General features: G+C 36.6%; 2 protein-coding genes across 3 annotated transcripts; one reads left to right on the top strand and one right to left on the bottom strand.

The window, feature by feature from the left end:
* The first annotated feature begins 19,331 nt into the window (after positions 1–19,331).
* On the top strand, positions 19,332–39,209 carry LOC131164402 (general transcription and DNA repair factor IIH helicase subunit XPB1). The gene is made up of 20 exons (XM_058121546.1): positions 19,332–19,472; positions 19,625–19,668; positions 19,781–19,856; positions 19,984–20,152; positions 29,460–29,682; positions 29,803–29,859; positions 30,871–31,014; positions 31,627–31,707; positions 31,886–31,973; positions 32,517–32,854; positions 32,943–33,018; positions 33,100–33,293; positions 34,665–34,828; positions 34,919–34,991; positions 35,389–35,502; positions 36,003–36,083; positions 36,285–36,344; positions 37,833–37,916; positions 37,993–38,135; positions 38,841–39,209. Exons 1-20 carry the CDS (start codon positions 19,460–19,462, stop codon positions 38,935–38,937), a joined length of 2,319 nt encoding a protein of 772 aa, XP_057977529.1. The 5' UTR covers positions 19,332–19,459; the 3' UTR covers positions 38,938–39,209.
* A 1,297-nt stretch (positions 39,210–40,506) lies between these two features.
* On the bottom strand, positions 40,507–52,062 carry LOC131164401 (uncharacterized). Of its 2 annotated transcripts, none has more exons than XM_058121544.1 (9): positions 51,815–52,062; positions 50,674–50,760; positions 50,383–50,470; positions 42,511–42,690; positions 42,252–42,422; positions 41,879–42,052; positions 41,632–41,786; positions 41,345–41,468; positions 40,507–40,848 (listed from the first exon to the last, which is right to left on the bottom strand). In XM_058121544.1, the coding sequence occupies exons 2-9, from the start codon at positions 50,718–50,720 to the stop codon at positions 40,837–40,839; spliced, it is 951 nt and encodes a 316-aa protein (XP_057977527.1). In that variant the 5' UTR covers positions 50,721–50,760; positions 51,815–52,062; the 3' UTR covers positions 40,507–40,836. The 2 variants fall into 2 exon arrangements, with proteins under 2 accessions (XP_057977527.1, XP_057977528.1); XM_058121545.1 differs by having other exon boundaries at positions 50,682–50,760; positions 51,815–52,060.
* Between the last annotated feature and the right edge of the window lie 20,027 nt (positions 52,063–72,089).

Raw genomic sequence — 72,089 nt, 5'->3', positions numbered from 1 at the left:
GCCTAACCAAACACATGCAAAAGATTTAACTCAAAAGATTACCCAAGGATAGGGGTGATTACCCACCCATACAAGTAGCACCCCTATGCTCTAATACTTAGGCAACCCGAATGTCACAATTGAAGCATACCAGGGCACTCACCTTACTCAATAAGCCCTCAAGTACTAAATTGATCTTGTACTCACACAGTTCAAACAAAGGTTTACCAACGAGGGCCCCAAGAATAACGAAATCTACCAACCCATACAAGTAATTTCCCTCTGCCCTAGTACGTTATGCAGTCTACTGCTACACGTGATACTTACCAGTGCACTCACCTTTCTCAACAAGCTCTCAAGAGAAAAGTTTGCCCCGCCCAAACGTAACATGTTCTAATAGCATAAATACTGATAATATAATAATACATTATTTTGTCGATCATTATTCTATAATTCTCATCTGTTCATGTTCTCAGCTTGACATTTCATAACGTTTCACTTTACGTGACTCTTTCCCATTTTATATAAGAACCCGAACCGTAGTATGTGGGTTTAATATTGAAAGAAGGGTAAAAAGGTAAATTGAACAGACTTCGTCGACGAGACCATCATTTGTCGACGAAGGTTGAAGGCTCCTCGTTGACGAAATTCAGAAGCTCGTCGATGAGGGAATGTCGAGAGGTTCGGAGAAATTTGGAAATATCTGGCTCGTCGATGAGGCCACCATCTCGTTGATGAAAGTAAGGGCGGACTCATCGACGAGAACGCCAATTCGTCGACGAATCCTCCCGAGTCAAAGGCCTTTAAAGGATATTTTGGGATTGCTTCTTAGCTAAGATTTATAAATCTTCTCCCTCTCTCTCTAGAACTCAAAGCTCTCTCTCTTTCTCTTCGATTTCTTCGCCGTTCGTCGCCTGATTCGTAAATCCAATGTTATTGCGAGGATCAGGGAAAGATTCTATACGTTTCTAACGGATTGAATCTCGTTTTGAGCGATTTCGGGTTTCGGGCTAAAAACGAGGTAAGGCTCGATTTTCGTTTCTGATTCGGGATGTGTGTAGTAGTACGAATTGTAAGCATATATTGTACTGTGGTTTGTAGGTTTTAGAGTCTCGATTCACAGTTTGGAGACCATAAAGTTCATAGTTGGAATTCGGGTTAAGGTAAGGGAATTCAGTTTATATCAGTTTATTTTCGAAATCAGGATTGGTAAGCTTGTAGGCTACGACCGTATGTATGTTTTAGTAACTTATTTGGGGAAATTTTTTAGGGTAAAATACAAGATTTTCGGGTTACAGTTTTTGGAAAAATTTGGGGATTTCGGGTATCATCTCTACTTTGTTTGGAAAATCGTTCATCTTGTTTAAACTGTATTATTGAGATGACTGTTATCCATATTTGCATAAATTGTACACTTGAAACGGAAAACAATATGATTTACCGTAAACCAAATAAGTGCGGTATGTATGGTTGTATGTAATTGTTCCAGGTATTTGTAAAACAGCTATGTGGTGGCTAATTACCGTACGCTGAAATGTATAGGAACGTGAGTTCCAAAATGATTTCAGGTTTTGTGAAATCGGCTAGGGGCGGCTAATTACCGTACGCTGCACCATGTACCGGTTAACTACCATGGGCGAGAGTGGCCGGCTCTATATCCGGGGTGTGAAATATCACTAGTATGTTCCGGCTGGTCACCGATCGGTGTGTTCTACACCGTATGGAGCAATGTAATCAATGTGGGTCTCAGTCATGGCAGCGTAGTTGCGTATGTAGCAATGTAATCGCTTTGAGACTTAGGTGACCTTGCGTAGTTGCGTACTAGTGTGACGACACTGACCGTATGTTTTGGTTATCGTATGTACTGGAATGGTTTTGTGAAAATATTGGAACTGTATGTAACTGTATGAAACTGTATGGAAATTTTTCGAACTGTATCATATTTTATAGTGTTATGAAGTATGTAAAATGACACTGGTATGCCACACACTGATATAACCTGCTTTCTTCCTTACTGAGAGGTGTCTCACCCCAAAAGTACGTACAATGTTTTTTTTCAAGTCCTTCAGGTAGCCATAATTAGCATCCTAGCATCTGGAAGCGGGGGTGTCGTTAGCTACTGCTAGTACTTGTTAGGTACGAGTTTTGGTATCTAGGTTGTCGGGATGGTTTTTGTAGACACCTAGGGTATGCTTGGTATTATGGAAATGTATATCCTAGCTTGGATAGACTCTGGTATGATACTATATATGTATAAAAAGACCGCATTTCGCTGCGTATTTTAGATGAGTATGGATGTTTATGTGTATGTATATGGGCATCCGTTCACCCCACGGGGTCGAACCCTCTTTTTGTATTGTATCATGTATGTTTTAAATTGATACAAAGACAGGTTAGGTTACTAAAATTCACACCTAGGACCCACCTGCGGGTTCGGGGCGTGATAACTTGGTATCAGAGTTAACCAGGTTGTTAGGTCTTGTAGACTTGGTTAGGAGTATTAATGTGTACATACCAGAGTATAGGATGTAGGGAATGGGTAGTGTTGGTTAAGGGCTATTCTGTTGCTAGACTAGGATTTGTCGGTGGTATTCCGTGTTTTTCCTGGGATGACGATTCTAATAAAGGCAAGACAGACCATTGATGACTTTCGTGTCGGTGTGATAGGACTGACCTAAACCTGTGAGAGTAGTAATTGACATGATTAGGTCTATGATTGTGTTAACTGTGCACGATATAGGAATTCTAACTGAGTTTTATTCTGTTTTCAGAATAGAGCCCAAGGATAATAACATGGAGAGTGGCTCAGAGGAGACAACAAGCGATGAGTCTCCCTCTGTGTCTCATGGTTTAACAAGACAGATGATCCAAGAGATTGGGCGGAGTGTTAGGAGACGCGAGAGCTCTCCTACTGATACAGGGTGTACCATCGAGAGGTTCACACGCATACACCCTCCGACATTTACGGGAAGACCTGATCCGATAGTGGTGTAGGACTGGGTCGAGAAGACTGAGAGGATTTTGGAAGTCCTCCACTGCACTGAGAAGTAGAAGGTCTTGTACGCTACCTTCCAACTGACTGGGGAGGCAGGGCGATGGTGGACGACGGTGAGTCTACTTGAGAGGCGAAGAGTCGATCCATATGGTATGACATGGGACCATTTCAAGGAGGTATTTTTTGAGAGATACTTTCTGGTCTCCACTCAGGATGCGAAGGCTGATGAGTTTTTGGGCCTGACACAGGGAACTTCGACGATGCAGAGTTATGCTGTTAGATTTATCGAGTTATCTCGATTTGCGCCATATTTGGTTTCGAATAAGTATGAGAAGGCTCGGAGGTTCGAGAGGGGTCTGAGGAAAGACATCCACCGTCTCGTGGGGATGCTGCAGATCCATGAGTTTTCTGTCCTTGTGGATAAAGCCACCATAGTTGAGATCGATCTACGGGGAGATGAGGTAGTGCAAGTTCAAGGGAAGAGGTCAGTATCTTCTGGTCCCTAGAGTGGTCTTTGGCAAGGACAGTGGAAGAAGAAGAAGAGCTACACTTTTGGTTATCGGCAGAACACCGAGAGGTCGAGTTCTCAAGGGGATCCATCCTCCACACCGTGCGCCAAGTGCCGTAAATGGCACGATGGCGAATGTCAGCCATTTTGGGGTGTCTTCTACAACTGTGGCAAGTCAGGCCACATGGCAAAGAACTGTCAGGAACATAGGAAGGCTATGCCTGCACAGAGCCAGAATCGTGGGAGTAATCAAATGCCTCGAGGGAACTACCAGGCAACCACGGCTCCAACCAGAGTATATTCACTTACTCCAGCAGATGCGAAACACGCTGGGAACGCGGTGACAGGTATTGTTTTATTTTATTCGGGGCAACCCATTCGTTTATGTCTGCTACTTTTGTGAAGTTGTGTGGGATTGAAACTTGTATGATGAATGAGATGTTGTCTGTGGCTACGCCGACTGGGAATATAATGATTTGCAGTAAGATGTTAGGAAACTGCCCAATTTTGATTCAAGAGAGACTGCTACCAGTGAATCTTGTAGTATACGACATGTATGGTTTTGACGTCATACTGGGGATGGATTGGCTATTCTCCTATTTTTCTGTAATTGATTGTCGTAGGAAGGTAGTAGTGTTTAGATCTCCTGGGGAGCAGGAGTATGAATTTGAGGGATTATGTGTGCGTCTGATGCCACAAATTCTATCAGCATTACAGGTGAGGAGGCTACTCTTGGACGGATGTCAGGGGTACCTAGCTTGTGCGGAGGAACCATCGTGGGATGAGTCGAGGCTTGAGGACATTCGGGTAGTCAACGAGTTCCCGGATGTGTTTCCAGATGATTTACCTAGTTTACCTCCAGATCGTGAGGTGGAGTTTACGATAGAGTTGCTGCCTAGCAAGGCACCGATCTCTAAAGCTCCATATTGGATGGCTCTAGGGGAACTTTGAGAGTTGAAGGAGCAATTGTAGGAATTATTGGATAGGGGTTTCATTCAACCTAGTGTTTTGCCCTGGGAAGCTCTAGTATTGTTTGTGAAGAAGAAGGACAGGTCTATGCGGATGTGCATTGATTACCGTGAGATTAACAAGGTAATTGTGAAGAATCGTTATCCTTTACCTAGTATAGATGATCTCTTTGACCAGTTGCAAGGGACGCGGGTCTTTTCGAAGATTGACTTGTGGTCAGGATATCATCAGGTGAGGGTTAAATTGGAGGATGTAACGAAGACAGCTTTCCAAACCAGATATGACCACTATAAGTTCTTGGTCATGCCATTTGGGTTGACAAATGCTCCGGCAGTGCTCATGGATTTAATGAACAAAGTTTTCCATGAGTACCTAGATCGATTCGTGGTGGTATTCATTGATGACATTCTAGTATACTTGAGGAGTATGGAGGAGCACGTGGAACATTTGAGGTTAGTGTTACAGATCTTGCGGGAGAAGAAGCTATATGCGAAGCTGAAGAAATGTGAATTATGGTTGAGTTAGATTGCATCTTAGGCCATGTGGTAACTGGTGATGGTATATCAGTTGATCCTAGCAAGGTTGAAGTTATGGTCGACTGGGTGAGACTGAAGAATGTGCATGAGGTTCGGAGTTTTCTAGGACTGGTGGGTTACTATTGTCGGTTCATAAAGGGTTTCTCTAAACTATCTGGACCTCTAACACGATTGACCAGGAAGGGAGTGAAGTTTGACTAGACTAGTGATTGCGAGCAGTGCTTTCTCGAGTTGAAGCACCGACTGGTTACTACTCCAGTATTGACCATTCCTTCGGGGGATGGGGGTTTTGTGATTTATAGTGACGCGTCTCTGAAGGGTTTGGGATGTGTGCTAATACAGCAAGATAAGGTAGTGGCGTATGCTTCTCGGCAACTGAAAGAGTATGAGAAGAATTACCCTACGCATGATCTGGAATTGGCTGCAGTGGTATATGCACTAAAGATCTGGCTACACTACCTGTATGGTGTTTAGTGTGAGATTTTCACTGACCACAAAAGTCTCAGGTATTTTTTCACGCAGAATGAGCTAAATATGAGGCAAAGGCGGTGGCTAAAGTTGATTAAGGACTACGATTACACAATCAGTTATCACCCGGGAAAGGCTAATGTGGTAGCATATGCGTTGAGTCTGAAGTCATAGCATGCAACAGTGACTGCAGTTGTAGCTCAACATCATGTTAGACAGGATCTGGAAAGCCTTGGCGTGGAGTTGGTGTCTAATGATCATCAGGCTTTCATTGCTAGCTTGGTGATCCAACCGACTTTGTTTGAGCGTATAAAGGCCACACAGGCTAGTGATGCAGAGTTAACAGAGGTTAGGAAAAAGGTACAGTAGGGACTGGCTACAGAGTTTAACATCTCTGATAGAGGCGTGTTAAGGTTTGGGACCAGACTATGTGTTCCAAATGATGATGAGATCAGAAGAACGATTCTAGGGGAAGCGCATCGTTCTTTGTATACGGTACATCCGGGTAGTACAAAGATGTATCGAGATTTGCGCGAGTCCTTCTGGTGGAGTGGCACGAAGAGGGATGTTACCCGGTTTGTGGAGCAGTGCCTGACGTGTCAACAGGTGAAGGCTGAACATCAGAGGCCGGCAAGGCCATTGCAGCCTTTGCCGATTCCGGTATGGAAATGAGAGCATATTTCCATGGACTTTGTTACCGGATTGCCCCCAGCGCTTCACGGGCAGAATGCTATTTGGGTAATTGTGGACAGGTTGACGAAATCTGCTCACTTTGTACTGACGAAGGTTAGCTACCCTTTGAGTAGGCTAGCGGACCTGTATGTGCATGAGATAATGAGAATGCACGGAGTGCCGGTGTCCATTGTTTCCGATCGGGATCCGAGGTTTACTTCTCGATTTTGGAAGAGCTTGCAGTAAGCATCGGGGATGAAGCTTACTTTTAGTACAGCGTTCCACCCCCAGACTGATGGATAGACAGAGAGGACGATACAGATTTTGGAGGATATGTTACGGGCTTATGTATTGGACTTCGGTGGTAGTTGGATTCAGTTTCTTCCACTAGTGGAGTTTGCCTACAATAGCTTCCAGACTAGTATAGGGATGACACCGTTCAAGGCTTTGTATGGTCAGAGGTGTCGATCTCCTTTGTATTGGGATGAGGTTGGTGAACGTCAGGTTTTAGGACCTGAACTCGTGTAGTAGGCATCTGAGAAGGTAGGTTTGATCCAGGAGAGGATTAGATCGGCTCAGAGTCGGCAGAAGAGTTACGCGGATGTTCGCCGCTGTGAGTTAGAGTTCAAGGTAGGGGTAAAGTATTCCTTAAAATCGCTTCGATGAAGGGAGTGATGAGATTTAGAAGGAATGGCAAATTGAGCCCGAGGTATATTGGGTCATTCGAGGTAATTGAGCGAGTTGGTCCGGTAGCTTAGAGAGTTGCAATACCCCCAACACTCTCGAGGGTCCACGATGTGTTTAACGTATCCATGCTGAGAAGGTACGTGTTGGATCCATCTCATGTTATCAGTTATAATGAATTGGAAATTGATGATACTTTAGCATATGAGGAAGTACCCGTTCAGGTTCTGGACCGTAAAGTTCAGAAGCTTCGTACCAAAGAAATACCGTTGATGAAGGTATTGTGGCGAAACCATGAGGTTGAGGAAGCTTCTTGGGAACTGGAAACGGAAATACACCGGAAGTATCCATAGTTGTTCAAAGTAGTAGTTGGATAGCAGAGTCGGTATGAGTATGTAATACTCTGATATCGTATTATATTCGGTGGTTAGTCTCTGGGAGAGTCCTGTTGTATTGTAAACTCCCGAGGCCACGTATGTATGTAACCACGGTATTCCTCCACCATAAGTGAGGGAGAGTATGTACGTATGTATTGTAATAGGGCTGTGTATAAATAGCTGTTGTATTCTCTAGAGTGTGTATGTATGTATTGCAATGGGGCTGCGTATAAATGACCGCCGTATTCTCTAGAGTATGTATGTATGTATTGTAACGGGGCTGCATATAAATGGTTGTCGTATTCTCTAGAGTGTGTATGTATGTATTGTAACGAGGCTGCGTATAAATGGTCGTCGTATTCTCTAGTGTATGTATGTATGTATCATAGTGGGGCTGTGTATAAATGGTCGTCGTTTCACCTTAGAGTGTGTATGTACGTAGTAGTATGAAGGTGTTCATAATGAGAGATTACAAATTTGGAGGACGAAATTTTTTGTAAGGAGGGGAGGTTGTAAGAACTCGAACCGCAGTATGTGGGTTTAATATTGAAATAAGGGTAAAAAGGTAAATTAAACAGACTTCGTCGACGAGGCCATCATTTGTCGACGAAGGTTGACGACTCCTCGTCGACGAAATTCAGAGGCTCGTCAGTGAGGGAATGCCAAAAGGTTCAGAGAAATTTGGAAATATCTGGCTCGTCAATGGAAGTAAGGGCGGACTCGTCGACATGGATGCCAATTCATTAACGAATCCACCCAAGTCAAAGGCCTTTAAAGGATATTTTGGGATTGCTTTTTGGCTAAGATTTAGAAATCTTCTCCCTCTCTCTCTAAAACTCGAAGCTCTCTTTCTCTTTCCTCGATTTCTTCGTCGTTCGTCACTTGATTCGTAAATCCAACGTGACTGCGAGGATTAGGGAAGGATTCTCTACGTTTCTAACGGATCGAAATCTCGTTTTGAGCGATTTCGAGTTTCGGGCTAAAATCAAGGTAAGGCTCGATTTTCGTTTTTGATTCAGGATATGTGTAGTAGTACGAATTGTAAGCATGTATTGTACTGTGGTTTGTAGGTTTTGGAGTCTCGATTTGTAGTTTTGAGGACCGTAAAGTTCATAGTTGGAATTCGGGTTAAGGTAAGGGGATTCAGTTTATATCAGTTTATTTTCGAAATCAAGATCGGTAAGCTTGTAGGCTACGATCGTATGTATGTTTTGGTAACTTATTAAGGGAAATCTATCAGGTAAAATACGGGATTTTTGGGTTACGATTTTCGAAAAAATTTGGGGATTTCGGGTATCATCTCTACTTTGTTTGGAAACCGTTCGTCTTGTTTAAACTGTATTATTGAGATGACTGTTATCCATATTTGCATAAATTGTATACTTGAAATGGAAAACGATATGATTTACTGTAAACCAAATAAGTGTGGTATGTATGGTTGTATGTAATTGTTCTAGGTATTTGTAAAACAGCAATGTGGCAACTAATTACCGTACGTTGAAATGTATAGGAACGTGAGTTTCAAAATGATTTCAAGTTTTGTGAAATCGGCTAGGGGCGGCTAATTACCGTACGCCGAAACAGCTATGTGGTGGCTAATTACCGTACGCTGCGCCATGTACCGGTTAACTACCATGGGCGAGAGTGGCCGGCTTTATATCTGGGGTGTGAAATATCACTAGTATGTTCCGGCTGGTCACCGATGGGTGTGTTCTACACCGTATGGAGCAATGTAATCAATGTGGGTCTCAATCGTCGTAGCGTAGTTGCGTATGTAGCAATGTAATCGCTTTGAGACTTAGGTGACCTTGTGTAGTTGCGTACTAGTGTGACGACACTGACCGTATGTTTTGGGTATTGTATGTACTGGAATGGTTTTGTGAAAATACTGGAACTGTATGTAACTGTATGAAACTATATGGAAAATTTTCGAACTGTATCATATTTTATAGTGTTATGAAGTATGTAAAATGACACTGGTATGCCACACACTAATATAACCTGCTTTCTTCCTTACTGAGAGGTGTCTCACCCCAAAAGTATGTATAATGTTTTTTTTCAGGTCCTTCAGGTAGCCATAATTAGCATCCTAGCATCTGGAAGCGGGGGTGTCGTTAGCTACTGCTAGTACTTGTTAGGTACGAGTTTTGGTATCTAGGTTGTCAGGATGGTTTTTGTAGACACCTAGGGTATGCTTGGTATTATGGAAATGTATATCCTAGCTTGGATAGACTCTGGTATGATACTGTATATGTATAAAAAGACCGTATTTCGCTGCGTATTTTGGATAAGTATGGATGTTTATGTGTATGTATATGGGCATCCGTTCACCCCACGGGGTCGGACCCTCTTTTTGTATTGTATCATGTATGTTTTAAATTGATACAGAGACATGTTAGGTTACTAAAATTCACACCTGGGACCCACCTGCGGGTTCGGGGCGTGACATTTTACATTGTTCGCATTTTACATTTCATACCATTTCATTAATTTTCATTTCATACTTACTTTTCATTTCTTTCCATTTCATAACTAGCATCTTTTCAGCTGTTGTTAATTAATCTCGGCATCTTTTCAGCCGTGGTTGATTAACTTCGGCATCCTTTCAGCTGTGGTCGGCATCTTTTCAGTTGTGGTTGGTTCTATGATTGCATTAATACTCACATGCAGTATATTTCATATATCATTTTCATACTCAGTTCATTTTCTGTATATCTTGCATATCATATATATAATATAATTTCACACAAAATTCTTTTTTACTCATGCCACACAATTTAATAGTAAAATTCATACATATATTTCCTTTAAAATAAGTCAACCCACATTTAACATTCATATGCTGAAAATATACCTTTCATTTCTCACATAATTATCGTGAAAATATTTTTCACCTCCATTAGTTCATTTTCCCATATACGTATCTAATAAATAGCCCTAAACTCAGAAAAACATAATTTAAATGGTTGGTATTTTAAACTCATACCGAAACATATACAGGTATATATAACACAATTTATTTTTCATTAAATTCATAAAAAAATTATGGTTTAATATATATTTTTCCCCTTGCCTGGTTTTTGAACTACGCCAATAGGGACCCCAAAAAATACCCACGGTGCTCACCCAGATCCTGAAATTAAAAATTATAGTTCCATTAAATTAACCATAAATAAAATATTATTTTAATATTTCCTAGACTCTTAAATACCAAATAAACAGTTATACCCTCAAATATAACTAATTTGTCAAATTTCCTAAATCTCACACCCGATTTGGAGTGGGGCTTAAAAAACCCCAATTAAAAATTTACTCACGCCAAAATGACGACAATCACAACTAGGACCCCATGGTGGTGCTTGATCGTTGATTTGACTGAAGATCTAAGGAGAATTTGAGAAATTAGGAAAAAATTATCTTACCCCGGGAATGGTACCTACGCCGCTCCCACGATAAATCTACTCCAGTAGAAATATCAATGGCGGCGTTAGGAATCCAACAGCACCTTCCGTTTCCCAATCGGTTGAATATCCGTTGATAAATGAGGGGAGAGAGAGAGAGAGGCGGAGACGGAGAGGCGAGACGGACTGAGAGAGAGCGCAGAGCTCTCTCTCTCTCTCCAATTCAATCTATTCTCAACTTCTTTATTTTTTTTATTTTTTTCCATTTTACTTACTTTATCATATGAAAATAATAATATTATATATATTATATTATTTATTCAATAAATCAAATTTAACAATACTTAATTAATTGATTGATTAATAATAAATAATTTTAATTTAATTTATTTTTTATTCCTTTTATTTGCTTATTTAATACATTAATTTAATAATGTATAATTAATTAATTGATTGATAATTTTAATTAATTAATTTAATTTAATTTTTTATTTAATTTTTTTAATTTTTTTCTCAAGTTATTACATTCTTCCCTCCTTTAAAGAATTTCGTCCTCGAAATTTTGCTAACTAATCAATCATTTCCTCATTTTAGATATTCATTAACTCACTATATCCCAATATTTATATCAAATGAATTCTTACATTATCCACAATGAAATAAAATCATCATATAAACTTCTCAATCATCCATAACCAAATTAAATCATTATTACCTTAATCATAAACTCATACTTGCACCCTTGACATTATCTGGTTCAGTCAGGATCAATGAGTACACTCTTGCTGATCCACCTCTACTTAGAGGTACCTGCTGGTTTCCCCTGATACCATAACCTCTGAAACCATCTAACCAACCTCATACCACACATTTCCATATACTCCAATTTAAATATCAAACATTCAACTTGACCACAAACCATTTAATCACATCACCTAAATTATTATCCTTCAAAGATTTTTTTTCTCCTAAATCAACCAACTTAACCTTCGAGTTCAAATTCTAAGTTCTAATTTCTCTACTTAGAAATATCACCATCAATGGATTTACCATGATTTTCTAAAGTTAGCTACTTCTTCAGAAAAACACAAAAGACCATCAAGGGATTTCTGCCCCTAAGCTTACGAAACACAACTTAGAATTCCTAACGATATCTTAATCTACTCATCCTTATCCTCATCACAACTCAATCCTATAGTCATGTATAAATTATTCCTAACCTAATACTCTAATATTTTCATATCCAAGCGATGTGAAATTAATCACACTTCCGGCTCGACATTGCTCTAATACCATCTGTAACGCCCCGACCCCCTACGTGGGCCCGGAGTGATACTAATCCATTCATTTACCTGATAATCCACATTCTAATATCATTTATGTAGCGGAAAACATAACTATAATCTTCCAACAAATATAATACCAGAGTTTTCTAAATCTATCTACACACCATAATAAACCATGCTTCCACCTATATTCACATATATACATATCTCAAAAACATATCCTACACTTCCAGTATTCACAAACACTAGTATGTTTCCCAACCACCTATTTCTCAGGAGACTTAAAAACATAAAATATAAAACATAAAATATTTACATCCCAAAATATTATCAAAATTATACCCTTTTCCTCAAAGGTGCTATAACAGTTCCAACTCTCTAAGCTCAATCTCGTGAAGGTCCTGAAAAAGATTAGTTCATATTCAAGTAAGACACATCTCAGTAAGTGAAGAAACAATATATTAAAACAGCGTGTGGCTAACATGAGTTTATATAACAACATAATATTTAACATTTGAAAATCATTAACATAATTTATGAAATCATTCTCTGAGCCTAACCAAACACATGCAAAAGATTTAACCTACGAGATTACCCAATGATAGGGATGATTACCCGCCCATACAAGTAGCACCCCTCTGCTCTGATACTTAGGCAACCCGAAAGTCACAATTGAAGCATATCAGGGCATTCGCCTTACTCAGTAAGCCCTCAAGTATTAAATTGATTTCGTACTCACACAATTCAAACAAAGGTATACCAGCGAGGGCCCCACGAATAAGGAAATCTACCCGCCTATACAAGTAGTTTCTCTCTACCAGAGTATGTTATGCAGTCTACTGCTACACCTGATACTTACTAGTGCACCCGTCTTTCTCAACAAGCCCTTGGGCGAAGAGTTTGCCCCGCCCAAACGTAACATGTTCTACTAGCATAAATACTGATAATATCATAATACGTTATTTTGTCGATCATTATTCTGTAATTCTCTTCTGTTTATGTTCTCAGCTTGACATTTCATAACATTTCACTTTACGTGACTCTTTCTCATTTTACATTGTTCACATTTCACATTTCATACCATTTCATTCATTTTCATTTCATACTTATTTTTCATTTCTTTCCATTTCATAACCAACATCTTTTCAGCTGTTGTTAATTAATCTCGACATCTTTTCAGCCGTAGTTGGTTAGCTTCGACATCCTTTCAGCCGTGGTTGGCATCTTTTTAGCCGTGGTTGGTTCCATGATTGCATTAACACTCACATGTAGTATGTTTCATATATCATTTTCATACTCAGTTCATTTTCTGTATATCTTGCATATCATATATATAACATAATTCCTCACAAAATTCTATTTTACTCATGCCACACAATTTAGTATTAAAATTCATATATATATATATATATATATATATATATATTTCTTATAAAATAAGCCAACACACATTTAACATTTATATGTTGAAAATATACCTTTCATTTCTTACATAATTATCCTAAAAATATTTTCTACTTTTATCAGTTCATTTTCACATATACGTATCTAATAAACAATCTTAAACTCGGAAAAACATAATTTAAACGGTTGACATTTTAAACTCGTATCGAAACATATACATGTATATATAACACAATTTATTTTCCATTAATTTCATAAAAAAATTATGATTTAATATATATTTTTTCCCTTACCGGGTTTTTTGAACTATGCCAATAGGGACCCCGAAAAGTACCTGTAGCATTCACCTGGACCCTGAAATTAAAAATTCTAGTTTCATGAAATTAACCCTAAATAAAATATTATTTTAATATTTCCTAAGCCCTTAAATACCAAATAAACAGTTATACCCTCAAATATAACCAATTTGCCAAATTTCCCAAATCTCACTTTTACTTTGAAGTGGAGCATAGAAAACCCCAATTGGAAATTTACTCACACCAAAATGATGACAATTACGACTAGGACCCCATGGTGGTGTATAATCGTCGATTTGACTGAACTAAGGAGAAATTGAGAAATTAGGAAAAAATTACGTTACCCCAAGAATGGTACCTATACCGCTCCCACAACAAATATGCTCTAGCAGAAATGTCGGTGGTGGAGTTAGGAATCCAATGACACCTTCCGTTTTCCGATCGATCGAATATCCATCGAAAAATGAAGGGAGAGAAAGAGAGAGGCGAAGACGGAGAGGCGAGACGGACTGAGAGAGAGCGCAGAGCTTTCTCTCTCTCTCTCTGTAATTCAATCTATTCTCAGCTTCTTTATTTTTATTTTTTCCCTTTTACTTACTTTATCATATGATAATAATAATATTTTATATATCATATTATTTATTCAATAAATCAAATTTAACAATACTTAATTAATTAATTGATTAATAATAAGTTTAATTTAATTTATTTTTTTATTCATTTTATTTGCTTATTTAATACATTAATTTAATAATGTTTAATTAATTAATTGATTGATAAATTTAATTAATTTAATTTATTTTATTTTATTTTATTATTTTTTTAAAATTTCCCAGGTTATTACATTTCGATTATGGAGGAGCTTGCGGGAAGCACTAGGGATGAAACTTACTTTTAGTATAGCATTCCACTCCCAGACCGATGGACAGTCAGAGAGGATGATATAGATCTTATAGGATATGTTACGGGCTTATATATTAGACTTCAGTGGTAGTTTGATTCGGTTTCTACCATTGGTGGAGTTTGTATATAACAACAACTTCCAGGCTAGTATCGGGATGGCACCGTTTGAGGCATTGTATGGTTGGAAGTGTTGATCTCCTTTTTATTGGGATGAGATCGGTGAATGGCAGATATTGGGTCCCGAACTCATACAACAGGCGTCTGAAAAGGTCAGATTAATTAAGGATAGGATTAAATCAACTCAGAGTCGACCAAAGAGTTGCGTGGATGTTCGCCGTCGTGAGTTGAAATTCGAGGTTGGGGGTAAGATATTTATGAGAATTGCTCCAATGAAAGGGGTGATGAGATTTGGAAGGAAGGACAAGTTGAGTCTGAGGTATATCGAACCATTCGAGGTACTGGAATGAGTGGGTCCGGTGGCTTACAAGATTGTACTACCCCCAACACTCTCGAGGATCCATGATGTGTTCCATGTATCTATGTTGAGGAGGTACGTGTCGGATCCGTCCCATGTGATTAGTTACGAATCTTTAGAGATTGAGGTTGCTTTGGCATATGAGGAGGTACCCGTTCATATTCTAGACCGTAAAGTTCAGAAGTTGCATACCAAGGAGATACTGGTAGTGAAGGTATCGTGGCGGAATCACGTGGTTGAGGAAGCTTCTTGGGATTTAGAGACGGAAATACGCCGGAAACATCCACAGTTGTTCTGAGTAGTAGTTTTAGTAGCAGGAATGGTATGGGTATGTATGTATGTAATATTCTGCTATTGTAGTAATGTTGTGTGGTTAGTCTCTGGGAGAGTTTGGTAATATTGTGAGCTTTTGAGACAATGTATGCATGTAACCATGGTATTCCTCAGCCATAAGTGAGAGTATGTATGTATTTGGGACGAGCCTGTTGTGTGGGTGGCCGCCAGCTCTTCCTAGAGTCGGGTATGCGTTTGGGTATGTAGTTGAGTTGGTAAATGAGAGATTACAAATTTCGAGGATGAAATTTTTTGTAAGGAAGGGAGGTTGTAAGAACCCGACCTGAGATATGTAGATTTAATAAATAACAAAAGGGTAAAAAGGTAAATGTAGCAGGTTTCGTCGACGAAGCCATTGTTTCCGTCGACGAAGGCCCTCATACTCTTTGTCGCCGAAATTCAGAGCCTCATCAACAAAGAGATACCAAACAAGTTGTAAAATATCGAAATAGGGTTCGTCGCCGAAGGAGCCGGTTTGTCAATGAAATGTGTAGATGATTCATCGACGAAGGCGTCGTCTTGTCTACGAATTGGACCGGGTCAAGGGTCTATAAATAGGATATTTTGTTGCTTCATTGCTAAGAAACCTCAAAACCTCTCTCTCTCTCTCTCTAGAACCAGTGAAATTTCTCTTTCTCTCTTCGATTCTTCCCTGTTCATCACTTGATTCAGCAATTCGATGTTACTGCGTGGATCAGGGGAGGTATCTCTACGTTTTTAGCGAATCGAAAATTTATTTCGAGGATTTTTGGGTTTTGACCCAAAATCGAGGTAAGGGTCCGATTTCATTTTCATTTTGGTATATATGTGGTAGTAAGAATTATAGTGAAGTATAGTTCTTGGATGTTTAGGTTTTGGGAACTCGGTTTATAGTTTTGGAGCCATAGAATTCATATTTTGGTATTCGGGAAAAAGGTAAGGGGATTCTGTTTATATCAGTTATTTTTTGAAATCGAGATCGGTAAACCTATAGTTTACAATCGTATTTATGTTTTGGCTACTTATTTGGGAAAATCTATCGGGGGAAAATGCGGATTTTTCGGGTTACTATTTTTGGGAAAATTTGGGGTTTTCAGGTATCATCTCTATTTCAGTTGGAAAATCACATGTTGTATAAAATGGTAGTAATGGGATGACCGTACCTGTATTTGTATTAAACTGTATTTCTCAAATTGAAAATGATATGATTTGTGTATACTCAAATAAGGGTGGAATAAATTATTGTATGTAAAATGTTTCAGGTTTTGTAAACAGCTAGGGGCAGCTAATTATCGTACGCTGATGAGTATATGAACATGAGTTCCAAAATTGTTCCAGGTTTTGTAAAACAGCTAGGGGCGGCTAATTATCATACGCTGACACCATGTCTCAGCTAATTACCATGGGCGAGAGTGTTCGGCTCTATATCCGAGGGTGTGAAATATCGCTTGTTTGTTCCGGCTAGTCACCGATGGGTGTGAGTATACACCGTACTGGCAACGATATAGCTGTGAGGCTTCGGTTATTGCAGGGTATCGTGTGCTTGAGTGTGACGATACTGACCGTATGTTTGGTATCGTATGTACCGGACTAGATTGTGAAAATACTAGAACTGTATTGTGTTATGCTTTACGTCAAAATAACACTAGTATGTTACACACTGATATAACCTGCTTTCTTATTTACTGAGAGGTGTCTTACCTCGAATATACAAATATTTTTCAGATCCTTCGAGTAGCCGAATCTAGCATCCTAGCGTTCGAGAGCGTGGGTGTCGGTTAGCTACGTAGAATACTTATGTAAGTACGGATTTTGTAACCAAGTTGTCATTATTGGGTTTTGTAGACACCAGGATATGTATGGTATTTTGGAGCTTAGACTCTAATCATGTATAGATTCTGGTATGGTATGATGTATGTATTAGAAAGAATATTTTCGCTACGTATTTGATGTGTATAGATATGTATGTGAATGTGTATAGGGTGTACGTGTACCCCACGGGGTCGGACCCTCATTTAGTATAGTATCTTGTATGTTTTAAATGATACATAGATAAGTTAAGTTACTAAATCACACCTAGGACCCATCCGCGGGTTCGGGGCGTGACAGCATAGAATTCGAGTTTTGAACTTTAATTTGTGTGGATTATCTATAATTTTTTTATAAATTTGTATGTGTCCAAATTCAAACCCCAAAATGCATAATTTTGTACATTATTTATATATTAAAAAAATAAAAATATGTTGTCTTTTTTTATGATTATTTTGAAATTTAAGAATAAAAAATTTAAAAATATTTCAACAAATTTAAATAATTCTTTATTTTATATCTTTTCAATACATATCTTAAAAAAACTAAACTTTTTATAATTATTTTAAAACCTAAAAGCTAAATAGCTTTTTTTTTTTTTTAATTTAACTAAAAATACAAAATTGTTGATAATACACACTTTTAAGTTCAAGTCCTCCGAATTCAGGATTAAAAATTACTTGGGAGTGGGGAAAAAAAGGGAGAAGATAGCTAGCTCCGCAAGTTACAATAGTAACAAAAATAACAAGTGTCGTGCCCCTAGGGCGTAGCTCAGGTGGTCGAGCGAATAACCGGGTGTGCCTCTCACGAGGTCAGCCTTTGCGCCACCCGGGTTCGATTCCTCCCCTGGGCTCTTGGTTTACCTTCCTTGTGGTGATGTGGGGCCGGATCCACGAGGCGTGGGATTAGTCATGACCGGTGCGGCGGACCGTAAAACGGACGTCGTTGACGGTTGTGGACACCCAGTGATATTCAAAAAAAAAAAAAAAAAAAAAAAAACAAGTGTCGTGTGTTGTAATGATCTTGAGTCCAACTCCGATTAGGTATTGCTTATTTTAACTTATTGGCTTTACAAGTTTATCTTATTAAATGTGTCTCACATAGTTGAAATTCAAATTATCTTTATAAGTTCAAAATTTTCTTAATATACATTAAATGTGGGATTGTGTCAAACTCTCTTATCCAATTTTTAGCATTCATATCAGAGTGATCTCCTAAGTACACATTCAATGTAAGACCTCGACTAGCTCTCCCGTCCAATTTCTGGCGTTCTCGCCAAACTGATTTCCCTAATACATATCCAATGTGATTTATGACATAATTGTCAGAATGACTTACACTTTTGTGTTTAATCTACTCACATGATAATACCCTGAGGGTGAATTGATAGTACTTTCAAAGTGGTTATGATATAAAATGTAATAGTTTTTGACCCAACTTTGGTGAGGTATTGTCCGCTTTAACCGACCTCACGAATTTGTCCTATAAAAAATACCTTAAATAATTGGAACCTAAACAATTTTTATAAGAACAAGATTTTTTTAGTACACATATGATGTAGAATTGTGACACATGTTAATATGAAATTAGCCAACAAGAAATAAAAAAAAAAAAGCTTTACAAATTTTGGAAATTGACTAAAATTTAAAACCCATTGAACTAACATAAATTGAAAAATTACATCATTATGTATAAAACAACAGCAACAAAACCAAGCCTTAGTCTCATTAAGTGGGGTCGGTTATATGAATCATTTTCTGTCAATTATGCGATCATGAACCATTTCTTTTGATAGATTCAAGAATATAAAATTTTTGCTTACTATTTCCTTCCAAATTATTTTAAATCTACCCTTACCCCTTCTACTGTCCCTCACAGTAACTACATAATTATGTACATGGTATAGAATTTCATTTTAAAATTTTATAAAAATTTAAAAGTTTTCACAAATGCAAAATCATTAGTAAAAAATTCATAAAATTACTTAAGACACATCTCAAGAGCTGATTTTATTTTTTATTTCTAAATTTACAAAAATATTACAAAAGGATTATTATATTTCTATAAATTTTAAACAAATTTCAAATTCTATAAAAATTTAAAATTTCCAACAAATGCAAAATGATCATTAGAAATTTCTAAAAATATTTAATACACCTCTCAAGAACTGATTTTATTTTTATTTATAAATTTACAAAATTATTAGAAAAAATATTATTTTATTATTATTATAATTAAAGCAAGGGCTCGGCCGCTTGAAGTTAGCAAGCGTGAGGCGGTTCGTCTCTATAAACCAGACGTCGTCCCTTCTGCCTTTCATAGCTTCTTAATTCTTTCCACTCCAATACTGACATCCCAAACGGACTGAGATTCTGCAAATCAAACATGGGATTTAACGGTACCTCTCATTAGTTCTATCTTTTCCCAGAAATCCCAATCCTCAAGATTCATTTAAGCCTTAAAAAAAAATGTGAGATTAGTTTTCATTCAGTTTGGTTTTGAATCTGACCTTAATTCGTACCCCTTTTTGTGTTCATCTGTGCGTTTCAGGTGAAAAGGGTCGACCCACCAAAAGGCACAAGTCTTCGTCGAAGGTGAAGCTCCCACTTCTCTCTTCTTTCAATTTCATTTTTTATAGTTTTTATTTGGTGGGTGTCGTTTTTTTTTTTTTAATTTCTAATTTCTAATGTCTGGAATTTGAAGCAGGATGATCATAGGAGCACGATGATTGAAGATGAGGACGCGTATTATGCTGAAGAATTTGACGACGATAATCGTGATGGTAAATAATATTTTGCTGTTTATTGTTATTTATTATTGCTGTGATCAAATGTTTGGATTTGATTTTAAAAGTACCTTACGGATGAGCTGGGTGATGATTCATGATTGGATTGTGGGTGATTTCGAAGGTGAGAAAGAGGGCAAGAAGAGAGATTTTACAAAATTAGAGCTAAAGCTGGATCATTCCAATCGGCCCTTATGGGCCTGCGCTGATGGGCGGATCTTCCTAGAGACTTTCTCGCCTCTGTACAAGCAGGCTTATGATTTTCTGATTGCCATAGCTGAGCCCGTGTGCAGGTATCAATATCATTAACTTAATTTTCTGAATGTATAATTCCTTTTGTTTTTTTGTTTTAAACGGAAAATATGAGTTCTATTATGGAGAACAAGCTACAAAAAATCATACAAAAATCCTAAAGTGTGTAAAACCAAATAGCCAGCCATTTGAGATCCACCGCAGGCTGCTAATTTATGGGCAATGCCATTTTCTAGAGTGGGAGATAGCTGTCTGGTTCATTTTTGGGAGGATGAGTGAGTAGCGGACCATTGCTTTTATGTTGCTTTTCTTTTTATTTTCTGCCTTACCTCGCATCATGATGCACTTACTTCTTCACTTTTGATTACTGATGGTGATTGTGTTTCTTGGGATTTTCATTTTCGAAGGGATGTCACTGATTAGGAGGTTGAGGAACTTTCTGTTCTTTCATAGTTTGTTGGAGTCCTTTCATTACTCCTATAATTAGATACTGTGGACGTAAGGTAGGGTTTTGTGTGGATCCTTCCTTAATAGAGTTAATTCTAACAATTTATTGCAGGTTAGAAGATCTTGTAAGTTTTTGTATCCTCCTTGAGTGCGTGATGTGCTCGTCTCTTTCTTCATTGTTCTATGGAATTAGCTCTTTTGTTTATTCAGCTTTGGGTGTGCCTAGTTCTTTGAAGGTTTTTTAAAAAAAAAAAAAAAAATAGTAATGGGTAAATTATATTGATCAAATGGAATATGTACATAGATTACAGACATAGACTACACAGGGGTACATAGTTCCCCATCCATACATCTAAAACAACAACCTGTTACATCAAACTTGGGCATACTCAGGGGCACATAGCCATTTCAAACAAGTACCTCCAACAATACAAGTAAATCAAAACACTACACTAGCACTAGCCAATGGAGTGAAGATCAAATTTATCAAACAAAACCCTATATATGTGTCTCTGAATTACCTCTATCAACTCCTCAGGTCCAATAGACTTATCCTCGAACCTCTTTTTATTTCTAAAATGCCAAAAGAAAAAGACTGTAGTGGCAAAGTCTGACCCTTTTCCCCACAGCACATATGTTAGTCCCTTTCACTTCTTTATGGAGCCATTTCACTGCTGCTTTTATGGTTGTCATGGCCCTTTGTATACCCAACCATTTTCTAATACTGTCCCAAATATGTGAGGAAAATCTGCATTTGAAGAAGATATGATCAATTGTTTCAATTTCGTCTGTACAAAATACACAGTTATGGTCACCACTTTCCCAATATATGTTGTCACTTGTGAGCAACTTCCCTTTAATTCCCAGCCATAATGTAAATGCATGTTTTGGTGTACTCCCATTTTTCCATACTTCTTTGACCCAAGGGACTTAACACCCCTTCATTCTCAAAAAGTCAAAGTCCCACCCCTTCAGTAGTCTTTCTGCATCATCAATCTGGTTATGACACCTCTGAAATATTTGGTTCTTTATGTCTATCATTTTCTTGAACAATGGGGAATCCTCATGCTTCGAGTCGATCACCCATATACTCGAACCTTTTAAATAAAACTGGTTAATCCACCGTGACAACAATGAATCTTTCTTGTTCTGGACATTCCATAGAGCTTTAGTAAGTAGCGTCTTGTTCCAGATTTTATGGTCAAAGACCCCCAGTCCACCTTCGGATTTTGGGAGACATATTTCCTTCCAAGCCACTAGTGGTTTCTTCTTTCCACCCCATAAAAAGGCCCTGCATAGCTTCACCACATGCTCAAGGATATTATATGGAATAGGAAAAATAGCTAGCGAAAAGCACCCAATACCCTGGATAGCAGAATTGATCAGTTCCAATTTGCCTGCATAAGAGATTGTATGGCCAGGCCAGCTCTTAATCAGATTTGCAATTCTGTTTATCAATGGTGAGTAGTGGCTAGAAATGAGCCTGGATGCAGCTAGTGGGATACCAAGATACCGAAAGGGAAAAACACCAACATTAAACCCAGTCATTTGTTTGATATCCTCCAATTCATATTCTTTTATCCCAGCATGATAAAGGTTAGACTTGAGGCAGTTCACAGACATACCTGAGCATTCTGAGAACTTCCCTAGACCCTCCATCATGAGTTTTACAGAAGGGCAATCCCCTCTAGAGAATAGTATTAGGTCATCTGCAAATGCCAAATGTGTTATTTTCAGCTTGTCACATTTTGGGTGGTATTTAAAATCTGAGTTTTCCTCCAGAGTCTTCAACAACCTCGACAGGTACTCTAAACCAATTGCAAACAGCAGGGGGGATAAAGGATCACCTTGTCTCAAGCCTTTCCTGCCTTTGAAAAAACCATGGAAGCTTCCATTTATTGACAGGGATATGTTGTAGTTGTAACACATTGCATGATTCAATTTATCATGGTACTAGGAAAGTTTAAACATTGCAGCATCTCTTTGAGAAAACTCCAAGAAATTGAGTCATAGGCCTTTTTAAGATCTATCTTGAGCATGCATCTTGGAGATATCCTCTTCCTGGCATATTTCCTCACAAGCTCTTGAGCAAGATATATATTCTCCACCATGCTTCTCTGTTGTACAAAGGCAGACCGAGCTGGGTTTATGATACCCTCAAGGCCTGGTTTAATTCTTTCAGCTATTATTTTTGCTATCACCTTGTACATAACATTACGGCATGAAATAGGTCTATAATCGCCAACTGTTGAGACATGGTCTGACTTTGGGATCAGTGCAATAACAGTGTGATTGAGTTGCTTCAGCAACTGTTCAGTAACAAAGAACTCTTTAACAGCTGCAGTAAACTCCCTACCTACTGTGGTCCAAGCCTTCTTAAAGAAGCATGCTGAAAAACCATCAGGCCCTGGTGATTTCCCATCTCCAATACTGAAGAGGGCCTTTCTAATTTCATCATCTGATATGGGAGCCATCATACATTCTTTTCAGGCATCTACCAGTATAGGGCCATTTTCGATTATATGCCTTTCGATCCCAGATGTATTCTTCTCCCTACCCAGCAGTAGAGTATAAAACCCCAAGAATTCCTCTACAACTTGATACTGAGATGTAGTTTGCTCCCCATTACATTTAGTTACATTAGTAATGTGATTCCTATTAATGCGCCTTTCCATGAGACCATGGAAGAAGGACGTACTTCTATCATCATCAAGAATTTAAATTTCGCAATCTGTGCTGTGAACATTCTGTTAGCATCAGCAAGTCTAGCAGCCTCGGCTTTTTTAACACTAAGCACCAACTGCAGCCCTGAATCTGTTGGAAGGTCATCCAGTCTCTGTTGAAGCTCCAAAACCTCATTATTTGCTTTATCTGCGCTAGCAGATATGTGAGAAAAGTGTGTAGCATTCAATGATCTAAGGGGCCTCTTTAGAGCCTATAATTTTTTAACAAATCTGTACTGTTTAGAGCCCTGTATGTCCAAGTCCCAACCCTTTTTGATCACCTCCTGAAAGCTGTGGTGTAGGGTCCACATGTTAAAAAATTTAAAGGGTTTCCTGGCCATTTGTTCCTCTTCAAACAACGTCACTACGCACACAGAGTGATCTGATAATATACCAGGGAATTGAAACTCAGCATTTGCTTTCAAGCCAGCCATGTGCCACTGCTGATTAACCACCACTCTGTCTAATTTGCACCAGATTTTGCCATTTGTCCAGGTCAAGAAACAACCTGAGGGTTTTAAATCAGCCAACCCTGCATCAAAAAAACACTCACCAATATCTTTAATTTCATAACCCTTTACTGGCAATCCATTAACTTTCTCGTCAGCTGTAAGTACAGTTAAAATCACCTAACAAAAGCCATGGACCTGTGATGTTACAACCAAGCTGATAAATATCACCCCACAGAGACCTCCTTGCCACAATTGAGTTGAATCCATAAACAAAACTAGCATAAAATCTGTTAGGAGTGGTCAAACATACAACAAAACAATGCTCAGCTTGAGCATTCATATCAATTACCTGGAGATGGACTTTAAGAGGGTTCCAAATAACAAGTATTCTCCCAGCTTGGCGAAGTTGAAAATTATTTACCTGCTCCCAATTTTTGAATTTCTTTCTCACCAATTCATCCATCTTGGCAGTAGAGAATTTTGTCTCCAAGATACCAACCATATCCAGATTATTCTTCCTAATGAGGTTAGCAACCCCATTCTGTTTCAGGGGTTTATTGAAACCCCTGATGTTCCAGCTGGCAAACTTCATTTTGATTTAGAAGGGGGTTTTAACCCCTTCCCAAACACCAAAGGATTATAATGTGAACCTTTCCCTTTCTTCTTCTTCAAAGCTGCAGTGGTACCCTCAGCTTTTTCTTTCCCCTTTACTGATTGTTTCAATTGTAGCAGCTGTGTGTTGCTCTTTGGTTCATTCTCATATCCATTCTCTACCCCCAGCTTGGTCAACACCTGGGCCACTATCAGTATTACTTTTCTCCACAGATCTCTCCTCATCCTCTTTCTCACCCTGATTATCATTTACCATCTTATCAGCATTGAAATTACCTTCATTCTCAGGATCAGATCTCTCTGGGCAGGAGATGTTCCACAAATAGTGGTTCCAACATCTGAATTTTTCTTACCACCCTTTGGGGAATGGTCCCTGACCCCATCATCATCAGATTTAGAAATGCCTTTATTATCCAAATCAATGTCCTCAGAAGGCTCCTCATAATCATATTCTGAAGTACCAGCATCTGCATTAGCCCTGCCATCATCTGGCCTATTACCTTCACATTGTATCTCCTTACTGCTACAGATACCCGCATTCTCCTTATTTATCTCTGCAGCTCTGATTCCTGCCTTTTCCTTCCCAGATTTTGACATCTGAACAGGCATTTTAGGTCTATATTGAGGACCCACAGGCCTTTTAGATTCCTCCCTGGGATTACAGAAAGCAACAGAGTGGCCAATTGCCTTACATTTGGTACAGAACCTCAGTAGTCCCTCATATACCACCTCCTGGACAATTTCGACATCATCAGGGAGCAGGATTTTAACACTATACTTGATTTCCTTCGTAATGTCAACCTCCACCATAGCTCTGGCATAGGAAATTCCAGACTTGTTGGTAGTCAACTTGTCCATACACAGAGGTCTCCCAATCTCCAAACGTATCCTCCCTATTACACTTGGATGCCATAACTCAAAAGGGAGGTCCTTCAATTTAACCCATACAGGAACAACAATCCTATGCTCACTTCCAAACTGAAAGTACCTGGGCATTCTCTTTAGAATAAGAGTTTTCATAAGTACTTCATTGAGGTCTTCTTCTTTGTGGAACTTGAACGCAATCCAACCTTTATCATGCTGTATAGACACCACCTTAACATTCCACGATCTTACCAGGCTATTGAAAGCCATCTTACCAGGGAATTTGCCTGTGAAGTACCCCACTAAGTGCTTGTTGACAATCCCCTCAGAGTTGTACATCTCCGTAGTAGATATACAAACTTTATCCCCACTAGCTGAAAACACAGGCAAGGATCCACAATACGCAGGATCCCTGTTGTTTGCGAACAGTTCTGCCCATGGGACCTCTTTGTTATTCCTCATGATTGTTACCCCTTCATGATTTCCAGATTTCTCTTGATTATTCACCACATCATCTTCAGGGCACTGAACACTAGCTCGAACCTTAGCCACAACATGATTTGTGTCCAACTCTTCAGAATCTGAGGGGACATCATCTCCCCACATATTCCTATTACCTTTCAAAATTGATGGCATCTCATTACCCCCCAGATTCTTTCTACCTTCAATCTTCCCACAACTCTCATCTCCTTCACTCTCTGACCCACTGGTCACTGAGAGCCCCATTTCTTCCAACAGCTTTCCATTTGACCCTGACGGACTCTCAATCTTCTTCACTCCCATCTGATTACAGCATATACCCTCCTCACCCAAACATCTATTATGCCGATCATCCTTTTGGGTTTCCTTGGTATCCTCCTTCGATGTTCCATTACCCTGATCTGCATGCATGCCCCTTTGTTCTCGAAGAGACACCAGCAGATCCGAAGAAGACTTTAACCCACTCAAACCTCCGTTTACCCTTTGGAATGCCAACTTAGACAGCCTTTCAAACTCAGCCATTATCTCCACATGCTTCTTGTTAATCCATTCATTCCTTTCCCCTCCTTTGATTTCTACGAATTTCAGGGCAAAGTCTCTTTCCTCCTTCAACTCCGCTTCTTGAATAGCAACTCCTGCAGCCCTAGAAGCGCCCCGATGTCCCATAGCTTCGCTGGGATTTCAATTTTCAAATTTCCTCATGAGCTGGAAAGTGGGAAAATGAACCCTGAATTTCAAATCACGAAATAAAATCTGATAATCAGCCTTAGATCCGTCCAACAACCCTTCGGATGATCCAAACAACTGTAAATCCAACAACAATCACTGCAGATTGTAGGGAAATCACACGATCAAAGAAGAAATCAGCTCCAAGAACTCAACCCACGGTCATGCGCCTTCTAGAGAGAAGGGAGAGTTTCTCTCTCTAACATGACTTTCTGTTTGAAGGTTTCTTCGGTAATTGCTTTGGAGTTTTTGGGAGGAATAAGCATGCAATGAGATTATGGCAGTGTACGACTTTTTCTGTTTTTTGTGTGGTTTGGCTGGAGAGAGAGTTCTATTTTTTCTTGATTGCTCTGTTTTATTGATTTTTTTTGGGACAAGATTGTTTTTTTGCGCTTCATTATGGAATTTTTCTTTGGATTGTTTTGGCAATACTGGTTTCTCTGGTTTTCAGAGTGATTGGAAGGCTTTGTTACCCTGATTCATTTTTTTGTCTTTTCTTTTTTTCTATGTACTTGTTTTTTCTTTCTTTATGGATTTCTGATTTGTTTTAGGAAATCCTCCTTGTATATTATTTCTTCTCTTAATAAAATTTATTTTTTTTAATAATAAAAAAAATTGACAATAGGAAAATAAGGTGATCTATATCATAAAAAAAAGGGCAGGTTGGTGCACAAAGCTCCTGGCATATGTGGGGTCTTGGGAAGGGGTGGACCATGATGAGTCTGTAGTACAGAGCCTTACATTGCATTTTTGTAAGCTTAATCTATCTGTTGTGAAAACCCTGATTCTATCATAAACTCTAGGAAGCTCCTCTAGATGGTCATAGGGCCTGGGGATTTGGAGGGATGCATTTGATAAAGAGCTTGTCTTACCTCTTCCAAGGAGAAATTCTTCATAGGAACCCCCTTTTTCATTCTCTGTTTTGACCTGCAATCCCTCAAAAGGCTCCTCAAAGCTAGAAGAGTTAGTGGTAGTCTATTAGGTTCTCAAAATAATTTGATACAATCTCCCCTGCCCTCCCTCATCCATGTACTCTTATCCTGTAATTCTTGATAGGAGCTTTGTTCATTCTCTCTCTTGACCTGCAATCCTTTGAAAGGCTCCTCAAAGCTAGAAGAGTTGGTGGAGTCTATTAGGTTCTCAAAATAATTTGCTGTAATCTCCAACGCCCTTCCTCATCGATGCACTGTTATCCTATAGTTTTTTATTTCTCTCTCTGGATCTCTATTTAGACACAATCTTTTTTCTGCACCAGAAGCTCTTGATCTTGTGTTCAAGTTCAGTTTCTTCTGACCTTGAACATATTGTTCTCTGGACATATAACATTTTTTAAGCTTTTGGAGTTCTCCATATGCTTGTTTAGGTTTGGATGAATGAAACCAAAAAAGGCTTGTTCCACCTTTTAAGGTCCTCAGCAGATTTTTATTTTATTGCAAATATCTTGCCAATCTTTGTTACAAGTTTGATGTTCCCAAGCATTAGAGATGAACCCTGCACACTCAAGATGCCTCACCATTGCTTCAATCTTGAAGCAATTCTTCCTCAAACACCTATTATTATTTAATTCCTTGCTGTTATTGAGAAATAGTGAGCATTGGTCAGATGTCATCACTGAAAATAATAGCGACATAGAAAAGTGGAATGTCCTATCCCAAATTTGATTCATAAAAGCATGATCTATTTTTTCCTGCACAGAAGTTGTTTCTTTGTTCTCGTTACACCATGTGAAATTTAGCCAGCCCCCTGGACTGCACCTCCATCCAAGCTCACGAATCTGAAGGATTGGACTCTCTTGCAGAGCTGCCTTCTCCTTTGCATATAAAATCTCATTAAAGTCTCTCATGCGCGGAGAAAGGACTTCCCTGCCAACAGAATGCTGTGAAGTCCATAAAATATAGAGCCTGGCCTTGTCAGGATCTCCATTAGAGGCCCATGAATCTCCACCCAGAATCTTCTTTTTAAAAAGAATATTTCTTAGCAGAGGCTCAAAGCTGAAGTAGCGTTCCCCACAAACCATATCTTCCCTCAAAGTCTTCGAAGCAACCAACCCTGTTGCTATTAGCTTGCCACCTTCCGCATCCAGTTGATTGGTAGATCATCTCTAATGGTTGGATATCCTATTCGACACAGCAAGGATACGTCAATTAATTAATATAAAAAACATGTGCATATATAGTTTTTTATACATCCAAAAATATATATATATATATATATATTTATATGTATATTTAGGCACACTTTTCCTTTTATATATGACAAATATTTGGCAATCTAGATTTAAAAATGGAATATAAATATAAGCACCATTCACGCAAAATTATCAGTTACACATTTTATATACTACAGAAAAAACGACTCAAGAGCATGGCTGATGGGTGTTGCTCGTTAAGAAATTTTATAAACAGAAAAAAAAAAAAAAAATGATTAAGAAAGAGTGGCAAAATGGTGTGACTTTATTTGGGGGAATTTTGGGGTTGGTAGGTCCAATGGTGCTCTTCAAGGCTGGTGCAGTGGTGCTAGTGCTCCAAAGTCCAAGCACACAAAAAAGCAGCGTTTCAGTGCAAAAAGTTTCCTGGAGGTGTCCTTGCTGTGCCAAGAAATGTCTCAGCTGTGTCCAAAAATAAAAAATAATTTAATTAGTTTCAAATGTGTGTTGGATGCGTGTTGGGGAGTATTGGGTGGGTGTTGGTATTTTAACATGTGTTGGACACGGACATTTCAAGCTTAAAGAAGTGTATCTGATTTCTAGCATCCATTTGACTCCAATCACAATATCATCTCTCTTTTCTTCAGTGAGAACCAAATTCTTCCAAAGCTCATTGCTGGCCTCTTCCATGTTCTACTACCACTAGATTCCCATGTAACTGAAACAGCCTTGAATAGACAGAAAACATGCATAAAAGAACAACAAAATGAAAATCCCCACAAGGACTCTTGCTCAGTTCCATTTTTTTTATAATAATAATTATTATTATTTTTTATTTTTTATTTTTTTGAGTTTTTTTTAACATTCACAATCTTGAATACTATGTATTATTGTGCAGGCCAGAGTCGATGCATGAGTACAACTTGACTCCTCACTCACTGTATGCTGCAGTATCAGTTGGTCTGGAAACTGAAACCATTATTTCTGTTTTGAATAAATTGTCGAAAACCAAGCTTCCTAAAGAGATGATTGATTTCGTACATGGTTCTACTGCCAATTATGGCAAGGTGAAGCTTGTGCTTAAGAAGAATAGATACTTTGTTGAATCACCATTTCCAGAGGTAAGATCCCTTTTATTTGGTTTATTTATTTATTTATTTTTGTCTTTCGTTACTTTAATATGACGATTATAGATGTCATGTGGTTGAGGTTTGATTCAAATGGATACATGACATTTGCAGGTATTGAAGAGGTTGCTTCGGGATGAAGTTATATCTCGAGCAAGAATCACTTCTGAGGTTTGTATTTTTTGTTGCCAAAATTTGTAAGTTGAACTATAGTGTTTTATATTATTCTCCATGCAGCAACATATCTGCATGATTTAGTTGGTGGTTTTAAACCTTGAGCATTGGTTTGAGTGGTCTGTATTGGTCTGGAAAGCAACATTATCTGTCACAAGAGCTTATGAGAACTACATTAATGTGAATGTTCAGACTGCAGAACTCTAGTGATGATTGACATGTTGATTTAGTTTGCCTGTTTGTATGCACACTTTTCTTCCATTGTTATGGAGGTTTGGAGGTTGTAAATATCTGACACTTTCCCTACATTGTTATGGAGGCTCGGAGGTGATGTAAATATGTTCAATTAAAAAAAAAAAAAGGGCATCCTGGTGCACAAAGCTCCTGCATATGTGGGGTCTGGGAAAGGGATGGACCACGACGGGTCTATAGTTCGCAGCCTTACCTTGCATTTTTGCAAGAAGCTGTTTCCATGCTTCAAACCCATTAAAGGTCATAAACCTTCTTGATCAGACTTGAGTTCACATCTTGCTCACTGGTATTAGTTATTATACTTTTTTTAGAGCTGCTATCTTTCGTTTTCACATGAACTATTTGTGGACGAAATTTAATAGCTTGCTTCAACTTGATTTTTAGATTGTACATTGTGGAGCATCCCCTATCTTTTGAGGATGGTCAGTGTAATTGATTGCGGTTTTGTGCTACTTTTTTGTTTTTCTTGTTTTTTCTTTTAGTTCTTTAGAGGAGGATTTAGTTATTTTTCCCATTCTGTACTTCATTTCTCTGTTGATAATGTTCTTCTTTATATATATAAGCTTTAGGGAGCATACGTTTTCTCGCTGAAACCATCTTGGTTGCTTTTTCCATGGAAATTTGATTTCTCATGAATAATCATAAAATAGCTGCTCTCTGCTTCATTAAGGACATTGTAAGAAATATTATTCTCTCCCACTTGCATTTCCTAAAGAGGTGTATCTTTGAATCTATCTACATTTGGATTTTGTTTAGGGCTCAAATGGTGGTGATGGATTTACAATCAGCAAAGCCATGGGTGAAATTGATGGTGGTCATGATGGGTTACTAAATGAAGCAGAGTTGGCAGCTGCAGCTGAAGAAAAAGAAACTCATTCTTTTGAAGTTGACCCAGCTCAGGTAGCTATGAAAAGTAATCTCACATGGTTCATGTGGGAAATTTTCTGCAAAGTTTGTCTTTTGTTCAATTTTATGTCCTTTTTGCTTAAAAAGGAACAATATGAGCTGCATCCTCTCACTAGCTAATTTCAGCTGGTTTAAGGTGGTTTAGAGGATTGATTCGGTCATCAGTGGCCAAAGAAGATTTCTGCACAGCTTCATGGACTTAAAAAACCTTTTTTCTAATTCACAATCATACTTCCAAATAAGAGAGGACATCTTTTGCCTTTTTTTTTTTTATAATTCTTTTATCTCCTTTTGCCAATCATTGGCACAAATATTGAGATTTGATCTCAAAGTGCAATTTGTTTAAATGAGTAGTTTTGAACTCAACATGTAGTAGAATGATGTCGACTTGAAAATGTGCAACTTTCTGTAGCAATTAAGTTAAATATTGACTGCTTGGATGCTGATATGTTTCTTTATGTTTTATCCCTTCAAGCTGGATTTTACAACATTTCTATATTTGAATTGTCATTTAAAGCATTTCTTTTTGTAAAATCAATTACGAAGGTACCTTAAACTGTCATTGCTCTGAATGCAACCTAATTTTTTCCATTTCCCCATCGACAGGTTGAAAATGTAAAGCAACGGTGCTTGCCAAATGCTTTAAATTATCCCATGTTGGAGGAGTATGATTTCAGAAATGACACAGTGAGCTATATTCTCATACTTGTCCCTTTAGTTTGTTTCGAAATATTTAAGATGATGAATTGGTTATGTTGATGATGATGAGCACAGATATCCATATGTCCCGCAGCATCAGTCATTATGTTTGGGCTTTCCTAGCCTCTTTGCTCTGTCATATACTCATGAGATTTTGAGATTTCAGGTAAACCCTGATCTTGACATGGAATTGAAACCTCAAGCACAACCGCGACCATATCAGGAGAAGAGCCTTAGTAAAATGTTTGGGAATGGTATGCAGTTTTTCCTTCTCTAAGTCCCCTCAGAAAGGGTATAATGTAATCAGCATTGAGATCTGCTTATCTAAATGTAAACAAGCATAAAAATTTTATGTATTGGGTGAGACTCCCTTGAAGTTTGTCGTAGTGAGAATCGTTGACATTCTGAAATCTCTATGACCTTTGGTACCCATGTTTAGAATCTGAGTCACTAGGGATTGGGGAAATGATATAAAATATGAATGTTCAGGGGTTTAACTTGTTCATGGGTGGGTTTATCTGTCGTTTCCCCTTCTCTTTCTCTCTTTAAATATGTTTTTTTTTTGGAAGTCCCCATCCAACTTTGCCATTGATATGTCTTGAAAATTGTTTCACTTATTTGCATTAGATCCAATGCTTCTTCTTCAATTGAACCATGTTGGCGTCCTTCTTAGGAAGATACTGATACTCTTTCATTTGTTTTGCATGTTCATTGTCCTATAAATTGAGAAGACTAGAGTCGCTAGACTTCTATTTAACCCTGGAAATTTTAACCATATTTATTTTTTAAAACTGCAGGTAGAGCAAGATCTGGAATCATTGTACTACCATGTGGTGCAGGGAAGTCTCTAGTTGGTGTTTCTGCAGCATGCCGGATACGAAAGAGCTGCCTATGTTTAGCAACAAATGCTGTGTCTGTTGATCAGTGGGCCTTTCAGTTCAAGTTGTGGTCAACCATACGAGATGAACAAATTTGCCGTTTCACATCTGATAGCAAAGAAAGGTTCCGTGGCAATGCCGGTGTGGTCGTCACAACATATAACATGGTTGCTTTTGGTGGTAAACGGTCTGAAGAATCTGAAAAGATTATTGAAGAGATCAGAAATAGAGAATGGGGGTTGCTTCTGATGGATGAGGTAGCTTTATGATTCTATGATCTGCTTTTATTTTATTTTTATAATTTAAATGAATCACTTATATGTGGTGTTGGGAATATTTCCACAGGTGCATGTGGTTCCTGCTCACATGTTTCGAAAAGTTATTAGTATCACTAAATCTCACTGCAAACTTGGGCTCACTGGTATGTTTCTGACATGTCAGACACATTCACTATTTATTTATTATTTTCTTTGCTGAAAAAAAATGTCCTTTTGAACTGCAGCAACACTTGTCAGAGAGGATGAAAGGATAACAGACTTGAACTTCCTTATTGGCCCAAAGCTATATGAAGCAAACTGGCTGGATTTAGTGAAAGGGGGATTTATTGCGAATGTGCAATGTGCAGAAGTGTGGTGTCCCATGACAAAAGAGTTTTTTGCCGAATATCTGAAAAAAGAAAATTCCAAGAAAAAGCAGGTGTGGCAATTGTCATATTTACTTCTTTTTAATATTCTAAAACTATCATGTGTCGATGTGTGGTGCACACTTTAAACTTAATGTCTTTCTCTCTCCTATTTTTCATTATTTTTCAGTTCCAAATTCGGAATTTTGTGGCTTACTATTGTTTCTATATTTTCGATCGAAAAATAAATTTGGTCATGATTTTAAAAAAAAAATGTACAAGAAGGCTAAGAAGTGTTCCTAAACAAAGCAGGAAAACAAAAGGAAAAAATAAAACAAATACAAACAAGGAATTAATGTGGCTGAGTATGGGTCATTTTGAAACTAGTAAGAAACCCTAGAATCTAATGGCTGTAGGATGTGCAAGACAAAGGAGAAGAAATGATGGAGTTGTTGAAAGTTGAAACTGATGATCAAGAGATGACATTTGTTTAATGCAGAATTTTATCTAACAAAATGGAGAAATCAGGGCATTAGCCGGATTACATGTAAAAGAATGGTTAAAATGGAAGTTTTTTTGACTGCTATAATGCCTATATGATCTGCTCTGTTATATGGCATTAGAATGTAGGGAAATGATGAAAATTCATGTTTAAAAAATGTGTGTCTCTAACTAGTGTAGTATGAGATGTTTGAGAGGCAGCGCAAGAAAAAGTGGAAAAAATTATGTTCGGATACGTGAGAGGCTACACAATGCAATAGAAAACTGATTATGCTAATGTGGCTTCTCTAGCAATAAATTATCTTTACCTTTTTTGTTACAATAGAAGCAAAAGTGATGTGGATTATTTAAGAATCGAAGTCGATTTGCTTTATAAAAAGAAGATATCAATGAACTTCTATGAAATGGTTTCACGGGATTTGGCCAATTGTCTTGCTTTGGATGTTTGGAGGGCATTTTGGGGTTGATAAGTGTGACTGGAAGACTTTATTGAGCTAATTTTTTTTCCCTTCTGTATTTGAGGACTCCTTGTCCTCTTTCTTGTACACTCTTCTACTTACTCCAATAAAATTTCTTTTTCTACGTGTGTGTGTGTATATATATAAGATAATGTAGACATGTGCAATGTAGGCAAATAAAAAAAGGAGAGATTTGATTGAGGTTGAGAGCATTGTTAGGATAAAAGTAAGGTCAAGAAGGATATGGATTAAGGCAGTTGATGATGTTTTAAGTCAAATTTAATTTAAGAGGACCATCTAGAAAGGGTCCTCATAGCTGACCCCAAATGGTTGGAATAAAAAGTTCTAGTTGAAGAATGTCTTCTCCCTGTTCTTGTCCTTCTGAAAATAATTGCTTTATAGAAGATTTGTGAATATAGTCATGGCATAATTTATTTTTTATTTGATTATTTTTACTCACATATTAAATGCTGTTTACTTTTTCAGGCGCTTTATGTGATGAATCCTAACAAGTTTAGGGCTTGTGAGTTTCTCATACGGTTCCATGAGCAGCAACGGGGTGATAAGATCATTGTTTTTGCTGATAACCTTTTTGCACTAACAGAGTATGCAATGAAGCTTCGAAAACCTATGATCTATGGTGCTACCAGGTTGTCTATGGACACCCATTCCTTGTAGAAATTTGCTTCCCCTTGTGTTGCTTCACGTCAATTGTTGTTGATTTGTTTGCCCATATGCAGCCATGTTGAAAGGACGAAAATTCTCGAGGCTTTTAAGACCAGTCGGGAAGTAAACACTGTTTTTCTTTCAAAGGTATTCTCAATTTCTCATAAATATTGATATCATCTGCCTCATCATATATTCAAACATATTTGCATTGTACATTTTGTAAGAACGTATCATATGCCCTTGAATATTTCAAAACACATCAGGAATGTGCACTGGCTTACATGTTGTATTCAACAAATTTTGGTTAAACATTGTATATATTCACTTATACAGGTTAATGCAGTAGAGTTTCATGACAAGTTTAATGTTGCAATTTTTCATTGCTGGAATTTGAATTGGTTGCATCATTAGAAGAAGTGGAAAATTTTTTACAATTTTTCATTGTTATCATAGATATTGTACATCTCAAAACATTCATTTTTTTGAAAGCCAAGAAACCCTTTTCTTTGGAAGATGATATATTTGCTTTTGTTATTCACAGGTGGGTGATAATTCCATAGATATCCCTGAGGCAAATGTGATTATTCAGATTTCATCACATGCTGGTTCAAGACGTCAAGAAGCTCAACGACTTGGTCGTATTCTTAGAGCAAAGGTTTGTCTGTATAGTGATAGCTATTTGTGAAAATTTGGCACCTCGTTGATACTGGGTTTCTGGAAAAAAAAAATGAAAAATCATGTGGGATGACAATGATTTACTAGCATTTTCTTTGTACTCCATGATTATGAAATATAATTCTCATTAATTTCTATATGAAGTATAAACTCGAGAAACAAATGTCAATTACTGGCTCTAAAAAGGTTTATGTTTGTATCCTAGCGGCTAATAATATCTGAGACCAGTAATACTCTCCTTGTATTTCTGATTCTGGCATGTGTGAGCAAGACAAACATTTGTTGGTGTATTGAGATTATTGCATTATTGAAAGGACATTTTCAACATAGAACATTGCATCATCTTGGTGGCTATGCATTATGCTACTGTCTAGTGGCTGGTGCATTATGCTACTGTCTTACCTTACTGCTTAGCAATGGCATTAAGGTTAGGCATCTCTTTGTCTATACTCATTGTATGGTATCCAAATTTGTTGACAGGGTCGCATTCAGGATAGGATGGCAGGAGGTAAAGAGGAGTACAATGCTTTTTTCTATTCTCTTGTATCTACAGATACACAGGTATGTTGTCAATTCTGTTGCCAATATTTTGAAAATATTTGTAAGGAAAGCAGACTGTTTGGACCTCTGGATTGAAAGGGATGCCATTTTTAAAACTATATCCTTCCACTCATTTTCACTGAACCTGATGAAGCTGAAAACTCTCATGTTGGTGTGTGTGATTTCTGTAGTTTAGCTTTACTTATCATCTGCTGTATGCAGGAGATGTATTACTCAACTAAAAGGCAGCAATTTTTGATTGATCAAGGCTACAGCTTTAAGGTGAAGTATTCTGTTTTGCATTTTAAAGTGCTATTTTGTAGAGAGAGTAGTTCTTGATTATCTCAGAAATTTGAATATTGTGTCATCTAATTGGGAATTCAAGACTCAACTTTATAAATACGTTGAACGTGATTTATCACATTTTAACCTGGTTCAGTATGATTAGGGCTGCGAACGAGCCGAGCCAACCTGAGCTGTGGCCAACTCGAGAGCTCGACTCGAGTTTAAAGTTTTGGGTTTGAGCCCATCTCGTTTATGCATATATATAACTCAAGCTTGACTCGACTAAAGCTCATTTCACATTAATAAATAAGCCGAGCTCGAGCTCAAACTCAACTCGACTGAAGCTTGTTTCAAACTAATAAATGAACTAAGCCATTAAGGTAATTAAATTAATTGATAATTAGTAAATATAATTATAGGAAAAATATATTTTAAAGTAAAAATTTTTAAATAAAATATTTAATGAGATTAATATTGAGTTTGTTCATTAGCCTAATATCAAGTTAGTTCACAAGCTATTAACGAACTAGTTATGAGCTAGTAAACAAGCTGATGAGCGAGCTGGCTTGCGAGCTATTAAACGAGCTAACTCGCGAGCCTAACAAGTCAAGTAAGAAGTAGCTCAAGCTTGGCGTGTTTTATTGACAAGCTCGAAATTTGAGCTCAAGCTCGCAGCTCGTTTAACTAATGAATGAGTTCAAGTAAGTCATTACTGAGTCAAGCACTGAGTAGCTCATGAGCAGCTATATGCCCATTTGCAACCCTAAGTGTGATTTCATACATGATCTGTTGGCAAACCTGTTAAGGCTTTTTTTCCCTTCTCTTTTTCCCATCTTTCCCATATTTAAATTTTTCCCCTTGAAACTGTTTTGTCTTATTAACCTTCAGTAGCACTAGGGTATGGCATCTATAGGGAAGAATTATGTATGAGCTCCAATTGTTTGTTGGTTCTCACTTGTGCATCTCTTTATGGTACAGACTTTCAAACACTTTCACTTATTTGAATGAAACTGGTTTCCTTAGGTTGCAACCATGTGGAGTGTAATATTGGTATTCCTCAAACATTGGGGAGCAAAATAGCCGGTTGTTTGTGACACATCCTTAAAAACTCATTTTGCAGGTGCAGAGGGTTTTTGAAGTAATCAAAAGTACCCTTTAAAAGTAAAACAAGCCTTTAAATTTAACAGTTACCATTAAAATGTAAACAGATTTTGATTTTTAAAGGCACTTGTAATTCACCATCAGCCTGTCCTGTATGTATTCTTAAGACACAAATTAACACAAAGTGCAATAAGCAAAATCCAATTTTCTTATGAGCCTCACCCAAGAACAACTCTATGCTGTTCTGTGTTTCTGATAAATGCATTACCTGCCTCATTATTTCATTCTTTGGGGTCTGAATTACCACCCTAATTGCTTTCTTTTTATCTACTACTACACACATTGACTATCAAATTGATTATTTGTCTCTTATGCTCATGGCAGGTGATAACGAGTTTGCCTCCACCAGACTCGGGAGCAGATCTGAGCTACCACCGGCTTGATGAGCAACTGGCACTTCTAACCAAGGTTGTTTTGCCTCTCACTGCAAACATGACTCTTGATTGAGCCAGAAATTTCTGAAATGCTTTGTATTGCATGTCAGGTATTGAGTGCTGGTGATGATGCGGTTGGTTTAGAGCAATTAGAAGAAGATGCGGATGACATAGCCCTTCAAAAAGCCCGTCGCTTTGTGGGATCAATGAGTGCAATGTCTGGTTCAAATGGGATGGTTTACATGGAATACAAGTAAGTTCTCTCATTGAGTGCTTATTCCGCACAAGTGAACAGGATGTGAAACACGACCAAATTCCTTAGGGCTTATTTGGTATCGTTACTGTTTCCTGTTTTCTATTTCTGTTTTAGCACTGTGAAGAAACAGGTTATAAAAACGCTCGTTTATGTTGCCAGTTTTTTGTTTCCGTTGTCGATTTTTGCTGTTTGTGAAAAAATTGAAACCTGATTTTATGGTTTTAAGTTGTTTTGCCAACGTGTTTCCAAAAATTTTAATATCCATAAATAGTTTTTCAGATTAAACCATTTATTTTATACACTTTAAAATTAAAAGTAATTAAAATAAAAATATTCATAAATTTCAAAAAATAATAATAAAGTCAATTATAAAATATTTTTACTATTTTTCAGTTGTCATGTGCAATAAAATTTTTATTATGAGGTAAAATTTGGAAGTATAACAATAAAGTAAAATAATTATAATAATTTTTATTTAAAGATGAAACTGAATATTTGATTATTATTTGTTGAATTTATTTTAGTTTTGTAAATATTTGATAAGTCACTCGTTTCTGTTTTTGGATTTTGATTTTTCAGTTTGCATAGTTTTGTTTAATCAGTACTGAGCTCCATGTCTGGAACTCAGACTCTTGCTTAACCGCATTTTTTATGCTTATTGAGTCTCACTTCCCACTGTAAATTAATTGGATCCCTCTGCAGTACCGGACGGAACAAACACCCTGGGCAGAGCAAGGTGAAGGCCAAACCCAAGGATCCATCCAGGAGGCACTATTTATTCAAGCAACGATTTGGCTGATAGGGGACTATTGTATTTAGTATGTAGGAATCAAAGAGAATGGATAAATATTGTGTTTCTCAATAGGTTGGGAAGGAAATGATTTGCATCAATAACTGATCTGTGTGTACATATGTTTTGCATTGAAAATGTAAAGGGAGATCAATTGGGGAAGCTAGAGTTTGATTTTTTGTTTTCTTAGTAGCATCGGTGTTTGGGAGTACCGAATCGAATTTGAAATAAATGTAATATAAAACTGTATTAATTTTATGTAATGTGATGTTTAGCTCCAATTAACTTTATTATCATGCACATATGGAATGTACCAACCACTGCTCACTTATGTTTCAAAAATTTTTCAGTGCTCAATTTTGATCAAAGATTTAATGGAAATAAAGAATTTAGTTTTTATTATATTGTCATTTCATACAAATTATTAGGGGTAAAACTTGTTCAAATAGTCTAAAATTTTTGAGAAGGAAGGTTAATTGATTTAATTATTTTATTTTTTTCTCGATAACCGAGTAAGGAGGCAAGGGATTATTATTATTATTATTGGTAATACAATGAAGAAATAGGGGTAGGCTGTAAATTGTGGAAATGAAAATTTTTTAGAGAGAAAAAAAAATCAGATACCAACTGTTTGGTTACTATTTTCAATATTAGAATTTATTCTCATTTTTTCCTCGAATTAGATGAAAATTAAAAATATGAATAAAATAATAAATTGTGAACAGGAATAATAATAATAATAAAACTAAATAATCATGTATATAGTTTCTCATTTCTTTGTTAGTATTCAATTGCTTTTATAAAAATTAAAAATCAGAATTTACTATTTTTAACTATTTTGGCAGCTTATTATCAGAGTACGTCATTATTCAAAATTCAATTTAACTCCTACCTCTTATATGTAGTCTAATTAAAATCAAAATAAAATGACCATAAACCCAATTACATTTAAAATTAAATATTCATAAATTCTAAAAAATGAAAAAAATAAAATGTCACTCAAAAATTGTTCTTATTATTTTTCAAATCCCATGTATAATAAAATTGTTCTTGAAGCGAAACTCTAATAAATAGATAAAATAATTATAAATATTCTTTTACTTTTTATATTAATTTTTAAAATTTATTTTCTTTTGCATTTCAATTATTTTAATCACAGTTTCTAACTGTTAAGAACAAAAAATATATTTACTCAATTAAAATTTTAATTTATTTTAATTTAAAAAAAAAACGAACGAATCCTGTTTTCTAATTATTAACTTCTAATTTCCAATTCCAATTTTCAGTTCACTTCTAGTTTTAACCTTCATGATCTTTTACAGTGACAGCCCCTATATTCCTTTGTTTCCCTCACATTTCTCATTTTTTACAACTAAAATTTTTAAAATCTTGTAGCAGCTTCCACTCAAATTGATCAAGGAGGATCAAATTAAAATATTTAAAAAATCTAATTGTTAAAATTTTCTAAAAATAATATAAATATATTAAGAAATTGGTTATTCGAAAGCTGTAAACCCCATCCCACTCCACCCCGAAGCTCTGCTTCTTCATCACACCATATTTTCTTAGCTTCGCACATTTTACGCAGAAGTGTTGCTGATAAATTGCTACAAAAAGAGCTTGAGATGACAAATGTTTTTTAAAAATAAAAAATTATACTTATGTATCATCACTCAAAAATTATTAGCCCGTATAGTGAATATCGATAACATACTTTACCCATGGATATGGGAAAATTAGCTAAAAGAACAGAGCAATTAGATCTCAATCTCAACAAAATTGTTCTGTTTCATGCTCTCATTTCAGTACCCTAAAGAACAAAGGTTGAACAGCACCATCAAGGCTTAAAATTCCCATTGTGGACTCCTCTATAAATATAAAGATCTGCACCACTATCATACATCACCTTCAATGCTTCATCTGCAAAATGGAAAAAAATTGTCAGCACCCAGTTTACATACAGCAGCCTCTGAATGTCTTTGCACAGTGTCATAAGAAATTAGATGACAATGATCCAAGAAAGAAAAAAACCATCGATAATAAGTTTATTCATTGGCACATGCCCAAACAATAAATCTAGCATGGATGGCTTTCTTGGCATCTTTTGCTTAGTGGTATTTTTTTTTGTTGCCAATAAAAACAAACAGAAACAGCCCAGGAAATTTCATTATATTTGGCAAATTTGCATATCCAGAAAATCAAACAGATGCAATCTCATGCACATCATTCCTATCAAAATTCCAGGTTGCTAGTATCATGCCCAGGCATATATTTGATTGTTAAGATCGCTTAGATTATCCAATCAGAACTCAGTATGCTTTCACAGCTTCATGTCCAAAGTAGTCATTTAAGAGGTTTTTTTTTTTTAAAATTATATTTATGACATATATACAACAATACCTTGTATTTATCATACCTTGCGCTTCTTAAATTTTCTCCTGCCACTGCTACCATTATCAAAGTTTGTCATTTGCCCACTGTCTTCCTCTATAGGTAAAGTTCTTATTTCATCGTAAAAGTTTTCTGCCAAGCCAAGCAACCTATACGAACAAATGAACAATAGTCAACTTGCCAAAATAAATGGGACGCATGGGCAGCATAAAAGAAGTCCAGATTTATGAAATTACATGACCCATTTTATAAATCAACCAAAAAAAATTCAATAAAATCAGAATGATCAATAATGATACTCATTGTGCATACCCATTTCTCGACTTCTGCAAGTGTTTTGCTTTCTTTTTCTCCATCCTTGTGAGAGGAGCACGATTAAAAAGTTCCTCTTCTTGCCGTGCACGCTCTTCCATCTTCTCCTTGAATCTAGTGAATTCTCTACTTTCGTGTCCGACAATCTCCCTCACCTGTACATTTCAACCATGTAGAAAAAAAGATAATCAAAACCATTTATAAGAAGTCAACCAAATATAGTAACAAGAATAACAGCATAACCAACCTCTTCAGGTTTGCCCTCTATAGTATCCACCAGTTCCCTAACGTAAGCGCTCTGCTTAGCTTGTCGTAAAGCATGTTTCTCTTTTCTCAAAGCATTTCTTTCTTGTTTTGACATCTTGTCTTCCTCCATTGTAGTCGGGGCAAATTTGGGTGGTCGATACACACCACTGCCATCCTGCAGTTCATGCACATTGATTTAGAAAAATAAAAACAGAAGATCATTAAAATTTAATTCAACCAAAGATTAATCATTCAACATTGGAAGTAACATGTAGGTGGGAGCCTAGTGCACTGAGTAGAGTGTTAAAACTTGCAAATGAAAAACAAAGAGAAAAATTAACTAGTACAATTGACTCTCAAATACATAAACCCACCTCAGATGTCATGTTTGACTTGCTAACCAGCATGTCAGGATTTGGGCGATATTTCAATAGATCCTCCGTCTTCTGAGCTGCATCTGTTTGCTTTTCATTCAGATTTTCTTTCTCCGTAACCTTTGTGAGCTTTTGAATTTGGTACTGGAATTTTTTGTCAATTGGACGAATCTGTATGGAAACAAAAAGATGATTAATTATGCAGAAATCAGTGATCGGGTATGAAGATGGATAAAGAGAAGTGGAAATATATTCTGACCTTTTCCAAAAATAATCTAATCTCCACAAGGCTTCGAATAACAGGATGTCCTTCAATTGATAAACCTCTAGCCTTGCGGAGCAAATAATAGACAACTGATTGGCAATAGTTTAAAAGCAGCAAGTGTTTGGCCTCCAGATAGCTTACCCCATCAGCTGTTGGAAATTGATCTGCTTTTACCTAATGTTCAGACGTGAAAAACATTAACAAAAACTCATGAGCAAATAAAATGATTTTTTTCCTTTCGTTAAATTAAAATGAGGTAGAGGATGAGGATGGATGATACTACCTTCAAAGGAAAGTCAATGTTGATTAAATAACATATTTGGTTCATGCAATGGAATCAATGAAGGAATATCATCAAAATAGTAATAGGATGAAATGTTTCCAGTCCAGTGGTTGGCTGAGGCATGAAATCAAGACTGGAATGAAAAGTTAATTCCATTCCAATATTTGTTATATAAAATAAAACTGAGTATGGAATCATATCCATATTACATTTACCATAATGTCCTTGCATACATGATACAACAATATAATATTTTAGCAATGCCATCCACTGAGAGAGAGAAAGAGAGAGAATGAAATCCCCAATGCTATTCCTTCTTATATGACCTAACATAGGCCACATTGGGTGGAATTAATGCCTTTATCTGAAGGGAAGAAGGCCTTGACTGATCAAAGGTGCCTGTGCCTCTTGCATTTGGGATCATGTGGGATGCAATTGGCCAGTGAGCATTGGCACACTAGTCAGAGCAAGGCTACAAGGAAATTTACAAAACCATACTTCCTTAACAATTTATGCAAGAGAAAGCAGATCAAAGGTGCCTGTGCCTCTTGCATTTGGGGTCATGTGGGATGCAATTGGCCAGTAAGCATTGGCGCACTAGTCAGAGCAAGGCTACGAGGAAATTTGCAAAACCATACTTCCCTAACAATTTATGCAAGAGAAAGCAGATCAAGCCACCGCTAACTAGTACTGATCAAATAAAAATAGTCCATGGATGAAAATGAAATTAGATGCATATATTCAAGTTGATGTTAAGGTAAAATAACAAACAAAATCAAGCCCTAGACATGTTGAGCCCCAGAAAGAGGAACTGGCATAAAATGGCCAATTATGAGATTTGTTGCTGTCCGACAAAAAGTTGCGAAGATGAATATTGAAGAGCACAACTATGGGGTTTTGTGGAGAGAGAGAGAAGGGGTGTGCATTTGATTGGGGCAGCAAGGGGCATCAACTTGGAATAAAGTGCTGTTAGAAGGGATCTTTTTGCCTTTGTGGGAAAATTAAGTAGGAATGGAATGCTCATTCCTGAGTAAATTTGGTGGAACGCCTATTCCTTAAATAAAAGGAGTGCTCGTTCCAAAAAAAATCAACATTCCAGTCATCTTGTAAGCAGCCAAACAGAAAGGAATTGTCCAGCCTCGATTCCTTCCTACCAAACAAGACATAAGTTCATCCAGAGATGCTTTTGTGCAAATCAATAATTAAGAAAAGAAATTTGTTGCTTTTTTGCATTTTGCTGCAGGGTAATCATAATTGTATCAAGCAATGTTTGCGAGACCTAAGAATTGAGGCGTAAGCCTTTTAAGAATTTTATTTTTAGATAAAAGTATGTAAAAATCACATATTTTTTCAAATAGAGAAGAGTTAAGAAAATTACAAATAAAATGTAAAAAATCAAACATAATTTGAAAAATACTTGTTCTCCATTCAAAAGATACAAACTTGAATTCATTACGTAAATCATGCCCAGCGATAGCTATAACATTACAAGGTTCAAATTGTTTTTAAGATCAAAGATGCAATGCTCAATTATTTTGATAAAGTTGTCAAAAGTTTTAGAAATCAACTCATATCTTTCATATAAACATATAGTAAAATTTTCTAACAAAAAATCTAACTTGAGATTCATACACCGGTACACCCAAAATGCATAAGCCTCAACAAAAAGGTGCAAAAGGTATGCCTTTTATACTGATGTGTAAGTTTCAGTGTGTAATGCATTGGCCTTTCTGCATCTTGTATCTTAGAATGAGCCTCATGATGTTTTAGGTATGCCTTGTCTTAAGGCAAGCATTGATTGGGCCTTTTAAAACATTGGTATCAAATGTGTTTGGGGAGGTGCTAGTCACGGCATCAAGAATAATGGAGGGAGCAGCCTACAAAGGCACTGTTTGTTTTGGTGGGACGGGCTGCATACTGAGCCACACAAAACCTAAATATTGTGGTTATGTTTAAGTGAGATCTTTTGGGGTTTATCAAGCTTCAGGATTCGGGTTCTGGTGGCAAGTTGTCACAGGATGATTACACAAGTGATGCCGATATGCCACATATAGTGCTCAACCCATTCACCCCTTGAAACAGGCAATCCCAAGGGTAGTCATGGTGGGAAATGGGAATAACAAAATAAGCACAACAAACAGCACAAATTGAATCACAGATCCACAAAGTTGGCTGTGAAGGGAAATTTAAGGGATGTAATGTAGCAGCATAGAGTAACTCATTTCATTGAACCATGAATGGACTTCAAAGCCTGCAAGCACAACAGTCATAGTGCAACTAAGCCTACAGCTTTTTACATATTTATAGATTGGCCCCAGGGCAATATTACTAGTCTACTATTCCATGAATGACACATATACAAGGCTGCAAAGAGCATGAGGCAAGCGGCCATGGGCAGGAACAACACTATCCAAGCTTGACCCAAATATGATGATACAAGAGAAGACTTGCATGAAGTAGCAACAGGGACATTAAGATAAATACAATAATCATATTTTTGAAGAGTTCATGGAAGTTTACCCAAAAATATAAGAAGGAAAAAAAAAAGTTTGTAGTAGGGTTGGTGATAGTGACTGTTAAGATTTGATTAAAATGAATGACCTAACTTGAAGATTGGTCTCTTCCTCTATTTATAATACAAATTAAATATATTCTAATGACAATAATATCCTTACTAACTCTCATTAATTAACATACTAACAAACTCAATAATAATAATATTAAAAGACATATATAAACACTCCCCCTCAAGCTGGAGCAAAAATGTCATATGCTTCTAGCTTGTTACAAATGAATTTAACACGAGCACCCCCCAACACTTTGGTAAACCAATCAGCAAGTTGCATGCCCAACTTCACATAAGCGGTTGTAATGAGCTTCTACACAAGTTTCTCCTGAACAAAGTGGCAATCAACTCCAATTTGCTAGGTCCGCTCATGAAAGACTAGGTTGGAGGCAATATGAAGACCAACTTGATTATCCCACATCAACTTCATTGGCTGAGAATGCGAAAAACCCAATTCTTCCAACATGTTCTTCAACCAAACAAGTTCACAAGCAGTGTAAGTCATAGCTCTATATTCTGATTTAGCACTCGACCTTGCCACCACAGTTTGTCTCTTACGCTTCTAAGAAACCAAATTACCACCAACCAAGATACAATACCTGGTGGTGGATCTCTGATTGGAAGGTGATCCTGCCCAATCTGCATTTATATATCCATGCACATAAGTATGACCTTGATCACAATATAAAAGATCTCTTCCAAGAGCACCTTTGAGATATCTCAAGATTTGAATTACTACGTCCCAATGACTTGTCCTTGGAGAATCTAGAAATTGACTCACAACACTTGTTGCAAAAGAAATATCTGCCTGAGTAATTGTTAAATAATTCAAATTTCCAACAAGTCTCCAATATTGTCAAAGATTAGGTAGCAAATCACCCATATCCAGCATTAACTTGCTGTTAGGATCCATGGGTGTATCAACCGGTTTAGATCCCAACAAGCTAGTTTCATCCAATAGATCAAGAACATACTTCCTCTATGACACAACAGTTCCGATACGAGATCTAGAAACTTATATACTCAATAAGTATTTCAACGATCTCAAATATTTGTCTAAAACTTAGTTTGAGACTCTGAATACTTTTATCATCATCGCCTGCAATAACAATATCATCCACATAAATAACAAGAAGGATCCTACCCAATGAAGTATGACGATAAAACACGGAATGATCTATAGTACACTTTTAAAGATCAAACTCAAGTACAACAACACTGAAATGACCAAAACATAATTTGGGAGACTGTTTTAAACCATATAAAGCCTTCTTGAGCCGACAGACTAAGTCTGACTCCTCCTGAGCAACAAACCTAGGTGGTTGCTCCATATAAGCCTCCTCCTCAAGGTACAAGGTTACCATGCAAGAAGGCATTTTTCACATCTAGCTGATGCAAAGGCAAGTGACAAGTAGGAGCCAAGAGATAACTAGGCTTACTAATGTAAGTTTGGCAATTGGAGAAAAAGTATCAGAATAATCCAAAACATACACCTGAGTGTATGCCTTAGCAACAAGACGGGCCTTTAGACGAGCCACAGAACCATTAGGATTGGCTTTCACAGCGTAAACCCAGTGACAACCAACCATATACTTGTCACGAGGAAAAGGTACCAAGTCCCAAGTACCATTCTCATGTAAGCGTTCATCTCTTCAACCATAACATCCCTCCACCTAGAATGGACTAAGGCTTCCAAAACAAATTTGGGAAGGGTAGTAGATGATAGAGCAGTAACAAAACAACAATAGGAGGGTGATAAGAAGTCATAAGAAACAAAGTTGGAAATGGGGTGTTGAGTACATGTGCATTTACCTTTCCAAACAGCAATAGGAGGTTCAACATCATGGGAAATATGATCATCAGACGAGGAAACCAAAGGGATGGTAGTAGAAGCTAAAGGGGGCTCTCCTCCTTGGAGCCGCCATCATAAATACACCTGCAAATTAGGATGATCAAGATGATGAGAAGGACTCGAACTACATGGCAACTCATATGGTTGGTTAAGGACAGCAACATAGAATATGGAAGATTAGGCAAAGAAAAAAACTCATTGAGCTCAGAAGCACTCAATGGTTGGATGTAGTAGGGTGTAGACTCAAAGATGGTAACACTGGCAAAAACAAAGAAGCGATGTAGTATAGGACTATAACAACGATATTCGAGTATATGAGTTGCCTAGAAAGACACATTTTATAGCGCAAGGATCCAAACTTATCCACCCTAGGAGTTAGTTGATGAACAAAGGACACACACCCAAATATACGAGGAAGTGAAAATAAGGGTGAATTACCACATAATGACCCAGGTGACAATAAATTTGAAACGGTGTGGTAACAACAGTGCAGGTGATGGAAGCTCTGCCAATCGTCTTCCTTGTCTTCAAATCCTGGATAACCACAAAATCAGGGTCATTGAACAATTCATGGATTTAGTAATTCTGCTAACGGGCATAAGGTTGAAATGAAATTTGAGAATATATAAAACTGAAGGAAGAGAAAAAGAAAAAGAAAAAGTGGGATTTACAATCCCAATTTCCCTAGATTGCAGTAGTAGATCCATCAGGCTATCAGCAAGAGTAACACAAGGTAAATTTGTAGGATATTGAAGAATAGAGAAAAATCTAGGTACACCTGTGATATGATCAGTGGCAGCAGAGTCTATGACCCAAGGAGTAGGACGAGAAGTGTTGGATGACAAGCATACTATGTGATTACCTGTTTGGGCAAAAGATGCAATGGGAAGAGAAGCTTGCTGTGACTGAGACGCTTGATACTGTTAGAACTTGGAATACTATTCCTCTAACATAGATACAGTACATTGCCCCCAAATTGACCCTAAAGGTAAGGAGTCCGTGGTGGCTGCATTGCTGCCCCCAAAGGTGTGAAGTTAGCGGTGGCTACATTGGCAACACAAGAAATTCAGTTGTGAAGATCCTAACACTGCTTAATGGTATGATTATTCCGTCCACAATGAGTGCACTAGCGAGGAGTACCTTTGCCTCGTCTATCTCTACCACTATGACCACTCGAACCACCTCGATAACTTTTGCATTTATTTGGTATAGAATCACCCTATGTAGCAAAGGCTATCCTCTCAGAGCTTGATGCAAGAGGAGGAAAATGCATGCTAAAGAAAGCGCAAAGGACGCGAGAATAAACATCCACAAATGATGGCAGCTCGGCACTACGAAGTATCTGAGACTGAACTGCCTCAAGCTCAAGTCTTAAGCTTGCTAGAACACGAAGAACTATCATTTGCTCCCTCTTCTTCTGCATCTTAGGAACGTTGGCATTTATAGGTTGCACGACGTTAAGTTCCTTATGAGTGCCAAAATAATCTACAATACTCATATCTCCTTGTTGTAATTGAAAGCATTCCTAGGATAAATCATACATACAAGTAATGTTACTAGAGTATAGAAGTTCAACATAATCCCAAATCTACTTGCACATATATAGACACATACACATCAGTGCAATCTATGGCTCCATCGAATTCCAGAAAAGGGAAACAATCAAGGCATCTTCCTAAACCCACACATCTTTTCTCTTCTCACCAAAAGAATCAGATTGGAGCAAGGGGTCAGATTTCCCTAATCCCGCCAAATAAATCCAAACAGCTTTAGACCATTGAATATAGTTCTTTCCATCCAACTTTTTAGTCGTTTTTTGTGGTAGCGATGTAAGAAACAAATTTTTGGGATTCATAGATTTCATCCCAATGCTCACAAATCAGCAATCAAGAACAATCAAAACTAACAGGGACAATCACAAACTATGTGAAGCACCAACACAACAACAAATGAGGTGAACAACTCACCAACAGATATAGCACTATCACAGCTCACAAATCAGCAATCACACCAAAAACAAGAAGAATAGTCAATAATTGGGACAATCACAAACTATGTGAAGTACTGACACAACCACAGACAAGGTGAATAACTTACTAACGGATATAGCACTGTCACAGCCTCACAACTGAGCATACAAACACTGCCACAGCTCCATTAAACTCACAAAGAAGCCTTCATAAACCCTAAGCAAAAATGAACGAAATACCGCGAGTGCATGGTCGAAAAAGGTTGAATTTTTGGGTAAAGACTGACCTAACAACTTGATAATATAGCCTAAAGAAGGAATTAGAGCATGGCAGAGGAAAAAAGAAGAAAAAAGTGGTCGTAACTTCAATCACGCACCGAAGCATGGGATCGGCCGTACAGGCATTTGGCTGGCACATGAGAGCGCATGGGGTGTCCTCCGGCGATGGATTTTTTTGGGATGGGTCGTTGGGGGCGTCTGTTCCCCCTTCCCATATGGTTGGATTTGTGAAATAATATGGGATGAAGGTGAATCTGAAAAGAACAGCCGTGGGAATGGTGTTTTTTGGCGACAGCCGAGGGGAATAGGGTTTTGGTTGGATCATACTTTGATACCATGTTAAGATTTGATTAAAATGAATGAGCTAACTTGAAGATAGGTCTCTTCCTCTATTTATAATACAAATTAAATACATTCTAATGACAATAATACCCTTACTAACTCTCACCAATTAACATACTAACACACTCAATAATAATAATACTAAAAGACATATATAACCTCTAACAATAACAAAGAGCATCAAGAGAAGGACGTGATGATGGTAGGTATGGTGCATTAATGATAGTCACAGAAGTATTGTTGCTCCAGGCACTAGTTTTTCTCCTTTCCTTGACATATCCTTTTTTTTTTTATTTCCTTGCACCAAAAACATTTCAGTTTTATTGCTCCTTTCATGACAAAAACTTTCAAGGAGCATTGTGAAAAAAAAAAACCCACACCCAACAACAACAAGCCAAGCCTTAAGTCCCACTAGGTGCGGTCAACTACATAAATCCTTTTCCTCCGATTTATGCGATCATGAACAATTGTGAAAAAAAAAACACACGCACACACAAATAAAAAGTCATTGATTCTATTACTTATTTTATCCAATGTTGAACATTTGAAGCGCAAATCTAAAGTGTACTTCCTACCTTGGAAGTTAATGCTTGCACTTTACTCCTTACTACATCTAATCCTTCCTTCATTTCTTTCAACACTGCCACCAACTGAGATGCTTCTCTAAAAAAAACAAGAGAAATAAATTAAAATCATTGTTATAACTGACAATATGAATCCTAGTTAAATTCTGTCTGAACAGTCTACCAGTGGAAGTGTTGGCACGAAATTAGGCACTGTAGAACTATATAACTTCACCTAGAGAGCACAATAAAGTGAAAAGGAAACAAATTGGAGAATAGTAAACTTAATCCATAAAATCTAACCTCTTTACCCTTTCATCTTGATCCAAAGAACTATTTGTCTCTTCCATGATTTTGCCAACAATCACAAATGGCAATACTGTGGCCTCTCTGTCAAACCCAATGAGAAGCACATTTACATCTATTTTAAGTTCCAAAGAATTGAGAATCATGCTAAAACATAAAAGGCATGCAGAAAGCTAGTATATCGTGGATGATAAGAAAACTACCTATTCCTAGTCAACAAACTTCTCTATTATTTATTTTATTTTTTGGGCCATGAATTTTGATCAAATAACAGTTTGTCAATAAGAAGCCAAGACCCCTAAAATTAGTTAAAACCAGTAATCAAGAGGCAGCAAGAGTCCAAGTAAAACAAGTCACCATCCCTGCCCAATTTTCATTCCATGGGCCCATAAATTCTCATAATGAACCCCAGACAATGAAAGCATCACTGATTTTTGTCATTGTTCAGATTTATACACAATAAGCAGACTTTCAAAATGCTACCAAGCTACGCTACAAGCTGCCGGAGAATACTATCAGACAGACTGAAAGCTAAAATGGTAATAGAAGTGTATTTGCGTGTATCTCCCTCATAAATCTCATTCTTTTAAGCTACATTGGTTAGACCAGTACATGTTGAACTGAATTGAACAGATAAAATTATCTCCCCTCACTGTAACAAGTCAGATTGATAAGTCTCAAACATAGAGGCAATTTTAATTTAAAATGAAATAAAGGCATCATTTATGCATCTTACAAAAACAAATTTCATCTAGACTCATACATTCATTATATGCACTAGTGTTAGAGAGTAATCAACGTTAAAAACAACAGTTAAACAAGGGAACATAAAAAGAATTTAATATCGTAAGTTTATTACAAAATGGAAGGAAGAGAGACTAGAGGCAAACTGACTGAGCCATCACTCAGGCATAAACCATCCGGTTCATCCATCAAATGTTTTTCTAAGCAGGAACAAAAAAAAAAAGGTTAGAGGTCGTCAAGCAGAGAGCCAAGACGCTCTGACGCACGGTCGCATGGCTGATGGGTAATGGCTCATTGGTTCATCAAGAAATTGAAAGAAGAAGGAGAAGAAGAAAACACCGAGGGTGACTGATGGCGAGTGGGGAAGAGAGAGAGAGAGAGAAGAGAGATATACCACTGTGCCAGCTTCGAAGTGGCAGAGCCAACGAAGGAAGCAGCAAAATATTCCTCCGATGGACACACTCTCCCTGGTCTGTTGCTGCTCCGGCGACTACTCTGGTCGCCGCTGCTCCGTCTGTGCGAGAGGGCCTGGGAGGTCCGAGGTGAAGCGCTCAGCTGTGCACGCAGTCTCGCAGGGTCTAGGGCTTGAGAGTATTTTATTTAACTTTTTTTCCTGGTTGCCTATAAAGAGTTTTCTTTTGAAGGATGGAATTGGAGTTTTTTCCTGATTTATCCTTTTAAAAAAAAAATTATTAAAAATACTTTTGTTAGAAAAATAATTACGGGAATGACTCTGACATAATGTCGTTATTTTATGTGTCATTTTGAGAATTATTTTTTTTAAAAAAATATTATTTAATATTTATATTTTTAAATAATAAATTGAAAAATAAATTCTTCTATGTAATAAATTTTTCTACATAATAAATCGGGAAATAAATTCTTTTAGGTAGCGATGAATTTGACAAGAGTAATAAATAGATAATAAATTTTTTTGCTTAATTTTTTTATTTATTCATTTGTTTTTGTTTTCAACATTAAAAAGTTACTCAATTATATAATGTAGAGCAAACATTTATTTAAAGCCTAGATCAAATTATACAAATACAAATTTGTTAATCAGAATCAAATTATAATTAATTTATACATGAAATGACTTAAAATATATATATAATATAAAATTTTTGGGATAGCTTTTTAAATACTTAACATTTTATCAAATTATAATTTTAAAAATAACTTAGTTATTATATTACGAAATAAATTATGATGGTAAAAAAAAGTTTGAACTTAAAATGAGAATGAAAGATTATCCATCATTTGTAATAAATTATCTAATTCAAATGATCATAAATTCGTTGTTTAATTAAATTTAATATGAGTTATAATTTCTTTATCTAATAATTTGTCTAAATCGTTCTTATAACTTCTACAAGGCTAGAGGAGGCGAGCGTATCAATAAGCAATCGAACAGCTCCGAGGGAAGATCATATATCTCCGGAAAAACATCATCACCTACAACCACAATATAAAAAACAAAAACACAAAAGAAAAATAATTTCATTGTATAACTGCTTACACGCTTCATTGCAGCACACAGAGCAATTGAGATTACGAGAGAGAATCTCTTTAGTCACTGTTTTAATGCACAAAGATAGGAGTGATGGAGATTCGCCCATTGTGGAAAGTTGCGATGTTGCTGTAGAATAGACATGTAAATCGAAATGGTAGGAAAAAAAAATGAAGCAAAATTAGAAGGTACGAATCAGATCGAAACAGGAGTCATTTTAAAAATTTTATATTATTTAAAACTATTAACTATTACTCATTAGTCATTACTATATTAATTTTGTTCATTGGGAGCAATCAGGTTGTGGGATGGCCGCCTATAACGGTGTCGCTGTCTTCAGTGTCAAGTCCATTGATGACTTGTGACTGAACAAGGCATTGGAACAAGACAACGAAAACAAAAGCAAACGAATAAATAAAAAAAATTACACAAAATAATTTATTATCTATTTATTACTTTTGTCAAATTCATCGTTATCATAAAAAAATTTATTTCCCGATTTATTACGCAGAAAAATTTATTTCCCGATTTATCATTTTTAAAAATATATCTATATTAAATAATATTTTTTTGAAAAAATAATTTCCGAAATGACACATGACAAATCTCCCTACAATAAAAGAATTTATTTCCCGATTTAGTACGCAGAAAAAATTATTTCCCAATTTATCATTTTTTTAAAAAATATATTAAATAATATTTTTTGTTGAAAAAATAATTTTCGAAATGACATATGGCAAATCTCGCTGCTTGATTACGTTAGAATCATTTCGGGAATTATTTTTTTAAAAAAAGTATTATTTAATATATTTTTTTAAAAAAATGATAAATCGAGAAAAAACTTAATGGAATTGGGCACTAGAGTCTAGACTAGCTGTGCGCCTAACTGTAAGGGCAGGGCGGTTTGGTGTAGTTGCAAATATTTGTTTTTACTTTTTTTATTTTGAAAAAAAATTATAAAATATATTTTTATTTTTTTTGTCAATTTTTTGTTATTTTTTAAAAAATTATAAACTAAATTTTATAATTTTTCGATTATTTTAGTAACCTATTGTCAAAAATTTTCATGTCTATAAATAAATTTTTTAGATTAAATTATTTATTTATACAATTTTAAATTAAAATCAAAATTAAATAATCATATAAATTTAAATATAATTAAAAAATATACGTAAATTAAAAAAATAATAGAGCCAACCGCAAAATATTTTTATTTTTTTTTCAATTGTCATGTTCAATAAAAATTTTATCGTAAAGTAAATTTTGAAAGTAGAATTATTAGGTAAAATTATTATAATAACTTTTATTTTTATTATTGTAATTTTTAATGTGCATTAATTGAAATTTTATTATTTTAATCATATTTTTATAATATTATTTGATTTAAAATGAATATGAGCATTTTTAATTATGATTTTAATCTATATTAGTTTAATAAATACTAAGCATGGGCACGTATGCGTCTACTTTTTAAAACTTTTAAAAAATTATAAAGAATATAACAAAAAATTCAATAGTATAAGAGCATTTTAGAATAATTGTAGATAATTATAGGGGTTTTTTGGGATAATTATAAGTAGTTATAAAGATAGATTTAGCATAATCATAAGGGTATTTTGGGATAGTTGTTGATAGTTAAAGAAATATTTTGGAATAATTATTGTTAGTTATATAAATAAATTTGACATTTTTGAAAGATGACATAAAGGTAGAATTCTCTTATAGTATAAAAGTATTTTGGGATAGTTGTAGTCAGTTATAGGAGCATTTTGAAATAATTATGAATGGTTATAGAGATAAATTTGACATAATTATAAGAGTCTTTTGAGATAATTGTGGGTAGTTGAATAAGTATTTTGAAATAATCATTAGTAGTTATAGGAATAAATTTGATATTTTTTAAATAAGATACCAAAATGAAAATCCCCTTTGTAGACACTCAAAGTAGGTCGTGCCTTATATAACCAAAATAAAAAAATTTCATGAAAAATACAAATACAAAAAAAAGGGGGGGAGATACAAAAAAAATAAAAATAAATACAAGGAGGGATTGAAATATTACATAACACAAAAAAAAGAAGCAAAAATACAATAAAATAAAAGAAAAAACAAGAAGCAATAAAAATCAAGCTACCAATTTAAATTTGCAAGAAAAAAATCAACAAAATAAACATTTGTCATATGTGCAAAAATTAGAAATAAAATTGATTGACATGATTGGTCAAATTATCAACTTGTATTAAGTTTGATTGATCAATTAGAAAATCCCAAAGCCTATAAATAGAGACTTCTAAAGGATGGTAGAAACACTTAGAGAGACAATCAAGTCTCACACCCAATCACATAGAGACAAGACATAAAGAGCAAATTGTGAAGAAAAATAGAGAATTTTGATTGCAATTTAAAGTGAATCCAAAGTGTGAAGAAATTGTGCGAAAATTGAAGAGTTGCATAATTCAGAAGTTTTGAAATTTCAAACTTAGAATTTGAGATTTGAGGATTGCAAATATAATCAAAGAGGATTTGAAGAGTTGGCATTGGACTTGAAGATTGAAGGAGTTGAAGACTGAGGTTGGTTTCATTTACATTTTTCGTGATTAATTTCATAAATCTAGTGACTTGAAATAATTGTGATATGAAATTAATCTAGTATTTCGACTCGTTAACCTAACCCGTTGGGTTGGGTCCGATCCATTGACCCATAACCCAGGACCCATCATACGGATTCAATTTGAAAGCCTAAGACCCAGGTCCAATTTGGACCTAGGTCCACTATTCAATTCCATTTAATCAGACCCAAAACCCAATTGGGCTTGAGAGAGTTTATCCTATCAAATCCAAGTCCATAGGCTCACTGTCACGTCAGCAATCCCTTTGTCGTGACGTCTTGGTGCGCTGGTGCCTTGTGGTGGCGAAATAAAAATTGTAAGTTTAATTTTCGGAAAAAATAGAAATGGAGTCGCCACTAACCTTTTAGTGTGGTTAGAACACTTGATTACTACCCAATTAATGGTATAATTAGTATGCATTACCAAAGCAGGGATTGAGAGTTCGGTTACGCGAGGGGAAGGTATGAACACCCCTATGCGCCCGTTTTTACGAACGGTACCTAATTAATAAAAAATTATCCCATCAATTAAATTTAATAAATTTTAAAATTACTCGATTTCGTGAATTTGTGAAATACACGTGCAAAGAAATTAATCACACAAAAATATACATAATATATATATTCCCTTAGAATTGGGGTACAGGGAGCTTGAAAAGCTCATACCCTTTTGTTACAATCATAGAGATGAAAATTGAGAAAATAAGTTAAGAAAATACACTCCCAGGATTTTTGAAATTTATAGGGTTCTTCTAAGTATGAAAAATAATATTCTAGGAGGTTTTTTTTTTTGAACTTATTTGGGGATAAAAAAATTGCAAAGATGAATTTCAAATCTCAAGAAAATATTTTATATTTTTCTGTACCTTTTCTGAATTTTTATAACATTTTTGGATATTTTCCCCAAATTGTGAAATATAGAAAGACAATAACAAAAATAAAGTCAAAAATATTTTTTTTGGAATTCTATCATGAGTTTTCTTATTTGTATTTTTTTTTCTGATTTTTTTATTCATATATATTTTTTTATTTTTCTAATATTTTTTTTATCAATTTTGAAACCAAATGAATAAATATGAAAACATAGGAAACTGGTTCAAACCACTAAACATACGTAACTACAAACACGAAATAGTTAAAATCAGAAATAACAAACAATAATAAAAAAACTTAAATACTGTATAACGATAAACATGATAAAAAAGAAAATCCTAAACATTAAACATACCACATGAACATGCCTATTTAAATAAATACAATAAAACCCTAAATATTAAACATATAACTTGAATATACTACAATAAAAATTACTACATTTAAATATTAAATAATTAAATTCTTACCTCTGCAATAAAAAAAAATCCTATAATAATGAGCACAAACCAATTAATATATTTACAGTAAAATACAACAAAGGTTTAAGCAAATATTACAACAAAAACAATGTTACAACATAAAATAAAACTCACCACAATAATAATAAAAAAGTCAGTATGGGTGTGTTATGCATGCATAGAGCCGTGTGTGAGTGGTATGAGTAAGAAGAAGAAGAAGAAGAAGAAGAAGAAGAAGAAGACGAAGAATGAGAAGACCAATAATAATACCATACCGGCCAACGACGATAATCTCAGGATGTCACCTTCTCGTTTGCCAGAGGCGTTGCCGTCACAGCAGGTTGGAGGAGGCAAGTTGCCGGAGTTGATGGGCGGCGAATCAGCGACGACGACTGTGAGTTTCTGCTGCGGCAATGAAGGAGATGCCGGGGTTGGTGTTGCTGATGTTGTGATGACGGAGGAGAGGCCGGAGATCAGCACGGGGCTGCAAATGGAGACTGGCTACTGTAGGAGAGTCGTGAGGCTGGAGCAAGGTTGAGACGGGCTGCTGCAACTACTTGTGGCTGGAGGAGCTGTGGCCGTGAGGGTGGCCTGCAGTGTGTGTAAGGAGTTGAGGGTGGCCGAAAATTGTGTATGGATGGTGTGACGACCTCAAAATTTACATCATTTTTCATATATATATATACAAAATTTACATCATTTTTCATATATATATATATGAACTACTCAGATACCCCCTACAATGAAACTCGAGCCTCGGAAGGCACCGGGATAAATCTAAATATAAAATCATACCTATGCAATGGAAACGTAATTCATACATCCATACACATCATACAATACCAGGAATCTGTATTTCCAAACCATACTATATTATGCATCTCTCTCCAAAATATTTATCCCAAAACACAAAACCCTACACAAACTTACCCTCTATTCCAAGGTAATCAAATAAACTCTCTATCCACGAGCCTGGTTAGCTCGCCCAGCTGGCTCACCTGAAAAATGTTAAAGTCATGGGGTGAGTCGACGCTCAGCAAGTGAAAATATGCTATTACTAGTGTGTGGCAACTAAGTTGCATACTATTAAAATAACAACTGAACTGTAATGAAATAGTAAATCTGTAAAGCATGTCCATCATTTTCACAATTTAAAATATAATTGTATCATCTGTATTTTCTACTTTTCATATTGCTAATATCATACTATATTCATCAGCTACTGTAAAACTGTATACATATACATAATTGTGCTTTATTCCTAGAACTCTGTATGTTTTGATTTGACTCCTCGTGACAGGGTTGTGCGGCCCGTAGGCGGGACTTAATTTGGTTGGCTCTCCAGATAAGGCTATATACTCTATACTACCTCAGCCCGGCCAAACTGCATACTCTCCTAGGCACGGGACTGGCTGCGACCTCGTCAAACTAGCCCGCTCAACCCAACAAACTGGGGAGTTGCATCCTCTCCGAACACAGTTTGACGGTACCCACACACTATTTGAGATATGTGATTGCACTCTATCTATATATAGAAACAATACCGTGCTTTGTATTCTTTATCTATATCTGTCTGTAATCATTCCTCAGGGATCTGATACTATATATATACATATATACTTTTTTACTGTTTTCATCATGTTTTCAAAATTACCATAATGCTAACTTTTGTACTGTAAATACTGTAATATCTGTATGCTGTATCTATAGCATCTTGATGTTATCTTTGTATATCTGTCTGTATACTCTGTCTATATACTTTGTCTGTATACTCTATCTATATATTCTGTCTGTATACTTTGTATGTTATGGTAATAGGAAACATGACATACTATAAACACTGTATATACTGTTCTGAATAAAGCTATAATATACTGATCCGAGTAAAACTGTAATATACTATTTTGAATAAATATCTGTGATATACTGATCTGTATAAAACTATAACATACTGATCTGAGTAAACATCTGTATAAATATATATGTATATATATTTGTTTTGTGAAACTATTTGAATAAAAGTTGTATATATATGTATGTTAGTTTTACCGTGATCCTAAGAGGGGGGGGGGGTGAATTGGTATTTTTAAAATCTATCCCCTAGGTGTTCCTCTTAACAGCAGTATGTTCACAACCCTATGGTCAATCTAGTCCAAGTAATATCAGAAGTTAAATAAAACAGTTTAATTAATTACACAAGCATCAGAAAGCAGTAAAGAATAGGGTGACGCACAAATATGTTATTGAGGTTCGGCCAATTGCCTACGTCCCTACCTTGACTAGCCAGCACAAGGATTATCACAATAACTTGCTCACTTAAACGGGTAGAGCGGCACCTATACAAACCAGGTCAAATTAACACAGGACTGACCTCAACCTTTACACCAATCCTTACCGGACTGGATTACCGCCCCCTCAGGCCACGCCTGGAATCTCTCAGATGTACAAACAAAAGGTACAATATAAGAGTGCTTTCATGTAAAACAAATTTGTATCACAAATGCGCACAATCACAAACACTACAGTTGATTTAAAATGTAAGCTCAGTGTGGTCTAGATAGTTTAACTCTCAAAGGTCTTTTCTATCAGTGTAGTACGTACGTGAGAGTGTTAACAAGCAATCTTTATATTTCAAGATATTCTCAATCAAGGTGCTCAAATAAAGATATCATGCAAGATTCAAATATCCCAAATAGCAGAATATGTCAATCACGTGAATAGTGTATGTGCTTGGTTTGCAAGATATATGTAATCTTTGTATTTCAGCAAATGATATAGACTTGAATGGATATTGCCACAAAGATTAATATAACACACACAAATATCTTTTCACAAATATATCAATATGAATGCCACAAGATATTTGAGTACGTTTGAAAATATTTTTGCAAGCCAAAAACAAATACAAACTTCCTAAGTTATTGTAATGAGAGTGCAACACTCGGAAGTTTAACAAGTCTTCTTAGGATAGGCTTATTAGAAAAAGCCTCCTAAAAATATTTAGGTCATGCTCTCGTTAGAAAAATTGATTCAAAACACTTCAAACAATGAGAGCAAAACCTTTTTGAATATACACTCAAAGCTCTTACAAATGATTTTCAACTTGAGAAGGAAAGCTGGAGTGTTTGCAGGGAAAGTATGAGCAATAGGAATCAAAAGAGAGTATTTTTGCTTGAGAGAGAAATTTTTAATCCTTTTTGCTAATCGATCCTTTATTCTCCCAAATGAAGGAGTATATATAGACATACTGAAATTTTTGACCGTTCGGGACCTATTAGGGATTGTTAGAAAAGATTAATGACATTTAAAGCATTTTAACCCTGTTTAAAAATATTAACTGCGGTAAAAAATTAGGTGCAACCCGAGAGGTCTGGTCGACTAGGGGACTTTTGAACTGAGCGCTCGGTCGACCAAGAGAGGGCGATTTCTCAATTTTTCGAGGTTTGGTCGACTAGACCATTTTGAACTGGCTGGTTCGGTCGACCAGACCGCTGAGATTTCTCCTGAGGACCCTCGGTCGACCAGGTAGTTGGACTTCATTTCTGTCTCGGTCGACCAGATGGTCAAACTTTTGACCCCAAGGGGTTTTGGTCGACCAAGGCTTCTTGAACTACCTGGTTCGGTCGACCAGGTGGTTAAAATGTTGACCAAAAAGGGTTTCGATCGACCAAGGCTTTTTGAACTATTCTTGTTCGGTTAACCAGGATCTTGGTCAATCAGTTGACCTAGGGAGGTTTCAGTCGACTAAGTCAAAATGAACTGACTTGGCTGGTCGACCGAAAGTGCACCAAGTGTGCATTTCGGTCTCGTTTTGAAGCATACAAGCCCTATTCAAGTGCCTAACAAGTATGTGTGAAAATGTGTGTGTCCTAGTGTCACGTGGGGTCCAAAATTAAGACACCGAAAAAGTCCAGTGTTGGTCAACTGAAGGGAAAACCCTAAGGTCTTTGGGAAAAACCCTAAGGTCTTTGTAAGGTCACTTTTAGTTCGCATCTGGTTTGAGCTTACAAAATAAATCATACATGTGATGTGTCTGAGCTTATTACAAACCAAATGTCCTAATTACTATTACAGACCAACTAGATATGAAATGCATTACAAAAGGAGATTTGGTCTTCAACTTCACTTTCTCTTCGTGTCGTCAATGTATCTGCTAATGTAGACCTGCACAAGAACTAAATATTCATCAAATACAAGAGCATTTATCATTATCAAAACCGGGCGTGACCTATAAGGTCAACAATGTATATCTTTCTGTATAATCTCTGTGAATATATGTCTATATCTGTATGTTCTGTATAACTTCATATATTGGAAAAACTGTATAAAGTTCTAAATCAAATACTATCAACTTAGGCCACATATACTTTAAGAACACATATTCTTAAAATTACATAATAAATGGTATACATACATGTTGGTAAAATTTCTATGAACATATTCAAATTTCCTAGCACAGCATATTTCCCTTACCTTATCTCTGAAAAGTTCCTATTGTACTCTAACCCTATACCCGCAGGGTTCTCCACTCAACACCCTGAAAATCACATCCCCCAAAACAAAACATCAGTATTTCTTCGTGTATTGTATTTCTTATAACTGAGGAAAAGACAAATATCGAATAAAATGCCTTACCCTGAAATTGGGACGAAATCCAAACTAACTCCACCAACAATTAGCTCTAGCAGACTTGCAGAGAACTTTGCTAGGACGTCGTGGTGGCTTCAGATTCGTCGATTTGGCGTAAAACGGACCTAGAATCGAAAAGAAAAGGGGAGAGAGATATAGAGAGAGAAAAAGGAGGTTTCTTGCACCAATTTTTCATCAAAAATATGGGTTTTCACTATTTATAAAGCTGGATTCGTCGACGAGACACGTCACCTCGTTGATGAGTCCTTTAATAATTTCGTCGATGAACTTCCTCCCTCGTCGACGAATTTCAAACTATCCCAAAACCCTTCTCGGTATCTTCTCATCAATGAGGCGTGGCTTCGTCGACAAGGTCCCCTTATGTGCTCGTCGATGAACTCTTTGTGTTCGTCGACGAGGCCCTGTGTGTTACTTCCGGGTTATTCCATCCTAAGTGCAATGTCGATGACGAAGCCTACTACCTCCTTCTGTTTGTATTTCCATTCCCCCCCTCTTCATTATTTTAAAAAAAATCATTATTTTTCAGGTCGTTACAGATAGAGACGAGAGAGAGGGTGGCCGTGCACAGCTAAGGGTGCCACGAAGGTAATGGAAGATGGTGATGGTGGGCTGGGAATGGGAGATGGTGCGTGGAGGCTCAGAGGGAGAGGTACGGCTGTGTGCGACTCTCCTCTTACCATTTTTTTTTTTTTTTTTTTAGGGTTTCCTCCCTAGATAGTCATGTGCCCCCCCCCCTCCTAAACGGCCGTGGGATATTTTTTATAGAAGAGGGGGAGAAACCCTCGTCAGCCGCCCCCTCCTCTCTTTTCTTTTTTTTATCTTTATTTTTATGGTTTTTGTTGTAATAATAATAATAATAATAATAATAATAATAATAATAATAATAATAATAATAATAATAATAATAATAATAACAATAACAATAATAATAATAATAATAATAATAATAATAATAATAATAATAATAATAGTAATAACAACAACACTGACATCATCCTGTGTCATGGTCCGACTCACACCGTTGTGAAAGGGTCGTGCGGCACTTGCTAAAGCACTCTTGTTTAACTAGCCAACCTATTGTTTACCGACATTCATCCATGAAACACTTTCATTAGCATTCAATCAAATGGCAATGGAAACAGTAAGCATTCATGAAAGCAGTGACAAGCAAGCAATAAACATTGAATCGATGCAATTCATTAACAACACCTCCGTTGACAATGTGTGTTTAGCGAGGGAGGCAAGTAGGCTAAACACGTTGACAATAACTAGTGAGTTTTACAATGACTGATGAAAACTCACCCTCCCCTAAAGAACTTTCTAGGCCATTCCCACTCTAGCACTAAGAAACATCAAAGTAACTGAGGAGTCATACTGTCTTATTTGGCATATAAGGACACTACTAGCATAAAATAACACTACACTAGTATTTACATGATGGAAACCCATCCTAATCACACAAGACAAATGGTCACAGGCAAGCATAATGCCCTGAACAAGCTTAACTCGTGACATTCTCCCCCACTTATGCGGTTGACGTCCTCGTAGACTTTTGCAGTAGGTACACTTCAAGTTTATTCACGAACGGTTGAATATCTTTTGCAAAAATCCAACTGATTTCTTTGTTATCAAGGCATTTCCACTTCACTAGGAACTTCTGCCGCTTCTTCCTTGAGGATATGAACTCTTTGTTTGCAAGGATCTCTTCAACTTCACGTTTGTTAGGTTGCACTGTCTTCAACTATGCTCTCTTTGACCGACTTCTGCTCAAGTCATTGGTGTTGACGTTGAACGGCTTGAGGCAGCTGACATAAAAATGCGGTCTTCTCCCCTGATCTACCCACTTCTTCATCTACTTAGAACCTTTCTCCATATAGGCTCGAGCAAACTTTGCATTTTATTTCCATTCTTTGGCGAAGATGTATGCCTTGTGACTCTTTCGTCTATACGACTCACCCACTGTGTGAGGTAACAATGGCTGCTGGCTTGTAACAAGCTCAAAGGGTTCTTGTTGGTTGTTGAGCTCCTTTGGGCACTGCCACAGAACAGAGCCACATCAGGTAGTTGCATGTCATTCTTCTGATTGTCGTTGATAAAATGGTGCAAGTACTCATCTAGCAGCTCTCTGAATCTCTTCATCTGTTTGTCTGCCTGTCGGTGATAACTCAAAGAAATGTCAAGATGTAACCTGAATATCCTGAAAAATTTTGTCAAGAAATTGTCAGTGAACATTAAGTCTCGATCACAAACAATAATTGGGGGAACACCCCAATGTTTTACAACAGTCACAAGGAAAAATTGTGTCATCTCCTTTGCCAAACAGTACTTTGGTGCGGCTATGAAAGTACCATACTTCTTCCACTCCCCATTGTCTTGTGGCAAGTTAGACAAGTTTTGGTATAATCAACCACATCATCTCGCGTGTGTGGCCAATAATACCTCCCCAATCCTGTCATTAGAGTCATTCTCCGTGAATACCCCTCAACGAACTTCCTGCAATATCTAATAAGGCCAAGAAAGGAACGCAACTCCTTCACTATCGTGGGGATCTTCCATTCTTGAATCATCCTTACCTTCTCCACACCCCTCCAGATAAGACCTTGCTTAACCACATGACCAAGGAATTTGTTGCTACACTAAGTGAAAGAGAACTTCCCTTTCTTCACATACAGATTGTTTCCCCTCAACCTATCAAACACCTTCCGTAGATGCTCTTCATGTTTCCTTTGAAACAGCACCGATGCTCCCAGCGGTACTTTGGAAGGGTGAACACATCCCGCTTCCAATTCATTAAGTTATTTCCCCAACTTTACTATCTTTGGAGGCACTATCTGACGTGGCACTTTAGCAGGTGGTTTTGCTCCTGATAACAACTTGATCTCATGCTCCACAGTTTGTCGTGAAGGCAAATTGTGAGGTAGCTTATGCGGCAACACCTCCTTGTACTCATCCAACACCGCTTGGATGGTCGTAGGCTCCAACTCTTGGCCTACTTATTTGTCTACCACCACTGTGGCTAGATGTCTCTACTCACCTTGACAAAATCCCTCATTGAGTTGTATGGCTGAAAGGGACTTCCCGTCGTCTCCTTTCATTGCAATGACTTGCACCATGCACGAGTGATCTCCCATCAAACACAGGGAACTAGCCGAAGGCCTCAGCACTGCCCTCATCCCCCTTAGTAACTCCAATCCTAGAATGACCGAAAAGTCATCCAATGGCACCGCTGTGAAATTCGCATGACCTTCCCACTGTCCAAGCTTCACAGTCACTTGCTTGGCTACTCCCAGAATAGGCTGGGCTACAGAATTAACTGCTTTCATGCATCCTGTATCCTTCTCTAAGGATAAGTTGAGTCTCCATGCTTCTAACTGCAAAAAAAAATTATGAGTAGGCTCCGTATCCACCATAGCGCGGATACTCTTACCATTGATCCTCAAGTCCACAAACATTAACCCTTTTGTTCGTATAACTTTTGGTGATTTTGTTTGCTTTTCCAATGTGCTCATCAGCCACAATGAACCTACCCTTGGGGCATCATCCTCTTCCTCCTCGCTTTCCACCACTTTTACCAAAGTGGAAGTTTGTAAGGCATTGATTAATCCCTTGTGTTGACCCTCACTTACTCTGTGAGATCCACCACACAAGTAGCACAAAATTTTACTCTTCCCCTTTCCATTGGGTGTGTTGAAACCTTGAGATGACAAAACTTCCTTTGAAGTTGATGATTTAGAGTCGGCTTCCCGACTCTTAGGTTTGCCTTTCTTGAAAGAATTTCCACTGTTTTCCTCTCTGCCAAACCGATTGGATGAAGCGGTATCATCACCAGCGTAGTCAGTCAAGCGTTCTGCAGCAGCTTGTGCAGTTGACGAGTCTTGAACTCTTTGCCTATGAAGTTTTGTCCTTACTCACGATTTCATCCCCTCAAGAAAATAGAACAACTTGTCCTTCTCTGACATATACTAAATATCCAACATCAAAGCAGAAAATTGTTTCACATATTCCTTGATTGACCCTATATGCTTGAGATCTCTTAGCTTTCTCCTTGCATTATACTCAACATTCTCAGGAAAGAATTGAGCCTTGAGCTCTCTCTTCAAGTCTGCTTAACTATCAATTACACAACGTCCAATTTCAATCTCTTGGTACTTGGTATGCCACCACAGTTTGGCATCACCAACTAAGTACATGGTTGTAGTATCCACCTTTGTCTATTCAAAGGCCATCCTTACAGCGCGAAAGTACTGCTCCACATCAAACAAGAAGTTCTCTAACTCCTTGGCATCTCGGGTACCCCCATACGTCCTGGGTTCTAGTACCTTGGTCTTGCTAACTCTCAGAGTGTTGGAGTTTATAGCAAGAACCATCAGATTCACCTTTGCATCTAGATCAGCCATCCGCGATTGCAAAGTTTCAACTATGTGGCGATAGTCCTATGACATGTCGCCTATCAAACCTGCTTGATGTTTTTGTGATCCCATCACTTCATCAACAAGATCTCTCATCTGGGCCACCTCTGCGGCCATAGTGTTGGTTGTTGCCTCAACTTGTGCTTCCAACACGCTGATCCTCTCAGCATTGTTTGGTGCCATGGTCACTTACCAAAGCTTTTCAAATCCCACAACGAAGATAATTGAATTCTCATAGCAATTGAGCCTTGGCTCTGATACAAAGTGTCACGGTCTGACTATTTTCACACTGTTGTGAAAGTATCATGCGGCGTTAGTTAAAGCACTCTTGTTTAACTAGCCAGCCTATCGTTTACCAACATTCATCTACAAAACACTTTCATTACCATTCAATCAAATGGCAGCAGAAACAGTAAGCATTCATGAAAGCAGGTGCAAGTAAGCAGTAAACATTGAATCTACGCAATTCATTAACAACACCTCCGTTGACAATGTGTGTTTAACGAGGGAGGCAAGTAGACTAAACATGTTGACAATAGTTAGTGAGTTTTACAATGACTGATGAACACTCACCCTCCCCTAAAGAGCTTTCTATGCCATTCCTACTCTAGCACTAGGAAACATTAAAGTGACTAAGGAGTCATACTGCCTTAATAGGCATACAAAGACACTACTAGCAGAAAGTAACCCTACACTAGTATTTACATGATGGAAATCCATCCTAATCATACGAGGCAAGTGGTCACAGGTAAGCATAATGCCCTGAACAAGCTTAACTTGTGACACCTTGCTATGGTGAATTTAAAAAAGGACATAAAAAACAGGGAATAAAAAAAATGTCATGTCTCACCACTTAAGGTGGACACGTGGCCCACTAGATTGAATCGATCAATTTTTCCTAAACTATTTTCATTTTTATTTTTTTATTATTTTAAGTTTTAAAAAAATTGGAAAAAATAATTAAAAATTTAGGAAAATATGTTTGAAGTCATGAAAAATATGAGTTATTTTGGCTCAAATTTTAAAAAATAGAACAAAATAGCAAAAAAAATGAGGAAAAGTCTTTAAAATCCTATAAAATTTTAGAAAAAATGTTGAGAAATTTCAGAAAATTTCTACAAAATTTTTTGAGAAAAATTGGGAATGTTTTAAAGATATTTTTGCTTAAAATTTGATGATTTTACTTGATTTTTTGTGTGTGTGCGTTCCAATGATTTTAAAAAGGTTAAAGAGGTATTTCAAACCTCACTTGTATTAGCTCTAAAGGAGGTTTATCTAACAAAATCCTCGCGTTTGGAAATCTCAAGGTGGACACATGGCCCACTGAACTGAATCAGTCAATTTTTCATAAACTATTTTTATTATTTTATTATTATTTTAAGTTTTTTAAAAAAATAAAAAAATAATTAAAAATTTAGGGAAAATAGTTTTGAAGTCATGAAAAATATGAGTTATTTTAGCTCAAAATTTTAAAAATAGAAAATAAAAATGGCAAAAAAATGAGGAAAAGTCTTAAAAAATCCCATAAAATTTTTTTAAAAAATGTTGAGCAATTTCAGAAAATTTCTAAAAAATTTTTTTAGAAAATTTCTACAAAATTTTTTTAGAAAATTTGGGAATGTTTTAAAGATATTTTTGCTTAAAATTTGATGATTTTACTTGATTTTTGTGTGTATGCGTTCCAATGATTTTAAAAAAGTTAAAGAGATAATTCAAACCTCACTTGTAATAGCTCTAAAGGGGGGGGGGGGGGGGGGGGGGGGGTTTATCTAACAAGATCCCCTCGTTTGGAAATCTTATTAGACATTCCTAATCACACTTTGATTTTTATTTTCCTTTTTAGCTTTCCTTATTTATTTATTTATTTGTTTATTTCAAAGTGGTTAATTAAAGACCATTAGTGTAACAACCTGAAAATTCATACCATTTTTATATATTAAAATAATTAGAATTACTTTGACACCCCTGTATTATCTATTATAACATCTCAGCCCCTAGGTGGGCACTAAGGAAATTTCTGATCACAAGATAGCATTCATATGCAACGGAAAACTTAACGTTATACACCCATATTTACAATACCAGAATTCAGTAATTTCTCAAACATTAATACATACATTTCTACCCAAAAATCCTCCACCAGATCCTGTATAAACTACTGATAAATACATCTCCCCAAAATCACTTACCCTTCTGACAGGGCAGTATAACTATCCCCTTTACCTCCGAGCCTAATCTGCTCGTTTAGCTGGATCACTTGAAATATGTTAAATTACTGGGATGTGACAACTCTCACTAAGAAGAAATATGCTATTACCAATGTGTGGCAACTGAGTTTACATGAATCATATACTGATAAATAACTGAAACTGAGATAGCATGTAAAATAATATACAATATAACTCACACCTATGTGGCTTAAAATATAACTATAATATCTAAGCTTTCTATTTATTCATACTTCTAGTATTATAATATATCTGTTGATATTCTATAAATATGTATACAGATAAATAACTGTGAAAACTTCCCTAAAAAACTATATGTCATGATTTACCACACATGATTGGTTGTGCGGCTTATAGGTGGGACTATACACTGGTTGGCCTACCAGTGCTAGTCTAATTGTATGCATAAACATGCCTATAGCACGAAAGGCCCGCTCCACTTGGTCTGGACGCCAGGGAGCACTCTACACTACTGTGGCACAGTCGACTATTTCATACTCTATCTGAGACGTATGGTTGCACTCTGAACTAAAATAGCTATGGTGCCGTGCTCTAATACTGATATGATTCATCAAGGTCTGATACTGTATAATACTATTCTCTCTCTCTCTCTCTCTCTATATCTTATTGTTTCATCATGATTCTGTATAACCATAACACTGTAAAACTGATCTGAATAAATTGTACTATCTAAGCTAAAATTTCAGTCATATATGATCTGTATGATCTGTAATATTTGAATTGAATAAACTGTAATATCTGAGTGTAATGGTTTTCTAATTCTTGGAATCATGGTATTCTTTGAATACTGTAAAATATCTGCCTGTGTATATACTGTAAATTATAATTCTATAAATCTGGTAAAATATATTTCTGTACATAAATATTGTAGATCATAATATTCTGAAAACTGTATAAATATTGTACTGAATAAATACTGACTTAAGCCACACAATTAATAAATAAAACTCATATACTGAAATTTGTATAACTGTACAATTTATACTTTGTATCTCATAATCAAATATTATAATTTACTGATAAAATTTTTGAATTTACTAGCATAGCATATTTCCCTTACATAACTGGTTAGGAGATTTGACTCCAATTATATTCCTACGTCCGCCACGCCAAACACAGAATCCTGTAATAATATACATTTCCTAATTCAATGAAACCATCTCAGAACAATAACCATATCTGCCTTTTCCCTAGGCTCACATTTATCATTTATTCATAAAATTTCTAAACTATTAATTATTTATCAATATTACCTGAGTTCTTGGGAAAACACCTGCTGGGATCCTCAACCCATACCTGAGGTATTTGGAAACCCAAACCCTGCAATCACAACACCCTAATTTAATCAAACCAAATACCAGTATATTCCATCTAACCCAAAATCTGGGTTCAAAAAGTTTGATAACTTCTAAACCCTTAAACAACCTATTTACCCTGATTTTGGGATGATGACCGAACTTCTTAAATCAAAATTCTGCTCCGACTAAGTTGTATAGTGTAGACGCCCTAATTTTTATCTGCCCTTCCCGAGGAGACCTGGTGCAATACAAGATTGACTTCGAATCCCGAAAATTGGAGGACCCTTTTTGAAAAGGCCGATGTTTTAAATTGAGTCCCAGTGTCTTTAATCGAGTCCCGGTATTTTTAAACTGAGTTTCGGTATTTTAAATTGAGTCTCAGTGTCTTTAATCAAGTCCCAGTATTTTTAAATGGAGTTCCAGTATTTTAAATTGAGTCTCGATGTTTTAATTGAGTCCCGAGTTTTCAAATCGAGTCCTATTTCATCTTAAATTAGAGTCCCGTTTTAAAATTGAGTCCCGTCCTGGTTATTTTCAAAAAATGCGTCCAGGATATTTTCCAAATAATAATAATAATAATAATAGTAATTAAAAAAAAAAGAGTCATAATATTTTAAGTGAGTCTCGGTATTCTAATTACGTTGGGTTCGGGTCCCTCGGTGTTCGAAAATCCAGTTTTTACGAAGCAATTGCAATAAAAGATAACATAAAAAATACAAAAAACGAAAATACCAAGCAAATACAAATAAAATGTAAAGAAATAAAAAAATCAAGTTCGGAGTTATTGCTCAACAAAATTGGAAATCAGCAGTTAAAGAAATTTCAGAAAAATAAATAAAGAAAAATCACGTGCAAATGGAAGAGTGGTTCTCTCCCAAGCGCGTGTATGCTAGAAATATTCTTTTTTTTTTTTTTTGATCAGTAAATGATAAATTATATTGATCAAATGGATATGTACAGAAACTCTGGCATACCCGAGAGGAAGGAAGCAAAACTTCCATCGACAAAATGTACACTATTACATCAAAACCTGGGAATTCCCAGGGGCAAAAAGATATCAAACTAACAAAAAAAAAAAAAAAAAAACCAATACCAAAAATAAAAATGCAATAAAAAAATATCTTAGAACTCAAAACATCACTAGACAGAAAGCCATAAAAATGATGGATATCCAATCCAGGAGGAATCAAGGCGCATCACCCTTTAACAAGAAAAGCCAAATGTTGAAGAGAGGCACGAAATCTTTAAGCAGCCCTCCAGCTTGAAGTGGATTATCAACTTGGTCAGTACACCATCCACAATGAGAAAGAAGACCAGGCCCAAGATGAAGACTAACTTCAAGAAATCAAGAAACTCCAACCGCCTCAGAGTATTCTGAAAACCCATTGAGATAAGAAAGAAAAAGAAAATAAAAGGAATGAAAATGGGATGATAGAAAGGGGAAATTAGGAAACAACTATTTTTTTTTTTTTTTTTTCAGCTGAGCTAACTACCAATTGTTAATCAAACGCCAATCCAAAAGAGAACAAGTCCCTTCAACCAAGAATCCAATAGCAGCACCTCGCATAGAATAAGACCCTAACACTTCATCTAACAAACTGACCTTCACTGTTCACACCAGAGTCCAGCAGCTCAAAGCAGATCTTCCATATTGAACATGATCCACCAGAAATGAAACACACTAACTTCCAGCACAACCAGATTAATACTGCAGCCCAACACAACAACATCAACAGAGGATAATACATTCAGTCTTGTATTAAATCTGAGGGTAGGAACTTAAGAACCCTTCTTCACAACCCCAGAGACATAGTAGCCCGGAGAGTCATTACAGATCAATAGAGCACAGCATAACTCAACCAAAATAAAACATCAAAAAATCAGCAGATTAGGCAAGCAGGCCGAGCCAATGTAAAGCAGGCAGTAAGCATCAACCACTGGAGATACCTAAACAAAAACTATTACTCCAGCCCCTATAGTAGGCCAACTCCTGAATATTCCTACCATTACAACTCAAAACCAATCCTGAAATCAAAAAAGATCACTCACATTCTGCCGGTTCCCAGGTTTTTACAAATCTGGGAAATCTGTCGAATACAGTTCTATATGTATGCATTTGAATGACTCGAACAATGGTTTCTAGAGGGGTAACCTTACCTTCAAATATCTTCTTATTTCTGAAGTGCCATAAATAATACACTGTGGCAGCAAAACAAACTTTTTTAGCCACTGATTGAACCCCCGTACCTCTAGCTTCTTTATGCATCCATTTTAGAGAAGCCTTAAGTGTGGTTAAAGCTCTTGTGATGCCCAACCAACTCCTCAGGTGACCCCAAACTGCCACTATAAAAGTGCATTTAAAAAAGAGATGGTCTATTGTTTCCTCCTCCCTATTACAAAAGCAACAAGAATGGTTAATCCCTTCCACATGAATATTGTCAGTAGTAGCTAGTCTACCCTTTGCACCAAGCCAGAGAATAAAGGAGTGTTTAGGAGTGCAACCATTCATCCATACAACATTAAACCACGGAACCTTACTTCCTTTCCTTCTCCAGAAATGATAGACTTCTGAACATGAGATTTTGTCACCAATCACCCATTTCCTTAACTG

This window comes from Malania oleifera, chromosome 9 (assembly GCF_029873635.1).
Source record: "Malania oleifera isolate guangnan ecotype guangnan chromosome 9, ASM2987363v1, whole genome shotgun sequence".
Taxonomy (NCBI): Eukaryota; Viridiplantae; Streptophyta; class Magnoliopsida; order Santalales; family Ximeniaceae; genus Malania; species Malania oleifera.
The sequence above is the reverse complement of the archived record's forward strand: the minus strand, read 5'-3'. Positions and strand labels throughout refer to the sequence as shown.

What these genes read in the sequence shown, in the direction of transcription:
- LOC131164402 (XM_058121546.1), top strand. An exon ending in ATAGCTGAGCCCGTGTGCAG is followed by an intron (nt 20,153 to 29,459) that starts GTATCAATATCA and finishes ATTATTGTGCAG; the next exon opens with GCCAGAGTCGATGCATGAGT. An exon ending in TAGTAAAATGTTTGGGAATG is followed by an intron (nt 31,974 to 32,516) that starts GTATGCAGTTTT and finishes TTAAAACTGCAG; the next exon opens with GTAGAGCAAGATCTGGAATC.
- LOC131164401 (XM_058121544.1), bottom strand. Translation starts at nt 50,720, where the DNA reads ATGGAAGAGACAAATAGTTCTTTGGATCAAGATGAAAGGGTAAAGAG. An exon ending in CAAGATGAAAGGGTAAAGAG is followed by an intron (nt 50,471 to 50,673) that starts GTTAGATTTTAT and finishes TGTTTTTTTTAG; the next exon opens with AGAAGCATCTCAGTTGGTGG. An exon ending in AGTCAAACATGACATCTGAG is followed by an intron (nt 42,053 to 42,251) that starts GTGGGTTTATGT and finishes CATGAACTGCAG; the next exon opens with GATGGCAGTGGTGTGTATCG.